At 38.4% G+C, this 72,089-nt stretch overlaps 2 protein-coding genes across 2 annotated transcripts; one reads left to right on the plus strand and one right to left on the minus strand.

Moving 5' to 3' along the window:
• LOC18770996 (probable S-sulfocysteine synthase, chloroplastic) lies at window positions 40,460–47,839 on the plus strand. The gene is made up of 10 exons (XM_007204298.2): window positions 40,460–40,710; window positions 41,149–41,258; window positions 41,643–41,700; window positions 41,916–42,179; window positions 42,296–42,433; window positions 42,958–43,009; window positions 43,098–43,147; window positions 46,159–46,218; window positions 46,383–46,463; window positions 47,451–47,839. The coding sequence occupies exons 1-10, from the start codon at window positions 40,477–40,479 to the stop codon at window positions 47,538–47,540; spliced, it is 1,137 nt and encodes a 378-aa protein (XP_007204360.1). The 5' UTR covers window positions 40,460–40,476; the 3' UTR covers window positions 47,541–47,839.
• Window positions 52,393–54,202, minus strand: LOC18770515 (myb-related protein 306). The gene is made up of 3 exons (XM_007203906.2): window positions 53,798–54,202; window positions 53,494–53,623; window positions 52,393–53,340 (listed from the first exon to the last, which is right to left on the minus strand). Exons 1-3 carry the CDS (start codon window positions 54,033–54,035, stop codon window positions 52,620–52,622), a joined length of 1,089 nt encoding a protein of 362 aa, XP_007203968.2. The 5' UTR covers window positions 54,036–54,202; the 3' UTR covers window positions 52,393–52,619.

Below are 72,089 nucleotides of genomic sequence, written 5' to 3' on the forward strand. Positions count from 1 at the left end.
TGGTCAAATCTGGTACAAACACGAGTCCCCAAAGTTCCCGATTAAGAAGGGACTTCTTGGTTGGGAACTTGTACATGTCTTCAGCATCCTGACTTGGACCTCGATATAGAGATTTTAGCCAGTTCTCTATAGTTACCGATAATAGTCCCGTAGTCCCCCAAGTCTCCGGTCAAGACGTTGTTGGGAAGAAAGGTACTCAATCCTATGCCTCTGCTATTCGGTATGCAAGATGAACGACTGGGGGAGAGAGGTGAACTCTACCCTGAGCTCCTGCCATTCTACATGAAAGGATGAACAGCTGGGAAGGTAAGGTAAACTCGGCCCTAAGTCCCTGCCATTTGACATGCTTTGTCGATTGGAATGGGCTTTCGAATCGTGAAGTACTTCTGAAAGGGTTATGCTTAAGGGAACACTTGGTGTTTAGGACCGAAACTTGAGCTTGAGAGGTGATTTTTCGGTGAGTAATTTACAGCAAGTAGACAATTTCAAGCAAATGATTTCATGCGAGAGGCAATTTCCGGCGATTGGAATCACCGTGTAAAACAAGGTCTGCGATCTCTGCTCATTTACTTATGAATCGAAGTGCATGATTTGTTCGTAGTTTTGCATGAACATTCGCAGTCGTATATGAACGTTGGGTACTGTATAAAAGCATAGTCTTTGATGCATTAGGATCAGTAGTTTGATTTATACATGGCATTTAGTTTCCTTTCGCTTCTGTTTGTAGATGTTAGAGAGCGAGTTAGAGTATGTGGATAATCTTGTTGCATTTGATGGGGAGTCTTAGGATGATAAGCATGCTACCGTTTCTAAAGGTTTTGATGCTGAGAGCACCGATTTTAATACGCTTGCTGAAGCAGGCAGGTGTGCAGTGGTGGGTGCCGATGATGGGAGCACTCCACCAAGTGTATCAAGTTCAACTCGGGCGGCTGACACATGCCACTATGTAGACTTTCTAATGCGTGATACTTGCATGTTTGAGTAGCATGTGAGCTATCACTCAGAGGCCTCCACATCTGGTCATGGTGATCAGGCAATTAAAGTCCCGACATCTTATCTATGAGAAGGGTTCATGAGAGTTCTGACAGAAAGGGAAAGGATACCGATGACTCAACCCACTGGCCTAATGCTCGATGTTGACCACTTGGTGCCGAACAAACTCACAAAATATGAGTTGGCCAAAATACGAGTAGAGTATGACATTCCAGCATCGGTAACCATGCATGTTCTGCCATTGCATGCGGAGCAATCCTAATGGCGAGGTTGTGTTTTTATTGACGTCTTCAAGTACGGCCTCCGGCTGTCGTTGAGGCCATCGGTACAAAAAATATTGGCGCAGATTGGGTATGGGCCAGGCTAATTCAACCCAAAATTCTGGGTACGATCACGGCATTTGGTGTTGCCGAAGAAGGGGTGTCGAGCGATGAACATTTCTTGCACCTGTACAGCATGTCAAGAGCGAAGAGCTCAGACTAAGGGGGTTAGACTCAGTCCAACTGCTTGCATGCCGAGGATCATGGGCATTTTGTTACCTGGGTTCCAAGCTCAACAAAAGACTTGCAACCATCAGTGGGTGCTGGTTTTTGATAGCTGGGAATTAGCACCAGGCGAGGCCTTTGAGAGGCATATCTCTACCTCATTCCAAACAATTGGTAGGCATGGGGTGTCATTTTGTAGTTGCTAGGATTTATTTGTCTGCATGTAGTATTTGTGGCATACTGACTGCATATGTTTTTAATGATTGTGTGCCATTTCTAACCAAACTTAGTTATTTTTGTAGTGTCTTTGAAGAGACTGAGCATTTCCTAGGCTGACATTGATACCATCGAGAGGGTACAACGATCGGTAACATTAGACACTCGGTACCATAAGACCCTGTTGAAGTTTAGGATCCTATTCAAGACAGAGCCAATAGGTGAAGCTGAGAAACTAAGGAGAGAGAAAAAGGACGAAAGTAATTTGGTGGGCTGCCGTTTGGCATTTTTCCCTTGCCGGTCCTCTTTAATAATCCGGGTTGGTGGTTGTTTGCCAATTCATATTGATATGTTGTTTGTTGCAGTGGCAGGAGGAAGTGACATGTTCAAGCCAACAAAGAGAAAGATGTAGTCTTAGCAGCCGAAGTTGCCCCAACAACAACAATAGTGGTCATGCCCCTTGTCGAGATACTAAAGCTAAAGAAGGCTGATGAAGCAGCTATGACACGTGAAGTGACAGGACCCGACCCAAATTCTGCTTTGGAATCCGAGCCGGACCCTGTGCGTGTCCGACACTGGCGGATGTCGGGCACAAATGACCTAATTGCCCTTCCATACAAAATATGATAAAATAACAAGGTTGACTCCTACTGAAAAATCGGCAGTCTCCCTTGTAAATTGGATCAATACCAAAACATTTACACCTACCAAACAAGTATATATACAACCAACTGCCAGCATACGTATATATACATTCCAATAGTTACATTCTAATTATAGGGCAAATTATCAGAGCGACTACTAAGAATTTACAAAGGAGTCAATCCTTTTACAAAACAAAAAGTCCTACATCAAAAGGAAAGCGCGGAAGGTGAAAAATGGCCCGGTGGTTGATCCCTGTGCACGTCTACTGCCTGGGGGCGCAAAACATTAAAAAGAGTGAGTGGACCCAGAAACAAAGTTTAGAAAATAGCATATGAACATACTAACCCCACTGTAAAAACAGTTATACAAACTAAATTATTCTCTTTATTTATGAAATCAATGCACTTATATAATTATACATGTATATAAGCCAATCATACTCATGGTCAACATTAATTTCTTAAGGCATTGAAAACAGTTTAAAACTACCACCTAGGTGTACCCTTTATTTTCGTAAATTCCTTATATCCGTCAATTCTTTGCATCACCATGGGTGACACGTACTTGCAGGTCTCAGTGACACAAGGTCAGTCCGAGCCGCAACTAGCAGGATTCAGGGGACCGTAGTTAGCCTGATCCACATTACTCGCTCCACACGAGTTCGAGTACCATAGAACTCGTAGGGCAACTGTCAAGCATGCTGTCTAAACCGAAGGCTACCAATAAAATCCGAAGGCAACATCTGATCTGAAGGCAACTTATTTACCGAAGGCAACGTTTGTATATCTGGGTACAAGGTGGTTTAGGAAAATATAAAGTTTTTGAAGAAAATCTGTTGAATAACTGAATTCCTGTAAACTCTAAAACTCTGCTGCCATTTGTTTGATAATCTGATAATTAACCAGAATTTCTTTTCCTATATCCTTTAAAGGAGATTTCACTCGGCAGCATGCAAAACAAAATATTTAAAAGTATATAATTGCTTATAAAACGCTAATCTTTGAATAAAACTTATTCAAGATCAAATACTGTAACTGAACTGCTTAAATTCATTTATAAAAACAAAGAGTCCACTCACAGATGGTTCGTAATCGCTGGACCTCTTGAAGGTCCCTCCTGCGGGTCAACTGGTGCCCGGGTGCCTGATTCAATTACCATAATATTCTATTAGTATAATACGCAATATAGTATTAATTTAAAAACCCTGACCCCTGGCTCCTAGAAGTACGTGCGTCAGATTAAAGTTGTTCCTATGGCCATAAAAGTTTTCCTTCCACTTGAAATAGTTTAGCAGTATCTTGAGACTCAAAAAGTGCTAAAGTCCCAAAAATCAACCCAGGGCCTCGCAGGTCCATGACCTCGCAATTATTATCCGGAAGCCTCCAAAAGTTCCAATATACTTAGGACACATGTCCCAAGGGTTTGGTCTAGATCGGATGGTTGGATTGATCACGATTGTACAATCGCACGATTTCTAAACCCTAGACCTAGGGTTCGCGATTTCGGAGTATCTGGGACTCCGATTCATGATCCGTCGAATCCTAAACGATTCTGAAATTGTCTAGAGTAACATATCTGAAAAAGATTACGATCCAACGGCTCAACCATATTGAACCCGGAAATCGCACAATATGCAACAATCCGCTCGAGGCTCAAACGGTATCCAAATTGAGATCCACACCCTATTTGGAGCCACTTTTGTTCTTGGCCCTACCCCAAAAACTGACCGGAAGTGGCCGGAATTGCGATCCCCAAATCAGCTGAACCCTAACTTGAAAATCGAACTCTCTAAGCTTCGAATTGAAGGAAACCTACCCAACCACCTGCTAGAGTATGGAAAATAGGTAGAAATTCATACATTACTCGTCAAATTTGGAGGAGAAATGAGGGAGAACGAGCTGTTGCAAAATCTGTGAAAACCGGTTCATTTTCGACGGAATCCGGCGGTCGGCGAGCTGCTCGCTACTGGAGCGGGCTGAGGCGTGAATGAGGGGTCAGGCCGGTCAGATCGGTACCGGTGCCGTGACCTGTGGTGGCCATAATGGGTGGCTGCGCAAAATTTGGACGGAGGAGAGCGCTGCGCTCGCGGGAGAGAGAGAGAAACCACGCGAGGGAGAGTTCTGCGCAACAGGAGAGAGAAAGGAGGGTTTAAAAATCCTGATTTTCCAAATTACCATTCTGCCCTTCTATGTATTTTGACTGTAATTGCTTCGTTACAGCTCCAATTCAAGCCCACTTCGTGTCTACGGACTCATTTCATTGTACTCTATGCAACGGTGTATGTGAAATTGTCAAATTTCTTCTCGGTCAAAAAGTCAACATTTCTTTAATAAATTATTCCAAGGGCAAAACTATCTTTTCCTCTTAATAAATTACTAATTAAATATTAATTTAGGTTTGGGTTATTACATGAAGCCTACCTCCAAGTGACTGGAAAATGGCAAATTGAGGGTGCTCTTGATGTCACCACCCTGCCGAAGAAGTCGACGGCACCGAATGAACTGAAGGCCATTTTAATCCCCGACGACGAAAAGGAGGAATGGGCTAAACAAGAGGAGCCTTTGAACGTGGCCTGCCACCATGGGTCATTCACTTTTCCAACACATTCATCCAGGGTGCTCAGATGGAGGTGGCCGACCTAGATGAGCTACCAAAGAAGATGTTGCGAGAGCAGGCTGGGCAAGCCTTCCAATTTCAGGCTGTCGTAAGTATTTTATCTTTTGTTGTATATGTGCAAGTTATGCACGATCAGCATCTGACATGCCTTTGTTTGTTTCGGCAGGCGAGCATGGAGATGTAGCTATGAGTTAACCGAGCATTGGCTATAGCGGAGCAGTACTACAAACGGTATAACGATGGTTGCGCTCAAGTGGTGGAAGCTGGCAAGGCAATCCAGGTTGCCGAATGGCAGACAAAAGAAGTTGAAGCCAAGGTTGGGTTGCTAAAATGGCGGCCAAGCTAGCTGAAGTTGAGAGGGTGGCCAAGGATCCGATAAGGAGGAAGTGGCGGTGGAGAGGGTGATAGAGGCGGCGGAGAAGGCCAAATTAGCGGAAATAGAGGTGGCCATGGCGAAGGTAGTGGTTGATTACCAAAGCTTGGGGGAGTTCACTGCTTTGGTAGATAACAGAGGGCCTGACCATCTGACTCACGTAGTCGATAAGTACCTAGGTGACAGATGTCGAGGGTTTCTTCGCTGGGGTTTTTGAAAGCCAATGAGACTTTAGCAGAACCCAGTCCCCGATGCTGTTTGTAGGCGGCATTTCTCAATAAGATTGAGGTTTAGAGCAGGCTGGGCTTCATTTTCTATTGCATCATAGGATGCCGTTCGGTATGTGGCTGCGTTGATTTCTACAGGCAAGACTGCTTCCATGCTGAAGGCTAAAGAGAATGGGGTTTCTCTCGTGGACCTTCGATATGACGTATTGATGACTGATAGTGCTTCGGGTAGCATCTCTAGCCAATCACCCTTGGCAGCTCCAAGCTTCTTCTTCAACGATTTCTTGATGATCTTATTGATGCCCTCTAATTGTTCGTTGGATTGTGGGTGTGCTGGAGAGGCAAAGAAGACGTTGATATTGAATCATGAGCAAAGGTGCCGAAAGCGAGAAGAGTCGAACTGGGTGTCGTTGTCGGTGACAATGGCGTGGGGGATGCCAAACCGACGGATGATGTTTTTCCATATGAAATTATCAATTTTGGTTGCAGTGATTGTGGCGAGAGGCTCGGCTTCGACCCACTTGGTGAAGTAGTCTACAGCAATAACTATGAATTTGATCTGGCCCTTTCCCTTTGGCATGTGTCCGATGAGGTCGAGTCCCCATTGTACAAATGGCCAAGGGCTAATGATTGGTGAGAGCTATTCAGCAGGTAGGTTCGACACAGCCCCAAATCGATCGCTGGCACTTGTCGCACTCGTGGACAAGTTTGAGAGCATCGAGATAGAGAGTCAACCAGTAGTAGCCATGTCAAAAGGTTTTGAAGGCCAAGGATCGGGCGCCCAAATGGTCTCCATAAGCGCCTTCATGGATCTCCCTTAAAACATAGTTTCCCTATTGAGGTGTAACACATCACAGCAATGGTATGGAATAACCTCGTCTAGAGAGAGTTTTGTAGAGAATGAGGTTTCTTGTTGAACGGTAACAGATGTTTTTGGCTTCTGCCTTGTCTTCTTGTAGTGTGCCATTGGTGATGTAAGCATATATAGGATCCATCCAGCTGGTGTCCTTCCGAATGACATGTACCTCAAAGGAAAGAGGAGTTAGCTATTGACAACGTAAGGGCATAAGTGTCGAATGACTATTACCTTTTACCTTGGGGGCAATGGGCTCTATTTATAGAGGTTTCGGATTTCCTCTTGGTGTAAACTTTTGATGTGGGACTCATAGGGGTAGCTTAAAAGGCTGCCATGTCCTAGCGAATATATCAATGAGGGACCCAAGAGATTCCTACAAGATACCTTCTGGGAGGTCGAATCGACAGGGGTTGTCGAGGGCACTCGCCGACCGTCGATTTGCAAGCGTGTGAGAGTAGGCCGGCTTGTGCGCAATCGATCGTAGGTGCCAATGGTACCAACTAATCGATATGCTGGGCTGGCCAGCGTGGGCCCTGACTTGTGTCAGTCTTTTTCACGTGTCATGGCATGAGAGGCCAGTCAGATATGGTACAAACATTATTATTTTAAAACAAACTAAGAAGTAGAACTACCGCTCATATGAAGACCATTAGTTTAAAAACATATGCATTATTATTTTGAAAAATATTCATACTAGATATAGATTTTTATTAATTGGTTTTCTTATACTTCTCTTAAGTTTGCATGGGTGGTCATGGAACACTTGAGTAAGTTCGCATGGGGGGTGTATTCAATTAGGATTATAAAACGTTTAAAAAGATTTTAAAAATCCGGGTGTATTCAATTTGGATTTATACAAACATTAAAAGAGGTTTTACAAGTCCGGGTGTATTCAATTCGGACTTATATGAACTTTTAAAAAGTCCATTCAAATATGAGTATATTCAATTAGGATTATAAAAAAGTTGAATCAAATCTAGGTGTATTCGAAAGGTCATATATTTGGAAGGATTTCATTAAGTGATAAATTTTCATAGGTTTTAAGGGGAGAGTTATAAATAACAAAGTCCAAAATAAATCTAATCTCCCTCCCAAGTATTTCATTAGACGTTTTTCTCTTGCCCTAGCTTTTCTCTCTATGAAGACGAACAACTTCCTTCCTCCATTTGTGAAGGTATGCTCCCTATTTTTTCTTTGATCAATACCTTGTTGGGTTTTCATTTTCCATGATTTTTTCTTCATCGTGTTTTTCTTGTTATTAGGTTTATGCTTGTTACTAGGGTTTATGCTTGTTTACTAGGGTTTATGCTTGTTACTACTTTTTCTTATGAAATATCTATATACGACTAGATAGAAAATTGAAATAATTGACAACCCTTCTCTAATCGAACAAAAAAACTGAGACAAATATAAATGAACATTTAAAAAACGAAAATCCAAAAATTTCAACTTTTAAATGCTGTTTTGGAAGCCTAAATGACCTCAAAAGCCCAAAATCTATTATATGTCACAGCATAACTGTGAGTTTGACTCGTGGCATCGTTCGCTTTTCAGAAAGGTATCATACAGCCCAATCAGAGTTCGGACGCCAAATATGTAAATTCCCACGGCATCCTTTTTCCATTCAACATAAGATGTGTCATGTTTAATCTATGGTTGATGATGTACATTTTTTGTATATTTTTTATACTGTATTTTGTGATTGACATGATAAAATTCATAGCTTCACTCAAATAGAGTCTGAAAATACACAACAAGTAAATGAAAAATGGTAGAGCAAACAAGATTATAATGCTTGGATTTCCTGTTGAATTGGAGGACGAATCTTCTTCATCTTCATCGTTACCGGTTAATGAAGGAGATCTTGAACTAGTTTTCCAAACACAAGAACAGCAACGACAGAGTGCTAATGAATGGAGAGTTGGTATGGCTTTGGATATGTGGAGAGATGCTGGGCACAATGACAACAATGAGAATCAAGGATATGAATGAACGTTAAATATTTTTCTTAAACTTTTCTTTCAAATTTGTAATACATTTGTCACTATATTTCTTATGAATTTTGCTTTTCATTAAACATAATTTTATTTCATGTTGTTAAAGGAAAAGATGTTATGAATTTGATTTTTTATTTCATCTTTTTTATATACATCAATGTTACTATATACGTTGACAACATTGAAAGTACTGTGCAAATAGGTACTGTGCATACGAAAAGTACTGTGCCTATTTGACACAGCATTCATGGTCAAATAGGTACTGTGCATACAAAAAGTACTGTGCATATTTGACATAGCATTCTTGGATTATTCTTTTCATTTTGAACTGTGCATATGTTCTTCCATCGCAAACAAGTACTTTTTGTTTTTGCTTTGGGCAACAAAAACAAATTTGATTGAAAAAATTCAAGTTTCTTTCTTTAAATGACAAGGATGGGGATAAAATGAAATATACTATTTACATAAGTCTGGAATAAAAGCCTATCAAGTTCTATGAAAGCTTAATAAAGTTTATTAAAAAAATTATACAGAAGTCTTCTGAAAGTTTATCAGTTCTATACGAATTATAAAGTTGCATCAAGTTCTATACGAATTATAAAGTTGCATCAAGTTCTATGAAAGCTGGCACTTAAACAAAATCTTTTTAAACGCTCTAGAATCCTAATGGAATACACCCCCCTAAGAATACTTTCACCCGTCCCATTTTGGCTTGGAAAATGGGGCCTAAGCTCCAAAAAAACCCCCACCAAGGAAAAATTGCCATGGCAAGAAGTGGGCCCCATGAAACTGGACAAGCTCAAAGGCAAGACTTGCCTCGGTAAGTAAATACCAAAAAAATTAAAACACAAAGGAAAAAAATTCCAAGAAATTCAGAATTTTTTTTCTATAAATACATAGTCATGTTCTCCACTTCCCACACCAAAATCCATACAAATTCCTCTCATCATATCTCATGTGAATAGTAGTTTCCCTTGGGTTGCCATGACAATGGGTGGGAATACATCAAAAAAATTGCTAGGACGGGCACTATTCACGTTAATAGTAACTTCCCTTTCTTTTTGCCATGGCAAATAAATGGAAGTGCTCTAAGCTAGCTAACATGTTCAAAACAAGTGTTACCTAAAGTGATTTAGTTAGATTGTTTACATCCTCATTTTGATTTCATTAGACCAAAGGTATTCTATGACAGGACCCGCTAGGGATTACCCCCTTAGAATTTGTGATGAACCATGTGCCTGTCCAACATCTGGCAGATGTCAGGGCCACTTTATGTATATGCCCTTAACCTTGTTACAAACCAAAAAGGACTTCAACTTATATTGAAAATTTTGTAGTCTCCCCTAAAACTGGAGCATTTCCCAAATAAAAACAAGCATATAATTCCCAACCTCCACCAGGCACAAGATAAAGGCACACACATTCAGAAACAATTCTATAGGCCTCAGGCTTTCTATCTAATCCTAACATGGGCAATATCATAGTAACTTAAGTAAATTAGATTTAGTTTACAACAACAATGAGGTGTAACATAAATGATAACAAAAAATCCTACAAAAGGACTAGCAGATTGTGCCAAGAAGATGGCTCAACGTGGATTCATGGATCTCATCAAGCTACTGAAGGAGGTATATTTAGTCACAAAGATAAGGTTACAATTAACCTAAGGCATCAAAAGCTTTAAAATTTAATCTTTGAGCTATAGTATAACTAACCCCAAGTATCTTGAGGCTTGAGGTAGATTGTTCTACTCCTAGACATTCTAGACTAAGAGAAAAGAGAATAGAAATTTTACCCTTGAAGCAGTACCCAAGGTTGACATTCTTTGAGTTGATCACCTTATGGAAGGCCTTCTAGATTCACCAAATCACCAATGGAGGTAATCTCTAACTTTCCACACCAAGGAAGATGGAGGATATGATGCAACCTAGGAACGAAAGGATGCTAGTTCTTACTTCCTAGGGTGGCCCGTTTTGGCTAGGTGGGAGGAGCAAGATGGTGTTCTAACTCCTCTCTTGAAACTAGCTCAAAAAATCCTAATTTTCTTAAGTGACAAAATTCACTTATATAGACCCATAAGAAGGAGACCAAAGTCTCCCTCTAGGTAAACCGACCATGGGATCTTCATTGGGCCTCTTGGGCCTATGTGGTCATCCTACTATGGCCACATGTCTTAACTAACCCAAGCCCAATGGGTCTTGAACCCGATTTTATAGTTTAGGCCCAAACTGCCCTTCTCCCGCATTATCTTAATTAATTCACTCTTCCTTAAATTAATAAGTCTATACACATCATATTTTTTTCTTTTATCTAACCTTATCGGTGTGCGATCCATTAGGTTCTAATTGGCGAGGTAGTGGGCGATCAAGAACTCTTTATTAATCAATTGTGAATTACTCCCTTTTAATTCTCCCTTTATGAGAACTAGATTATATCTTTGTTCTCAGGGCTTCCACAAATCTTGAGTTACATCTAGCAACATGTCACGGTTTCCCAAGCCAATATAGAATGGGGTTGTGAACCTATTCAATTGAGATTACTGTGCAATACGGTCCTTTTCTTAATCAATACTCTTAGATCATGCTAATTGGAGCATGGAATTCATGTCAAGCCATTAGCTTGATCTATGGTCTCATATGATTCATTGGTGCATGATCATAATCTCTATTATTAATCTAGCTCGTTGATTCGGCCAAAGACTTTCGAGTCACATCTTCTAAGCATTCTCCTTCTTTACTGAAGGTAGATCCCCTGTTATACACTCACATGTCTCCATGAATTGATTATGAACCCTAGTCATATCTTTGAGTTATGCCCAATGGAACACAACGCTTCAACATGGCTAAGGGCCCGTGATGCTTCCATAAGACAACTCGTGGTGCCTCAGGTCAAGGACTAATTTGTTCCAACTTGCGAGATCCTGATTAACATGTAAGTACAACTTCCATTACAGTTCTCTATGTTGATCGTGTTTAGTGAATTCATTCTCCAATGAACACCCATACACTTATCTTAGTGTCTCCATACAAATGATTCAAGACCAATCATCCTCTTAATTGAGTAGATACAGTGCATAATTGTCTTTGTGGATTATTAATGTCCAATTGATTATCCTATGACTATAAACAGTTTAGGATATGGACGTGGTACAGAAAGGTCTCCTCAACTTGACTTCTTCAAGTCACTTTCTACGTCTCACGATCCATGGACTTATTGGTTAAGTAAATGACTAAGATAATTACTCAAAACAACACAATGCCCTTAATTAATTAGGTGAAATATCCGTATAGTTTACATCTCATGATTGGCTCTAGGGCATACTTCTAACAGCTACAACGTGGGGGAGAAAAACAAGGAAAATGCGAGTTGACAAAAATAAAGTTTTAAACATACTAACCCCACCATTTTTAGAAAAAAGGATAAAATCCATGCAAGAAAACCCTTTTCATATATATATATATATATATATAATGACAATTGAAGATGTTTCAACTCTTTAAATTCATATACTACCTTAAGATAGTGAAAAACACCATATTCAAAATAAACTCACCCAAACATACCATTCCCGAGGAACATGCTTGCTAAAACATGATAAAAACCGAGTAACCTTATGAAATATTCAAATATTCAATTTCAATCCATATAAAGTGCCCATACCCGTGCACAGTTACCCTCAATGCACATGCTTAAGGAATTTAAGTTCCAGAATGCATTCTCACACACACACACACACCCCCATACCAAAACATGGATGATGGATTAACAGTCCAACACGGGGACTGTTGTTAACTAGACCACATGGTAGAATCCTCAATACAATGTGGCTTCAACGGGGGGACTATGCTCCCCAAACACGCACGGTAGAATCCTCAATACACGTGCAGATGAAATATCCTGTCATACTCGAGCAAACAACCCCCAAAGGGCAAGACATACTGACAAACCTCTCAAAGAGTTACCGTGTGCCCTGATGGGTCCTAGAGAATTGATTGTATACCATAATAATCATAACGAACTGGGGATGGTATATATAGGGGTGTATAGCCATATAACCCAAAATTCAACATAAATATACTTTATAAGTTGAGTAAAACCAGAATTCTTTCATGGAAACATAGTCAAAACCATGATAAGGACAACGCAATATCGCAAAAAAAACCATGAACAATTCCAATCAAATCATGGGTATGCATGCAGTTTAGCATTTTAAACATTATGCAAATTTGAAAAGAAAGTCCACTCATAAAAGGTCCAACACTGCTCAACCTTAAGTGGGTCCTTCCTGGGATTATGTGGAGCCTAAGTACCTATTTTGAGAGAACACAATGATTAGATTAATGATCAAACAAATCGAACTTTAAATCGAAACCCTAGTTCTCGGAACTCAGAGTGTGTGAATCCTAAAACAAAACGTTAGAACTCATCTGTTCACCAAGACCAAGAAGGTGTTAGAAGACATCCGGTCAATCGAGCTGATGGGGCCAACCATCTAGGCCAACTAGGCCCACAGTGCATACGACCTCCAATGTCTGGTATGAAAGTTCCTATGATCCAACGGTCAGATGATCATTGATCACACAATCTTCGACGATCGACAAACTTAACCCTAGAATCATTGATCCGGGAAATCCGGACCTCAATTCTAGATTCATAAGTTCCTACGGACCCCTAGTGATATGGGGACCAACATTTCTGAAAATGGGATCGATCCGACGGTCCGATCGATCCCCGATTGTTGATCAACTAATGGATTCTCGCATGTTTGAGCATATCGTCATGCTCAAGATGACGTGGGGATAATTTTAGGACAAAATGTGGCCCCACTACACAGCCCATGCATTGCTAATAACAACAGGTGAATTGAGTAATTTTTTGGCAACGAAAAAAGTCCAAACCACCGCTCTAGGCCTATATCAAAACATTTAGCTAAGTGAGATGAGCAAGTTTATACTGGGGTCAACAGCGAAAAGTGATCGAAAAAGGCTTGAAATTGGAGGTTTTCTTGTGACGAAACCCTAGACTTTTATGTCATCAATTTGGGTTTTCCAGCATTCTATGCTTGTTTTTATTTTTTATATTTTGAAACGACAGCCCCATACTTGCTTTTTAACGCGTAATATAAAACCAAAATATATTATCAAGACAATAATTTACTAAATTGTCCTCTTTGATTCTTGTACCTGTTTATTTAGTGGCATGGTCATATTTTCTAGCTCTCATTACCTCGCAAACTAGAAGCTTTAGTTATCCTCCTTATATACTGTTCCTATCCCACCTACCACCACAATAGGTGGCTAACATACAATGTCACCAACCGAGATCTACCTACTACTTCCACCAACCAACGTCTACCTACTACTGTACATTGAATCTGGACATGTAGGCTAAGAGGTCTAGCATGATCAATCCAACGAGCTAGGCCTTGAACATGCGGGCCGTGATATAAGAATAACTAACTCTCATTACCTTGCAAACTATAAGCTTCATCTTCCGAGTTGCCTTCTCCAATTGAGCCCGAGCTAGCTTATTAGTCACCTACCAGTCCTTGGCAGTCTTGTATGCAGCAGGGCTACTCCCTGTGTAGCATGACACCATTGTGTTCAGTGTCATAGGTTGTTGTCCTGTTGCCAACTCAAAAGGACTTGACCCTGTCGACTCCGATCGCTACAAGTTGTATGAGAACTAAGCAACATCCAACAACTTTGCCTAATCTCGTTGGTTGGCACTCACATAATGCCTCAAGTATAGCTCCAATAACGCATTCACCCGTTCCGTCTGACCATCTGTCTGTGGGTGAAAGCTGGTAGAGAAGTTCAACTGTGAGCCAAGTAGCTTGTAGAGCTCCGTCCAAAGTTTACCAGTGAAGCGAGTGTCATGGTCATTGATAATACTCTTGGGGATCCCCCAATACTTCACCACATGCTTTAGAAACAAGCGTGCAACTTCCTCCGCATTGCAATCTGCCGGTGCAGGGATGAAGGTAGCATACTTGGTGAACCTGTCGACCACTACCAAAATTGAGCCAAACCCTTCTGACTTGGGTAGACTCACGATGAAGTCCATGGACAAACTCTCCCATGGTCTAGTTGGAACAAGAAGTGGCTCTAGCAACCCACTCGGCTGCTTCTGCAATGTCTTGTCTTGTTGGCATACAAGGCAAGTCCACACGAACAAGTCTACATCCTCCCGCATCTATGGCCAATAGTAAGCTTCACTCATCAAGGCTAACGTTCGATGAGTGCCTGGATGTCCCGCCTACTTCGAGTCGTGACACTTATTTAGTAGCTCTCGCCTTAGATTGTCCCATCTTGGAACATAGATCCTCTTCTCTGTTGCATAGAGAACACCATCATAGAGCCAAAATCTTCTTGTCTTTTCATCTATGACAAGCTCCAACAAACTTTTAGGTTGGGGATCATGCAACAAGCCCCCTTGTATTCTCTGCATGAGAGAACTTTGGGATTGTACAACAGCTGCTAGTGCGGCCTTCCTGCTTAAGGCATCGGTAACGACATTCATTTTCCCTTGCTTGTACTCCAGTTTATAGTCGAACTCCGTCAAGAAGTCTTGCCACCTAGCCTGCTTAGGTGACAACTTCTGTTGGGACTGAAAGTAGCTTGTGGCAACATTATCAGTCTTGACCACGAATTGAGAATCAAGTAAGTAGTGCCTCCAAGTTCGCAAGCAATGCACTACGGCTGTCATCTCCTTCTCTTGAATGGTATACCTCTGCTCCATGTCATTGAGCTTCCGACTCTCAAGAACCAATGGGTGTCCATCCTGCATGAGTACACCACCAATAGCAAAATCTAATGCATCAGTGTGTACCTCAAAAGGTTTGCTAATATCAGGAAGTCTCAGTACTGGGTCCTCCATAAGCGCCCTCTTCAACTCATCGAAGACATGCTGGCATCGTGGCGTCCACTCCCACGTCTCGTTCTTCTTTAGCAAATCCATCAAGGGGGCGTCTATGGCTGAATATCCCTTGATGAACCTGAGATAGTAGTTGACCAATCCAAGAAAAGACCGCAACTCAGGTACCTTGGTTGGTGGTTCCCACTCTTGAATGGCTCGCACCTTGCCCTCCTCCATGAGCAATTGTCCTCCCCGTATCCTGTGACCAAGGAACTCGACCTCTTCTTGGACAAATGAGCACTACTTCTCCTTCTTCACATATAGCTTGTTCTCCCTTAGAACTTGGAAGACCTCTGCAAATGCTCGAGGTGTTCCTCCAGAGAATTGTTGTACACCACAATATCATCGATGTACATCACAACAATCTTGTCCAAGAAAGGATGGAATACCTTGTTTATAAGAGTGCAAAAGGTTGCAGGGACGTTGGTCAAGCCGAATGGCATGACAAAGAACTCGTAAGACCCATATTTCGTCACACATGCAATCTTCGGTTCATCTCCTGGTGCGATCCTCACTTGATAGTATCCCGAGCCCAGGTCCAACTTTGTGAAGTACCTAGCTCCTCCCAACTGATCAAACAAATCTGCAATCAAAGAGATTGGATACTTGTTTTTTATGGTCACCTTGTTTAGCGCCCTGTAGTCGATGCACAACCTCAGTGTTCCCTCCCTCTTCTTCTGGAAAAGAATTGGGGCACCATAAGGGGCCTTGAACGGTTGGATGTACCCAGCATCCAAGAACTGCTTCAACTGCTTCCTCAATTCCTCAAACTCAAGATGTGTCATCTTGTACGGCGCTTTGGCAGGGGGTTTGGCACCTGGTTCCAACTCAATGGCATGATCCACCTCTCTCCCAGGTGGTAAGGTTTTGGGTAGCTCCTTGGGCATGACATATGCAAACTCTTTAAGGACTGCCTCCACAACTTTTGGGACTAGTTTGACTTCCTTCTCAACTATCTTCATAGTTGCAAGGAACGTCGGTTCGCCTTTCTTTCAAGACTTGGAAAGCTGCATGGCTGACAAGGGCTTCGACTCGCCTTGTTGCCTCACCACTGGCACCATGCATGGCATTGTTCCACCCCGTGCAATGCACATAGCATTGTAAAATAGAATGGGAAATGCCTTTACCTTGTCCATGAACTCCATTCCTAGCACGACATCGTAGTGATCCATTAAGATCACGGAGAAGTCAGCTACTCCCTTCCAAGTGGCAATGTGTAGCTCCACACCACGAGCTACCCCATCAACTGGTTTTCCAGTTAAATTCACCGTCTTCATACTACCTGCTTCCTTCGAGACTCGACACCCAAGTTTCTTTGCTTCCTGCACGGACATCTAAAGTTGTGCGAGGCACCCATATCCACCAGACAACTGGTTGTCTTGTCATTCACCATGGCGTCGACGAACATCACTCATTTAGCTTGAACCTGTGGTTGAGCGACTTTGGCCTGCACAACATTGAAGCGGCAAATGGCCCCTACTCCTGCTTCCCTATTGGCCTCCTCTTCCTTCTCTTGGTTCATAGCATTCAAGGCTTTCTTTTGCGGACAATCCCGCATCATGTGCGCTCCATCGCACAAGTAGCAAGCTAGCTTTGACTTGTCTTTCCCCTTGTCACCTTTGTCATTCTTCTTCCTAGATGACTTGTGACCGTTAGACTTGTCTCCTGATTTGCTACCCTTTTTTGGCTTGTTGTCTCCCTCACCAGATCTACTATTATCTTTCTTTCCTTTGAACTTCAAGTCACCTTGATCCTTCTTCTTGAACTCAACAAGAGACTCAACTGCAGTAATTGCCTCTGATAAGGTTTGGACGTGTCTCCTTTGTAACTCCAGCTTGGCCCAATTTTGTAGGCCACTCATGAAGTACATGTGCTTGTCTTCATCTGTCAAGCTAGGTACCTCGAACAACAAGTTGGTGAATGTGGCGATATAGTCCTTCATGCTCCCCGTTTGCTTTAGCCATCTCAGCTTCTCCCTTGCCTCATACTTGGCATTCTCTGGATAGAAATGCAACATAATATCCTTCTTAAATTCATCCCAAGTCTCAAGTGTAAACGCACCTTGTTCAATCTCTATGGATTGACGACGCCACCACATGAGAGCATTGTTGGTGAGAAACAACGTTGCCGTATTGATCTTGGGCTCATCATCCTCAAGCTGGAGATATTTGAAATACCTTTCGATATTTCACAAAAATGTGTTTAGCTCCTTCGCCTCCCTCTTCCCATTATAGGATTTGGGCTTGAAAGAATCTAACACCTTTGTTTCCTTCGGAGTTCGAGTCTTGTTTAAGACAGCTTCCTTGCACAAGGCCCAATCTCCCTTCACATCTTTCACCTCATCACGAAGTGAAGTAAGCTCTGGTAAGAAGTTATCCAGCTTGGTTTGGACATCTAGCTTGATGCTGTCTAGCGTGGAGTTTAGGGCTCCCTGGAATTGGCCTTGAAGCTCATCCACTACAGCTTCGAGCCCCCCTTCGTAAGGACGTCTTCCTCAAGTCGTTGATCAAACTTGACCACGACATTCTCCATCTTAGAAAGCCACTTCTCCATCATGGCTACTACATCTCTAGATCGTTCCCTCTTTGATTTGCCCTCACGATCCATGTTGACCTTGGACAGGTCTGTCTCCACATCGGATCCGCTCTTCAACATGCTTCTTCGAATGATTCGAGCTTTGGCTCTGATACCAACTGTCACGGGATGACTTTTTCAAAGTCTTCCTTCCGTGCGGCCTTAGACTTGATCACCTCTCGAACAAGCTAAGTTAGCCTTCTTCCAACAAAATAAGATCGAACCAAGCAAGAACAATCACAACAGCAAGAACAATAAGAACGCTTAAGAGAGTTTGGGAGAATATGTGCTTGTATTATTACTCAAATGCTTTACAAGTTGTGAGGTGAGGATACACAATGTGACATCCTCCTTATATACTGTATCCCACCTACCACCACACTAGGTGGCTAAGATACAAAGTCACCAACCGAAATCTACCTACTACTTCCACCAACCAACGTTTACCTACTACTGTACAATGAATCTGGACATGTGGGCTAAGAGGTCTAGCATGATCAATCCAATGAGCTGGGCCTTGAAACATGCGGGCCATGCCACAAGGTTCCTCAACTTAAATGCGGAATATGCAACCGATGTTTTCATGATTCTTCTAGATATGACTCACCACAAACAAGACAAGAAGGTAGATTTATAGTTGCATATGTGTAGATTGATATGTAATTTGGTAGATTTTCCTTTTTATGATGGGGAATCAACACATTACGTAATCTACTATTTTTTGTCCTTGATCTTTTTTTTTTTTTTTTTTTTGTCAATCAAGTTATCCTCGCACATCTGTTTTGTTCATATCATGCCGTTAGAGTCCATCAATAATCAGTTCTATTTTTTGTACATGAGAGATATTGGGATAAGAGGATTTCCCTTTGAAAACAACAAAAACATTTTTGAAAACATTAAAAATAAATAATAAAAAAAGGGAAAATTTCCATTGTAGATACACAAACCCTAATCCAGACTTAGATGCTTTTTTTACATAACACATAAATGACTCAATCAAAGAAGAAGGCCAAGAATATGCAGAATGTACTTGAGTCAAAGGGAAAAAAGGAATGAATGACCATCAGAAAATCAAGCATGGTAAGGTTGCTCAGCTCAAATGTGAACTGTTCTAGATCTGACTCACCACAAACAAGACAAGAAGGTAGGATTTATAGTTCTAGAAATTATTTGTAGATTAATGTGATATGGTAGATTTTTTATTTTTTATGATAAGGAATCAAAGTTTATGAACATACTGTAATCGTACCAAAGTTTCTGAAGTTGTGGTCGTTTGATTGACCTGTATTTTTTATATGTTCTAGGGAATACAATTTGGGAACAACTTTAATGAAGGAACTCTAGCATCATAGCATTGTAAGTTAATGTTCAAGAGTGAATAAATCTGGGTACTGTATAATAGAAACGGAATTCATGACCATGTTCATCTCGGGAAAGTTGTGAGATGTCTAAAGTCTTCAATGGTTCTGAATTTTGGCTATGTTATATTTGAGAGGCTAATGAACAACTTTGAAGAAGGACCATTTTTTATTTGAACATTTAAAATTGGAGCTTTGGCTATTCAAAGAAAATGACGAATTTTGTGTTTTGAAGAAGAACAAATGAAGAAAAATGAGGAGGATGATGATACAATGAATGAGGAGGAGAATCAAGTTCATCATTGAAGAATCCTTAGGTTAGGCGACTCATCACTAGTTGGCTTACAACTCACCCAAAAATTGTATCCATACTTGATTTGATTTGAAGAGGGATGGGGAATGAATGGGAGGGAGGTGATGTCATTCATCCATGTTGCTACAAGGTTTTTCAGTTTCAATTTGTCACCTTAAATAAAATTTAAGAGACATGTCATCTTAATTTTTCAAAATCCATGATTTGTCATCTGACTTTAGCACCATCCAATTTTTCATCCATTTTAAGGGTATTTTAGTCTTTCCTTTTTCAAGGAAAAAAAGAAACATCTCTCTCCTTTTCTCCCAAACCCCAACCCCATCCCCATCCGCCCCAAAACATATCGCATAGGACTCCCCCTCCCCCTCTTTTCTCTCTCTTTGTCTCTCTATATCTCTGAGCATGTATATATATTTTTTTTTTGGTGTTCATTAAGCATATTTGAACAAATACCTGATTTAACACTACTTAAGGTTCCCACCCAAAATCCAACCCCTTTCTTTTCGTCATAGTTTCATTAACTTATGCCATTGTGTTTCTCTTGAAGGATCTAAATTTGCTTGGTCACCATATGTTACGTAGGCTACTGAATTATTGGTTTGATAGTTGTCCTTCCACAAATTTTGAATATGCAAATGGAAAAATACCAAAATAAAAAAATAAAAAAAAAAGAAGAAGAAGAAAAAGGTGGACTCGATTTAGGTGGGCTAAGGGAATTTGTGTGTGGAGAGTAGTGTTTTCCATGGTAGAGAGAGAAGGAAGGGGAAGAGGGAAGAGGGAATGGATTTCAAGGTGGGTGAGATTGGTTGGAGCCGCCGGTGGCGCACAAGGGATAGGGGAAGGTGAGATTTTATTTTTCAATTTTAATTATTTAAAAGTTATACAATTTTTTTTTTATAATGATACCCTTAAAATGGATGGAAAATTGGATGGTGTTAAAGTGAGATGAAAAAAAAATGGACATTGAAGAACTAAGGTGACATTTCTCTTAAATTTTTCTTTAAGGTGACAAATTGAAACTGAGGTATAAGTTCAAGTGACATTTCTACAAAAATCCCAACTATTCTTATTAAATTTTAACAAAATAAGAAAATAAATCCTAAATTTTCGGGATATTACAATACTCTTGGGTAGTTGCACTATTCTTGTTTAAAACATGTGCCCTATGAAATTAGTTTATAGAGTTTTAGATTAATTGGAATATATGTGTATTTTGTGTTTTCCTTGTTTTTTCTTGTTACCCTTACTTCTTTCTTTTTATATTTTTTTAAATTCTCTTCGGGGTTTGCCTTGGTTATGCTAATGATTTTTTGGAGCTCTTATTTAATTTGTGAGAGGAGGGTGTAGAGTGATGGCAGTTTGGACACATTTGTTGAATGTACTTATAATAGCTTTTCTTTTGTAGGATTTTGACTAGACAAACAACAATAAGAGGCACTTATTCTTGTTTTTGTGTGTGTGTATTTGAAAAAAATATAAAGTAATAGTGTAAACTAAAAGGGGAGGAGGGTTTCTCTCACACACACTACAAATATGCAATAAGGAGTTCGAACCTATTTGAGTCTGGTCGAAATCTAACTGGGTCAGGCTTGAGATCTGATAATTAAATCAACAGTGAGCTCAAGTTATGATAGAATGACCCCAATCACCATTTGAGCCCAAGTTATATTACAGTAGGCCTAATCAATAAGGCTAGCTATAAGCCCAAAATCATAAATGTGGCTGAATATGTAAATCTGGCCAAACAAATCAATATGGCCGAACACATCAATATGGCCGCACAAAAGTGGTCGAGAGCCTATATGCGTAGATACGATCGAATGACTAAAAGCGGTTGAATGCATAAAATCAACCAAGGCTTAAATAAGGAAATTATTTTCTCATATGTTACAATTCAAATATATAAAGAATTATGTAAACTTGATGGTCAACCGAAGTTATTGTGGGAGAGCTCAAGAAGGAAGGAAAACTTATTCACATTAAATCACATGCACGAGACAAGGGATTGAAGACATTTTGGAGCAATTATGACTTAGATGAAAGCCAATTGATGACCGACCAAATTAAGACACACCGAAGCCTCTATAAATAGCAAGCATTTGGAAGAGAGAAGGAGCCCCGAGAATACACACAACTTGTCATCTTACATTCTCTTCAATTTATATCCTAGGAATAGTCCAATGTAGCTCATAGTCTAGTTCTTAATTTTCCGCCCTAGTTCATGTAGATTTCAATTATGCCTTTACATTCCTATTCTTATTTTTCAATTCAAGTCTTAGTTTACCCTTTATCACTCTTATTATTTAGTTTACTTTTTCACCTTAATTTACACACTGGCTTTTCAATTATTTATTTTACACAATTTACATTAAGCACTTGTCTTTAATTTCTTAACTTTGTGCACTTTCATTTCTGTCATTTACTTTAAGCACTTTACTTTCCGCACTTGTCTTTTCAATTTTGTTTAATTTTCGTTATTTACTTTACTCACACTAAAGTTAGATTCCTTGTTCGGCCGAACAATATTTTAATTAAAGTCAAATTTCGGACGCATCATTTACTCTCATTCCATTCAAGTCCAATTTGTGACTTAGTGATGGCACGCCATGCACTCAATTAAAGAAAGATCAAAATCTCCTTCAATCGGCTACCTGGCTGAAAAGTGGGAAACATAACTTCTGAGATCATTAATTAGCAAGTCAGTACATTTTTTCACTCGGCTAGATCTTGGGTATTCTTGTTTGTGTTTTTAAGTGTTAATTAGCTTCACATTCAAAACACACTAAGAAATGTCATCTTGTTGGTGGGTAAGCATAATGAAAGAAGTCCCACTCTTCTAGAAACAAAACCATTTATTTTTAATTTTTATGTGTTAATGTTTTCTTACCATACCTAAATTAACTTAATTAATAAGATATGTTGATGGCAAAAATTGGTTCAACTTAATTCACAAACTAACATATGAATTAACTTAAGTAATAGTTCTTCTTATTACATTGAATTTGGTTTTAATGTTGAGAGCTTACACACACCGACACTTTGGAGAAATAAAATTGGATCCGGCAATTGCCATTGATATGGTGGGTGGGAACTCTTGGTTAGATGGGGAAAGGAGATGATGGGGGAAGAGGATGAGGGGAGGTGATGGGGAAGAGGGACATAGAGACCTTTTCTTTTATAACTTATAAAATATTAATGAATTAATCGTAAGTATATATTTTGTTTATCTAGATTGTATAATATGAGTGAGTATTCGGGCCTATTTATTGTCGGGTAAGAGGATAAGGGAGGAAGGTGTGAGAAGAGGTATGAAAGTGGTAGGGAAATTAATGTATGGATATGAAATTGAAGCATGGGGGTTCAAACTTGAGACCTCTATGCCTCATTTGGTACACCTCCCAGTCATAGACTGGATTAGATTAAAATTAGGCCCATGTTTGGTTCACCTACTTCTAGTTTTAAATGGGGACTACTAATACTCGGCCCACCAAAAACACATCCTTATGTGTTCTTAGTGAAGCCCGTGTGGAAGGGGGGACAAATAGTATGCTCACTAATTAGAGACTTCGCATATTTTCGTCTTGTGCTTCCCAAGTGAACAAAAGTGAGTTTCCAGATAGGTCACAACTATTTCTATCTTTGAATCTTCCTCTTCTCTCTACTTGATTGAATATTGTACTCAACCTTTCTCTTCTCTCTACTTTATGGTATGAATTTTTTCTGCAGATGTTTTGAGATTTTTCTCTATTTTTATTTTTAGGTTTTCAGCCTTTATTATTATTTTTTTGTTCTGGAATATTTCTTTCTTTGGACTCCTTGATTTCTTTTCTTTGTTCTTTTGAGTTAGAAAAATTATAGTGCATGTGTCTTTCATATGATAATGGCTAGATTTGCTAGTTTAAGGATTGGGTTATGTGAAGAATTGAAAATTTTCCATTAGGTGAAATTTTTATGAGAAATAGGTTAGAGAAGAGAGTAAAAATGCTTCTTACATAGAAGATTCTAAAAAAAAAAATATAGGAGACTTGGAATAACAAACTTGTACAAGGCTTTTAGAAAGAAAAAAATTGGGGTTTTTAATGTGAAGTAGAAATGGAGTCATTGTTTTGCTTTTGTAGTGAAAGGGAGAGCATTGGGGAAGAGGTATTAGGAACGCATGAAGAAAAGAAATATGTCAAAGCTTTGGTGTGTCTTTTTGAACCCAAATAGCTGATAGCTCAAAACCAAAACAGAACTTTGACATATTTTGTTTTTGCCTCATGCCTTCAAGCTTTACAGCCTTTATTGTTAGCAATGTGAAGTTTATCTTTTTTAAGTTTTTCTACTCATTTTTCTACAATTCTTTCGATTTTTCTATAGTTTCTTTGCTATGGGTTATTGTTTAGTGTAGATATATATATGTTTTTATGAATTTTATCTGAGCATATTAATTGGATTGTATGAATGTTATGGGTTTTGTCTTGGGTTTTATTTTTGTGTTTTATATGTACATTTTATTTTAATATCACAACTAGCTAAACTAAGACTGTTTTGTTTGTATAACCATTATTAGATATGGATCGAAGAAAGATTTTGTTGAACTTATTGTTGGAGTTGTGGCATTTAGAGACAATGTGTGCTTGCACTATTCTTGTGTTGATGATGCTTAAATTGAGAAGGAGACATATTGAAAGGTGCTCTTTGAATAATCGTTCATTGGTTAGACTTGAGACTCATTTGCGTTATCGTGATAGTATAAAAGGAAATAGTGATATAAAATGTGTCATGAACTTAGAATGGATAGAAGGACTTTTTGGTCTATTATGCGATTTAGTTGGCCAAGATGGAACAATAAAAAATGATGGTTTTGCTATCTTTGAAGGAGCAAGTGTGTGTGTTCTTACATGTACTTGCACATCATGTTAAGAACTGCACTATTGGTAGTAGATTTTTCATGTCAAGAGAGACCGCTAGTATGTATTTTAATTCCATCTTGCAAGGACTGTGCTATTGGAAAAGGATCTGAGGTCCCAGTGGAGATAATGGAGGAGCAAAGCCATAATGAAGTTAATCCAAGTGACATTGCAGCTTAGAATGAATCTCCCATGTCCCAAGGTGGCAATCATTTTGAAAATAGTGAAAGAAAGACGAAAGAGGAACTAAAATTCAAATGATGGAACCGACAAGATAGTACATGCATTGGGAAATTTATTTGAAGAATCTAGAAAAAGAATGCAAATGGTAACTAAGGCAACAGTGAAAGATAATGAAGATTGTAGTTACATTTCCAAAATACTCAAGGACATGGGTCTTTCTCCTATGTATCAAATTGATGCATTGATTCTTATTTTGGAGAAACCATAAACTGTGGCAGTGTTTAAAAATTGCCCAATGACCATGCTAGAGGATGACGGTACTTCTATGGTGTCTTGGTTATGGGTGACAATTGTGTCATAAACTACATATGGCCATGTCTTAGTTTGTGAACACTAACATGTGTACTTTCTTTTGTAATTTTGGTGCTGGATATTCACTATGGATAATCTTATTTTGTGAACGTGGTTGGATATAAACCATTGATCATCTTATTTTGTGAACTTGGTGTTGTATATACACCATTGATCATCTTATTTTGTGAATTGTGTGTTGGGATATTTACCATGAATTAAGTAGTACTTTATGTTGTATATGTTGTGAAAATTGGCTTGCTATGATGTTGGGATGGTTTGGAGCTTGTCTCACCATGTTTGAAGGAAGAATGGAAGCATAAAACCAAGGGTAGAGGTCATGTGGCTAATGGTTCGGCAATTGACAAACAGATAGTTGGTTTTCGCAAACTGTGATGGCAATTGCATGTTGGCGCAAGGAAGTGCACTTGCATCTCCACTCGCTGAAGCAAGCATTGCAGGTGCCGAAATGTTGCCCCTTCGCTCAGGCAGCTGTGCACGCCACCTGTTCGACAAAAGTCCACTTCGAACCCTCCTTTGCTGCGTAATGCTACGATGCGCAATGCGCACATGTACTTTCTTTTTTTAAAACCCCTGGCCAAAACGTCGTCGTTTTGGACTAGGGGAAAAAAATTGTAATCTCACTATAGATGGAATGAGTTCCTTCAACAATGAGGATATTGTTGGGGCTTTTTCGTTCTAGAGCTACTGATGGGCCTGGGCTGCTGTAAAGAGCCAAAAGTGTGAAATTGCCCCTGGCTCTGAGTTCAAGAATCAGACCCCAAGAGTGATTCGAAAGGGTAGCCGAGCCTTAGGAAACATCTTGGTCTTCTTCGCTAATGAAACCAACAGTTGCTTACAATTAAATTCTTGTCTTGGCTTGAGAAGCTTGTGGCATGCAAGCTAAGCATTCATGAGAGAGAAAGACCAGATTTTCTACAAGAAACAGAGGTTGGAAGCAGAGGATTTCATGAGAATTTGCTAAGGAGAGAGAAAGACAGAGGTTAGGGTGGAAGAGTGGATGCTTTGAGTAATTTTCCAGCAGCTCTACAAAGGGTTTGTCGGGCTCTGGAATGGCTTGCCAGATGAGAGGATGGGGAGAGATGGAGGAATAGGGCTCGAAATTGAAGGGGTTTCAAGGATGAGAGGTGAAGCTTGCTCTCTTGATGTGGGTTTGTTCTGATGGGTAGGAGATGCCCATTTTATAGCCGCTAGAAGCTCCTCAATCCTAAGAAACCTTAATGTGTTCTCTCTAATTTGGCCAAGTCTCCCCTTTCATTTCTCTTCTCTCCCTTTGATTCATCCTATTTTGTGAAACCTTCCTCTGTCCAAACACACAAAGACAAGATTTTTCGGAGCTCTAAGGCCTTATCGCAGCTGCTTCTGTGTTAAACTCCTATTTTTGGCTACCACCTTACCTTCTTTCCTCCCCTCTTCCATGACAAGAGATGGTGGGAGAAAGAAATAGGTAAGGGCACTGGTTTGAATGGTGTCTTTTCTCTTAGCAATCTGCACACACTACTGCCCTTTGGTTTTTTGGATGATCTACTTCGAAGTTTGCTTTTGGCCATATGCTGGAGCCTCCCAGCAGTCCATCTTCGTGAGTGGCTTTTGGCTTCTGTTGTTGTTTTGTCTCCAGCCATGTGCTGGAGACTTTCAGATATTTTCTTGGTCATTTGGGCCTTCCTAAGGTGATGGATTAGTGTACTAAAGGAATGAGACAACCTCCTAAAGTGATGGACCATTTTTATTTGGGGGATAGGCCAATTTTCTAAAGTAATGGACTTCCTATTTCTCTCCTTATGCTTACCCACATATTTAGGCTCAAGAAATGGGCTGAAGTTTTAGGGCTCCCAAGCAGCCCAAAACTTCCATTTTTCGGCTCATCATTGGGCCTCATGAATGCTCGTTACCATCCATACCACAACCCACTCAGCAAGCCTCGAGCATTTGTGTGTCTTGGGCCCACTTAAGCTTGTAGCGTGGCTAGGTGTAAAAATAATGATTTTTGGCTTGGCATTGCATGTCGATTAGCGTGCTTGAATTTTATCCTCTTTGAAAAGGAATATGATACTTGTCAAGATAATTAGCATGGACTTGTAGAGCCGGTGCCTTTTATAGGCCTATTTCAATTCTTAGTGTGCCAGATGGCATATTTATTTGGGCATGGCATGTGGTCGTGGCCCGTGCAAGCGTGCATGACGAATTTCGAGTACTCCGAAATGAGTCTTTTCTTAATAAGGTGCCGTACTGGGCCGGAAATTTATTTGGGCCCAACCCTGGATTTTTGAGGCCTCAACAGATATTTTGCTTGTTTTTTGGTCAAACAAGGAGACTTTGTTTCTCGTTTTTTTTAAATAAGAAATAGTCCCTTACGTCCCCACCACCAATTCCTTATAAAAGATTAGAGCATTCATAAGAGTATCCACAATCATGTTATTTCTTAGCTAAAATTTAGCTAAAAACACAAAAAAGCTATTTTAGGAGCTCTCTAAAAAAATTAAACTCCAACCATACACCCTAATTTGGAGAGTCATAAATGCTTTACTTCTAATTGTCATAAATGCTTTACTTATTTTTTAATTTAATTCCTGATTTTACAATAAAATTTTCATATTCAAATAATGAATATATTATTCCATGGTTTTCTGCTTCGAAAGAATTGGATGTCAAAACAAGAAATCATATGAAAAGAATTAGGACAAACTACAGTAAACCCCCTAATTTATAGGGTCATTTACAAGTTCATACCCGATTTTGAGGACATTTACCAGTACATACTCAATGTCATGAAAAACCTACAATTTGCACCCTCCGTTAGCCAAACTGTTAGTCAGTCTGTTAAATGCTAACGTGTCAAAAGTGGGACCCCTTTTTTTGATGACGTGGACTTCCACGTAGACCAAAAATTAATAAAAAAATATTTTAAAAACTCTCTCTCTCTCTCTCTCTCTCTCTCTCTCTCTCTCTCTCTCTCTCCAACCTCACCATGACCTTGCACAAAATTGATCGTCCCTCTCGCTTCCGCCTCTGGTTGTTGTAACTTCATCGACCTTTGCTTTCTTTTTTCTTTTTCTTTTTTTATAACTTTTGGTTGTTGCAACTCTTTTGGCTGAACAAACTTCCAACCCTATGTTATTCCAGTTTAAAGATTCCGAAGAGAGAAAGAGGAGAAAAGAGGGAGAAGATGAAAGTAATACCCAAAAATCGCACTCTGCAGATTTTAAGGTTCAACTTTGTTTAAAGTATTTCAGATAATAAAAACAAAATTCAAACCAATAAAATAAACTTAGACTCGAACACCCATGAATAAACAATAACAAGAAATTCAAACAAAATCAAGGAGATGAATGTTTGAAAATACTAAAAATACAGCAATACATCAACATTTGAGCAAATCCGTATGAAAATACAGTAAACACATACTACCCACAGATATAGATGTACAATATAGAAAGTCAAAGGCAAGAAAGCCTTGAAATTCAAGTAGAAAGCAACACATAAACTAAAATAATTTCAAATTGAGAAAAGGAATAAACTCTAAACTGAAGCATATCCCTAGTTTGAAAAAAGAAAAAATTAAACCTAAATTTACAGAATTGAACTAAATGAGATCGCAGGAAGGAGAGGGATGGATGGATACCCGAATGATCTAGGGAATTGGACGAGCTTGAAGAAAGAGTGAAGAAGATCCATAGAGGATGAGCTTGAAGAAAGAGTGAACCATATCCCTTGTGTTTCGCTCTAGAAGCTTCGGTCCCTCTCCTTCTTTAGATTCTCTGCGTTTGATTTTTTGGTCGGAAATTAATTTGTTTTGGTTTAAACCCAAAGATTTGATTCAAATGGATAATTGTTGGCTCATATCAGAAATCGATCCAGTGGTGATGGCGGAGCCCTGAGGTGCTCCAAAGTTGAACCATGGCCTTCTATGCCGTTTCTCGCTCCAATCTCTCCACCTCTTCTTCTCAATCCTTCTCTACTCTAGAGTTTGCTGCTCATAAATTTCCAATTGAAGTAAAAGCTAGGGTCTGTGATATTGGTTAGCTATCATTGTTTATTGCCACCCGTGGACACAATTGGAATTCAGGGTTTGGTGGTAGAGGCTATGGAGGAAGAGAGAGAGAGAGAGAGAGTGTTCAAAGAGAGAGAGAGATTTAAAAATAATTTAAATAGTAAAATAATTTTTTATTAATTTTTAGTCTACGTGGAAGTTCAAGTCATCAAAAAAAGGGGTACCACTTTTGACACATCAGCATTTAACAGACTGACTAACAGTTTGGCTAACGGAGGGGGCAAATTGTAAGTTTTCCATGACGTTGAGTCTGTATTAGTAAATGTCCCCAAAATCGGGTATGAACTCGTAAATGACCCTATAGGTTGGGGGGTTTACTGTAGTTTGTCCAAAGAATTATATATATATAGTGTTTGCGTTTGCAAAATAACTTCAAGGAAAAGATTTTTTAAATGTGTTTGTGTGTTGCAAAATATCTATAGCGAAAAGAATTTTATTTAAAAAAAAAAAAGTGATTGTGATTTGCAAAACACCTACAACGAAAAAAGAAAAGTGTTTGTGTTTTGCAACAATATAATGCATAAAAAATGATAAAATTAAAGACATCATTAAATAAATGCTTAAAATAAATAAAATATAGTAGCATTTAATTATAGATAGTCACTAGGAGTTCTTTCTCTCTCAAATTTAAGAGCTCCTAGAGGCCTCCTTGTTTTAGGAGTTGGATTGGGAGCATGGTTGGAGGTGGATTTTTTTAAGTCTTCTCTAAATTTTAGCTAAGGAGGTGGTTTAGGAACCCCATTATGGATGCTCTAACTTTTTTTGCATCCTCATCACCAGGTCTGTGTTTTTCATTTTTTGTTTTTTTTTTTTGTTGAGAGAACTCCAAGTCTTTTATAAAAATTGATTCATCAATCAAGTCTTGTGTCAAGGAAGAAAATTTTGTATCGATCAAGCTTTCAAAGTAAGTTTGAATATAATTCATATTTAATCTAGAAAAAAAAAAATTGAAACATGTTGCACTTTTTTCTTCTTCTTCATCAATTGACGGCAACAATTGGAGGTTAATTGTAATGTTATTTTGTTTCTATGAATTATGAATGGCTTTGGTATTGTTAAAATTATAAAAATATTTGGTTGTCATTTTTTATAAAACCTTTTAGCCTTTTAAAATTGCACATTCACAGGGTTCGCCAGTTGTTGTATAAGTTGTGAAAATTGGCTTGCTATGATGTTGGGATGATTTGGAGCTTATCTCACCATGTTTGAAGGAAGAAAGGAAGCATAAAACCAAGGGCAGAGGTCATGTGGCTAATGGTTCGGCAATTGACAAACATATAGTTGGTTTTCGCAAACTGTGATGACAATTGCATATTGTGTTTGCAATTACCGAGTGACAGTTTGACAATTTGTGTTAGGGAAGTTGAGCTTTCACATTTGGGAAATGTTATCAAAATATAGGCATATTCCCCAAGTTTTGGAAAATTTAATACTAATTTTTGACCTTGGAATTATAGTAAAAATAGTTTCTAATTAAAATATTATATCATCTCAAAGAAAATTTAAAAAAATTTAGTCACAATCCAAGCATACACCAAACACAGGATAGTGCTAAAATATGAATATGGTTTGAAAAATTTGGGTTAGGTTTTATTCTTCTCCATAAGGAGGTATATATAGGAGTTTACATGAGTGCTTTACAAGGAAATAGATACAGTAATCAATTAGGATAGTAACTCCTAATTATACAATAATTTGTCAACTATATAGAATAGGAAAGTAAATCTCTTAATTAATCAAGGAAATAAATCTCCTTGATTAATTAGGAGACTCACGTTAACACTCCTCCTCAAGTTGGTGCATATATGTCACCAATGCCTAACTTGGTAAGTGAGTCATGAAATACTCTGCCACAAGCAGCTTTTGTTAAGATATCTGCCAGTTGATCTTCTGATTTTATGAATGATAGGCGGATGATCTTCTTCTCAATTTTTTGTTTGATAAAATGTCTATCCACCTCAACATGTTTGGTTCGATCATGTTGAATTGGATTATGGGCAATATTGATAGCTGACTTGTCACAATGCAACTCCATTGGCTTTTCTGGCTTGAAGCCCAATTCTGTCAAGAGTCTTCTGATCCACAATAATTCACAAACTCCATGAGCCACTCCTCGATACTCTGCTTCTGCACTAGACTGAGAAACCACATTTTGCTTTTTACTCCACCAAGTGACTAGGTTACCTCCCACGAATGTAAAGTAACAAGAAGTAGAGAGTCTATCTGAAATGGAACCAGCCCAATCAATATTTGTATATCCAACAACTTCAAGATCTCCATTTTTTGAGAACATTAATCCTTTCCGAGGGGCTGACTTTAAGTATCTTAAGATTCGATCAATTGCATTCCTATGAGAAACACTGGGTGAATAATAAACTGACTAACCACACTCACAACATATGCAATATCTGGTCTTGTGTGTGCTAGGTATATCAACCTTCCAACAAGACGTTGGTACTGTTCCTTATTGGTTGGTTCTTGGTCCATGTCTTCACACAACTTGTGATTCATCCTAATGGGTGTGTTAGCAGGCTTACATCCAAGCATTCTTGTTTCAGTGAGTAGATCCATTACATACTTCCTTTGAGACAGAAATCTACCAGTTTTTGACCTTGCTACTTCGATTCTAAGATAGTACATCAGATTACCTAAATCCTTCATCTCAAATTCTTGAGACAAATACTTTTGCGTTGTTTCTAGTTACGATTATGTCAATGCAGTAAGTTTTCTTTCATCATGCTTCAAGAACAGGGTGTGATCTGAATTACTCTGTGTATATCCAAATTCTTCATAGATTTAGTAAATCTACCAAACCATGCCTTGGGTAGATTGCTTTAACCTATATAATGACTTTCTGAGCTTGCAAACTTGATTTTTCTTGTCAGGAGTTGAATGACATCCTAGGGGTAAGTCCATATATACTTCTTCTTCCAAGTCTCCATGTAAGAATGCATTTTTGACATCAAACTGATGTAGTGGCCAATCGAGATTTGTTGCTAGAGACAATAGGACTCTAATAGTGTTAATCTTAGCTACTGGGGCAAAGGTATCCTCCTAATCTATCCCATATCTCTGTATGTACCCCTTCGCCACCAATCTAGCTTTATATCTTTCAACGAATCCATCTGCTTTGAGTTTCTTTCCATGAGGTAAGGCACGAGTTCCCATGTGACATTCTTTTGGAGAGCTCGTATTTCTTCATTCGTAGCTTCTTTCCATTTTAGGTCTTCTAGTGCTTAAGTTACACTGTTAGGGATAGATATGTTAGACAACTGCTTCACATAGTGCACATGTGACTCTGATAATATGCTGAGAGATATATAATTATTGATGGGGTATTTCCCTTTAGCTTTAAGATCTGCTTCATATTGTACTCAAGATTTGCCATGGTTCTTCCTTTCTAGAAGCTAATATGCAAACTCTGTGCCTTCTGAAATCAAATCATCATGGGATATTTCAGTAGTGTTATCAGTTTCAGGAAAAGATGTTACCTGAATGACTTCCTCAGCAGGTGATTGGTGCGGTACTAGAGCTGAAGCGGGCAAAATCTCATAAACCGGTTCAATTTCCTCATCCTAATTTTGACAACGTAGAGACAACTAAAAGTTTTCCTCTGGTGACTGGTCGTTTTGAAGCAGGTTCTCAGTAGTTGAAGAACTAAAGGGGGGCGACCGGTTGCTTTCCGTTAGTGACCGGTCATTTTGATGCAGAGTGACGTCCTAGGGAAAAAAATCGAGAATTGGAGCAGTGGTGGATTCTTGATTCTCCTCCTGAGCTGTTGAAATATATAAGTCATGTTCTCGAAACACAACATCTATGGAGATAAAGACCTTCTGACTAGGAGGATGATAACACCGGTATCCTTTCTGATGAGGTGCATAGCCAATGAAAACAGACTTTTCTACTCGGGGATCCAATTTGCTTCATTGGTAATCATGTAAGTGGACATATACAACACAGTCGAAAATTCGGGGTTCCAGGTTTGGGGTGGGAGGTGTTTGGATATGGTGGTGAAGTGTTTTGAAGTGGTGTTTTGGAAATTTAGGATACTAGAGGGAATCCAATTGATAAGGTATGCTACAGAGACGACGGCTTCGCCCAAAAAGGATCGTGGCATATTGGCACCAAAGAGAGAGGCATAAACGACATGATCTTGTAAGAACTGGTTAAGATCATGGTTTAGAAATTCTCCGCCATTGTTAGAACGAAGAACCTGAATTCTAGCATGAAATTGAGTCTCCACCATTTGATAAAACTATTGAAACCTGGAACTGACTTCCCATTTAGTTTTGATGAAATTGAGTCTCCACCATTTGATAAAACTATTGAAACCTGGAACTGACTTCCCATTTAGTTTTGAGAAGGGAAACCCAAGTCATGTGTCTGCAATCATCTATAAACGTAACAAACCATCGCGCCCCTGCCAGAGTGGCAATTTTAGTAGGTCCCCAAACATCAGAATGAACAAGAGAAAACGAAACCAAACTTTTATTTGAACTTAATGGGAACGGGACACGATGGCTCTTAGCCAATTCACACGTATGATGCTGGAAACATCAAGACAGGAAAATAATGATGGAAACAACTTCTTAAGATAACCAAACGAGGCATGCCCAAGACGTTTATGTCATAACCAAATTTTGTCTCTCTCCCCCTCAGAATGAGTTCCACTAGTTGTGAAAGCTTGACCAACCTTGACCTCACTATCCGGTGCCCAGTCCAAGTAGTAGAGTTTGCCCCGCCGAGTACCACAACCAATTATCTTTCCTGTGAGGATGTCAAGACGTTACAGTGAGTAGATTTAGCCAAAACGTTACAGTACACCCCAAAGTAGTAGTAAGTTGTGCAACAGATGGCAAGTTATGGTCCAAAGATGGAACAAGTAATACAGAATCCAGATGTAGGGAAGTAGAGAGAGATAGAGAGCCCTCCCCAACCACAGGGGAGGGGGTACCATTAGCATTAGACACCACCGACGGAGTGGATAATTTGCGACTAATAAGTTGGCCAGAATCAAATGTCATGTGATCCGTAGCACCCGAGTCGATAATCCATGCGGATTTTTGAGAGGACGTATGAAAAGTAGAACCTTTGGTGGTGGCAATAGAAGCATTAGTCCGGATAGCCGGGTCAGCAGGATTGACCCCATGCTTCTGTGAGTCTGCAATAAGGGGAAGAATCGTAAGGGTTCCTGACATCGCAGTAGAAGTAAGATGTGATATAACAATGTGAGGAATTGTGATTGGAGGAATTTGATGTATGAATTTGATGTAGGAATTGGATTTGAGAGGTATGTGTATAAGATTTGAGGGTATGTGTTTAGGGATTTTGAGAAGAGGATTTGAGGACTTTAGATTTGAGTGATTTGGATTTGGATAAAAATATGACGAATTTGATTTAGGGTTTTGGATTTGAATATGAGAAATTTCAGATAAGGGTTTAGAGACAACCTAGGATCAATTGCTCTGATACCATGCTAGATTATGTATATGGTTTGAATACTTTGGGTTAGGTTTTATTCTTCTTCATAAGGAGGTATATATAGGAGTTCACATGAGTGATTTACAAAGAAATAGATACAGTAATCAATTAGGATAGTATCTCCTAATTATACAATGATTTGTCAACTATATAGAATAGGAAAATAAATTCCTTAATTAATCAAGGAAATAAATTTCCTTGATTAATTAGGAGATTCACGTCAACAGATAGTACCATTTTCTTTATCCACCTTCCGACATTACAGCAAAAGTAGGACAAGTCTTATCCAGCTTATGCCAGGGCAAGCCAATCCAAGACAGTCTCAGTATTTAGTCCAGTCCATGACAGTCTATCGTAACAAACGAGCTAGACCCTGTTTTAAAAAAAAAAAAAAAAACACTTAACATAGTAAATGCTAAATTTAACCGAAAGAAACCCCTTCAATTTGCTTCGGAAGCATTTGTGGCAAACAAAGGAAAGGAAGGGCGCATCTCCCAAACCCTAGTTGTTCTCTCCCTCTGTGAGTCGTAAAGGAAAATTCCATAGAAGGGGGAGGAGAAAGAAGCGTCACTACCCCTCCTCCCCCTAATCTCTTCTCGTCTTTTCCTTTTAAATTAGTGAATAAGTCCACAGAAGCGTTTCGAATAAAAAGCCCTTTTGTGGTGGTTTCTTCTAAGCCATGGTTAGATTGATGTTCCCCATCACCCCTTTTAGTCTATGTTCTCAATCAAATCCTACTCCCAAAACCCGCTCCCTAATGCTGCTCATGTTCTTTAAATTTGATTCTACATCGTCTTTGACGGAGGTTGCTGCAAATCACCCAATTGTTCTTTGGCAAAGTTGTTGTTTTCGTTTATTTGTTCGTTTTTATGTGCAGGTAGATCGCTAGAAATCATATTTTTCCCATATCTATTACGAATGCGGTGGTGGGTGTGGCCTTGACTGTTGAAAACTAAAGCTTGAGTAATTGAAACAATAATTGGAAAACTGCGTCTTCCTTATCAAAGCTCTAAAGCTGGGCTTATATAGCCTTACAAAGAAACTGAAAGCAGAAACTTAAGCAGCAAACCAAACCCACGTCTAATATCTAGACTGATGAGATTCCCCTAGAAACTAGGGTAACAAATAAACAAACACTACCTCACGTCCCTAACACCTAGGGATTATTAACAACTAACTTGACCAATTCAACTAAAACATAAATACTTGAAAAATCCTAACACTTTCCCTTAAACTGAATATCATACAAACATTCAGTTTACATCATAACTTGAACAAACCCCAAGAAGACCACGCAACTTCTCAAATGTCTCAAGTTTCAAAGGCTTTGTTAGTATATCTTCAATTTGATCCTGACTCTGGCAATGAATCAATTCAACAACACCTTCTTTTGTGAGATCACGAAGAAAATGAAACCTGATATCGATATTCTTACTTCTTCCATGTAACACTGGATTTCTTGAGAGTTTGATAGTAGAGATGTTGTCGCAATGAATCAAAGTAGGACTTTATTGAACATACCCCAATTCTTCAAGTAATCTTCTTAACCACACAGCTTGACATGCACAGGAAGCAGCTGCAATAAACTCAACTTCAGTTGTGGACAACGTGACCACCTGCTGCTTCTTTGAAGACCAAGAAACTGCCCCAGAACTAAGCATGAAAACTTGACCTAAAGTGCTTTTTCTATCATCCAAGTCCCCAGCAAAATCACTATCACTGTAGCCAACTAGACCCCTACTTTTACCTCTTTTATAAAGAACACCAAAATCTGTAGTTCCTTTCAAATAACGAAGAACCATTTCTGCAGCTTGGAAGTGAAGTATAGTTGGAGCTTCCATGAATCGACTAAGGAGACTAATAACATACATCATATCAGGCCTAGTACCTGATAAGTACATCAGACTACCTACAATCTGCTTGTAGTATGTGCTGTCAATTCTTTCTCCTCCAAAATCTTTTGTGAGTTTAAAGCCTGGGACAATTGGATTATGAACAGGATTGCAATCAAGCATTTGAAACCTTTCAAGGATCTTCTATGCATATTTCTTTTGTCCAATGAAGACTCCATTAGACGTTTGTTTGACCTCAATACCAAGAAAGTAACACATTCTTCCCAAATCACTCATATCAAATTCATTCATCATGGATTTTTTGAACTCAAGAAACATATCATCGTTATTTCCAATGAAAATCAAATCATCTACATATAAACAAACCACCAGAATTTTACCTCCCTTCTCGATTTTGATGAACAAAGTGTGTTCATAAGGACACTTCTAGAAACCAACCTTAGAGAAATAGGATTCTACACGACTGTACCAAGCTTGTGGTGCTTGTTTCAGTCCATATTGAGCTTTCTTCAGTCTGTATACTTTTTGTTCATTCCCCTTCTGTATATAACCTGGAGGTTGATCAATAAAAACTTGTTCATTCAACGCACCATGCAAAAAGGAAGATTTCACATCTAACTGAAATATTTGCCAAGCAAATGGTATCCAGTCTTGCAACTGGTGCAAAAACCTTAGCATAATCCATTCCATATTCTTCTGTATATCCCTTAGCCACCAAACGCGCCATGTATTTGTCAACTTCACCTTTTTCATTTAACTTTGTTTTGTATATCCACTTGACCCCAACTGTTTTCTCACCCTTAGGAAAGTCTGTTAATTCCCATGTCCCATTCTTCTCAATGGATTTGATCTCAACATCCATAGCCTTTCTCCATATGTCTGTTTTGACAGCATCATAGAAGGAAATGGGATCATTATCTACAAACAAGGCAAGGTGTGGAAAGGCTTCATCATCTGATGGTTCATCACCACTGACATAATCCATTAATCTTGTTGGCTTTCTTGCTGGTCTTTTGAGGCGTTAAGATGGCTGAGCATCAGTGTGTTGAGATGATGAACTTAGTAGCTGTGTTGCGGTTGAATTGATTGGCAGTGAGCTTGGTGGTTGTGCTGCAAAGGGACTAGGTAGTTGTGCTTGAAATGGACCAGGAGTTTGTTCTTCAGTGAGATGAACATCCCTAGGCTGCTCACTTGCTTCTATGTCTTCTTCAAAATTAGTCAAAGATTCTGGCTGATTGGTACTACTCCAATCCCATGTCTTGCTTTCATCAAACTGCACATAGCAACTAACAATAATCTTCTTAGTCACAGGATTGTAAAGCCTGAAAGCTTTGGACTCCTCACTGACTCCAAGAAAAATGCACTTCACGCTTTTGTCTTCTAGCTTTGTTCTTGTTTCATCTGGTATATGTGCATAACCTATGCACCCAAAAACTTTAAAATAACCAACTTATGGTTTATGAGTAGACCATGCTTCTTCTGGAGTCATATCCTTGACTGCAAATGTGGGACTTCGATTTAATAAATGTACACTCCAATTTGTAGCTTCGGGCCAAAAATTCTTTAGGAGACCTGTCATTGCCATCAGACTTCACACCATATTTAGGATACTGTGATTCTTCCCCTTTGATACGCCATTTTGTTGTGGCGTGTATGCTGCAGTAAGTTATCTATGAATTCCATTTTCCTCATAGAACTTTGCAAAGTCATTAGAATTGAATTCTCCACCACGGTCTGTACGAAGACTTTTGATAAAGTATCCTATCATCTTCTCAACAAGGGCCTCAGATTGTTCATGCAAAAAATAAACCCAAGTTTTGCGACTATAGTCATCAGTAATAGTAATGAAGTACCTCTTGCCATTGTTTGAAGCTGGATTGATAGGTCCTCACAAATTTGAGTGAATTAGTTGCAGGACTTGTTCTTCTCTCCATGCTTGCGTGTTTGGGAAAGAATCACGATGTTGTTTACCCACTGTGCACTCTTCACTCACATATTTGAGATGGACAATGAATTTGAGGAAGGCCTTTTACCATATTCTTTTGTTGAAAGGTCTTTAGACCGTTGAAATTCAAATGCCCATAGCGAAAATGCCACAACCAGGTAGTGTCTTGCACTCTTGTTGAGAAACAGCTTGGAACGCTCTTGTGTGTATACAATGGAAACATACGATTTTGCGTCATTTTGACTTCAGTAACTAAGCCTTTTGCTGGGTGTCGAACCTAACAGCAGCCTGCTTGAATAATGATTGTGTGCCCATTTTCTTGCAATTGTCCCATGCTAATAAGATTGTTCTTCAGAGTTGGAACATAGAAGACATTAGCAATCTTATACACCGTATTCTCATCAATATGTACTTGAGTATTTCCTTTGCCCATCATAGATATGCTTGAATTATCTCCTAGCTTCACATGCTCTCTAAAGTATTCATTTAAATCAGAGAATAGAGATTTGTTACCACTCATATGATTGCTACATCCAAAATCCAGGTACCAAATATCGGATTTTGGGTTCTTCTCCTCAATGTAAGCCATCAAGAGTACTTCTTCTGATTCAGCATAATTTGATTGTTCTTCCTTTCGAGCAGATTCTGGGCATTCATACTGATAATGACCATATCTGTGGCAACGGTAGCATTCAACATTTGACTTGTCCCACGTTCCTTCATGTTCAGTTGTCTGGTTTTCATGCCAGCGTCCTGTCCCACGTTTGCGACCTCTTCCACGACCTCGGCCTCTTCCGCGGCTGTTCCATGTGGATGAATTTCCATGACTATTGTCATCACCTAGTGAGACCTTCAATAATTTCTCTTCAACAACTTGACTAATCATTCGTTGTTCATGAACGAGTAGAGAGCTCTGTAGTTCATCGATGGAAAGTTTAGTAACATCTTTGGATTCTTCAATTGAACATACATCATAAGCAAACTTGGAGGTCATTGAACGGAGGATTTTCTCCACAATGATTACGTCTTCCATTTGTTCTCCATTGATACGCATCTTGTTTGCAATTGTCAGCGTTCGTTCAAAATAGTATGTAACAGACTCACCTTCCTTCATGATAAGAATCTCAAACTCTCTGCGGAGAGCTTGTAGCTGGGCTCGTTTCACACGAGCTGTCCCTTGATACTTCTGCTTAAGATAATACCAAATATCCTTTGCTGTATCCTTCTTGAGGATGGTCTCTAGAGTGACACGATCAATGGCTTGAAACAAGAAATTTTTGGCTTTCAAGTCTTTGAGCTTCTGATTTGCCAGTGCCTTTCTTTGTGCCTCAGTGAGAATAGTTTCTGCAGCAGGTTCGGTGATGCCATTCTCCACCAAACTCCAGTACTCTCTGGACCGCAAGAAATTTTCCATAAGCAAACTCCATTGATCATAGTGTCCATCTAACCTTGGGATTGCTGGTTGTACAAAACCAATGTTGTCACTCACCATGGTGATCTTGCTGCTGCAAGATGCAAGCGGCCGCTTCTTTTCTACTCAGGCCCTAATGGGGGCTCTGATACCAATTGTTGAAAACTAAAGCTTGAGTAATTGAAACAACAATTGGAAAAGTGCATCTTCCTTATCAAAGCTCTAAAGCTAGGCTTATATAGCCTTACAAAGAAACTGAAAGCAGAAACTTAAGCAGCAAACCAAACCCACGTCTAATATCTAGACTGATGGGATTCCCCTAGAAACTAGGATAACAAATAAACAAACACTACCTCACATCCCTAACACCTAGGGATTATTAACAACTAACTTGACCAATTCAACTAAAACATAAATACTTGAAAAATCCTAACATTGACGACGCTTCTTCAGATGGTGGTGGTAGGATTTGTTTAGGCTCATGGGTTGATTTAAGGTTTTGGTTATGTTGGGTTTGTGAGCTTTGTTTGAACTTATTGCTAATTGTGTTTTGTTGATGTCTTTGATGGTACCGTTGAAATTTATCTAATAAAGTTTCTATTTCAATTTTTTTTTTTCAAAGAAAAAATAAAGATAGGGAGGGCAAAAGCGCGAACTCGCCCCCACCGTGTACATGAAATCCCCATCTAAAACCCCGCAAAAACCTTTTCTTAACCAATGGCTATATTATCAGCTCCTCTGCTTCTTTCTCTCCCTCATCCCTTTTCATTTCCCTCCAAACGCCACCGTTTCGGAACCTTCAAGGTTTCCAGCTCCATCTTGTCCACTAATGGAGCTCTGCTCAGAAGACAATTCACCCAGCGATACCCTCTCGTGTTTGCCAAAGCCTCCTCTGTTTACGCCACCAGAGAAGACCTCGACACTGTCAATATCGCTGAGGACGTAACCCAGGTTCTGCTCTATGCCGCTGGTTTGTTCTTTTGTTATAGCGTACTTTTCAACGCACATTTGTTGAATTTCTATCTGAATAATATTCCTTAATGCTAAGATTTCAACAAGGCATATCTTCAATTTTTGGCACTGCACTGGTTGGTTGGACAGAAAAAAATTAGACGAAAATTCTCTATGTTGAATCTCTTGTAATATGTACACACATATATATATATATGTGTGTGTGTGTGTATTGATGTGTTTTTGGGTTTAATATTGTGAGAAAGTAATGATAAGTAGGTGGGTTTTGAATTTGTATCAACGTAGCTGTTGGATGTGGTCACTTTACACATTTCATTACAATATATAATCTTGTTTTAATCACTGCAATTTATGTGCATAGTGGTTTCTATTGTCAAAAGTTTTTGTTGACTGGAATTTGCTGATAAACTGATATAGTTGATTGGAAGTACACCAATGGTATACCTCAACAAAGTTACCGGAAGTTGTGTGGCAAATATTGCAGCAAAGCTTGAATCTATGGAACCGTGCCGAAGTGTCAAGGATAGGTAACTTGCTTACTGATGAATTGTCATTTTACCCCATATTATGGATCTTACTAGATGTTGTTACCGTTATTTACCAGAATTACTTCTTAATCTTTGTTTGCCATCCTGATTGTAGAAGATTCATCAGGTGAATGGAATCATCCTATTGATGAAACTTTAGGACATAATTGGCCCATGTGGTAGTCCTCAAAATTTAAAGAAGTATCGTTAATTTCTTCATACTCGCTTTAAGTTTGAAGTAATGTATTTTTAATGGAACTAAGTATCTTTGCTGACCAGTAATAATTACCATACCACTATGATTTCCATTTCATTAACCTTTGTGCTTGTTGAATGGATAAACATTGCAGATGCTCATGTTATATTTGCTGATTAAAATTTCAGAATTGGATGTAGCATGATAGCTAATGCTGAGAAAAGTGGATTAATATCTCCTGGAAAGGTGAGCTGATTAGTCATTATATGAAAAATTTACTGTGTAGATCAATATATCACCTTGTCATCTAAGATGCTTTTGCAAGTCACATGGAGTAAGATGTTGTAGTTGGTGAAAGCTGTGTTTTTTATTTTTCCTTTTATTTGGGGGGTGAGGGGAGGTTGTTTGTTGCATATTTCTGTTATATAAAAGAGTTGTATGTTCTTTCTGTAACTATGCAGAGTGTATTAGTTGAACCAACTAGTGGAAATACAGGACTTGGTATTGCTTTTGTTGCTGCAACTAAAGGGTATAAACTTATAGTCACCATGCCTGCATCCATAAATCTCGAAAGGAGGATTCTTTTACGTGCATTTGGGGCAGAGGTTGTTTTGACAGATCCAGAAAAGGGTTTGAAAGGAGCTTTAGATAAAGCTGGAGAGATTGTTCTGAGAACACCAAATTCATATATGCTTCAACAGTTTGATAATGCCGCCAATGCAAAGGTTGTTTCTGTTTTCTCTCGAGGAAGACTTGACTAACTGCTGTTGGTTATCCTAATATTCGTATATTATATCTTATAGTATTATATTATAGTGACGATTCAAATGATGAATCACAGATACATTTCGATACTACTGGGCCAGAAATATGGGAGGATACCATGGGCAGCGTTGACATATTTGTTGCTGCTATTGGAACTGGTGGTACTGTTACAGGCACTGGGCGTTACCTGAAAGCGATGAACAACGAGATAAAGGTCAGGCTTCATAATGTATGGTAATTCATTGCAAGTTACACGTATCTTGCGCCGACGTCTAGATTAATGAATTATTTCATGATTGCTCATCTCAATGATATTTATGTGTCCCTTTCAAATTGAAACAGAATATTATGGATTTGACTTTAAAGTTCAGATTGTAATGTTAATAGACATTCATTTAAGAGTTCTATATCATTCATGTGATATATCTATTTATTTTTTTTGGAATATAACATTGTACATAGGCCTTAGAATGGCATAGCACTTCCAATGGCTGTGACTATGAACTTATAATTTTTTCTTTTTCTGTTTTGAAGTTTATTGCTTTGCAATATTATTGCAGTTTGACAACTTAGTGTCATTAGAGATTTCAAGCTTGCTACTAGATCTATATCTGGTGGGGTGTCTGAGTGGTTGCTCTTACATGGCTTGATTAGTGGAAATTAGTGTCACTGCAGTTTTATGGATTATTGTGTTTGTAACTCTGGAAAGCTGCATGTTTTGTAATTTTGGTTATCCAGGTAGTAGGTGTGGAACCTGCAGAGAGGAGTGTGATCTCTGGAGAAAATCCAGGTGAACTCACATCAATTTTCTGTTGCAATTCCTTTTTCAAGAATATGATATGCCTGTACTGACAAATTTATGTGAGTTCTTCATGCAGGTTATGTGCCAAGTATTTTGGATGTTAATTTGCTTGATGAGGTCATCAAGGTAAATTGATTTGCGTTGTCTCTTAGGTTTTATTAATGTTATTGTTTTCTCATCGTCTCTTGGAATAGGACAACGCACATGGGTTTGTCATCTTGGGTTTTTAACTAGTTCTTTTTTTGGCTAATGGTTTGAGAAATTGAGTGTTTATTAGCATTTTAATGGTGTTGCAATAATTGGTAGGTTTAGAGTATAAAGATGGCTGGTTTGGTGGGTTTTAAAGTTATTGGACCCCAGAAAAGAGCTCTTGGATGCATAAAAGTTGAACAATTTTCTACTTTTAGTTAATAAATAAATCATAATTTTCTTTTAACCCATAGCTAAATAGTGGCTTACATTAAAATTGCTAAAATACTTTTGGACACTAATTCTGACCTACAAATTACAATGAAGCATTGAAATAAGACTCATGGGATACTACCAGAGCAGGTCTGAAATAAGCTAAAAATGAAGCATATTTACACAAACAAATTTTTATTTTTATTTTGAAAAAGAAACATAATTTTATTGCAATTATGACAATGAAAAACACAATACAAGCCTTTACGCAAACAAATAATTTCAAATCAAATGTCTGAGAACATAATATGAGATGAGATACTAAAATGCCAGCTGCCAAATCAAGGGTGGTGATGCAGGGCATCCAAGAAGCCTGTTGTAAATAAGCTCAAAAAATAAGCGGGAAGATCATTGTATTCATTATTTTAACAACAAACTACATTGGTCCTGATATAGGACACAAAGACATAAGTCTGCCCTGAAGATTAGCCTTGAATTAAGGGAATCAGACAATTATCCTCAAATTAAGCTAATTCAACAATTATACCTCAATATAAGCTAACTGACTTATGTAAGCTAAATGCCTAATAATCCGCCATTAAAGTGAATGACTAATAATAAGCCTACAAAACAAAACTCCCCATGAAGTTGGAGGGTAGATATCAGTGACTCTTAGCTTGCTACAACAAATAGAACTGAGATGGGAATCAAAAAGAGATCTCAACGAGACAAACATGAGATGAGATACCAGCAAGACAAGAACCAAGATGAGATCTGAGATGCATCTCAGTGTGGGAAGTGTTTAGAACCCTTTTATTATTGAGTGACAATCTTGTGAATATCCATGTGGAGAGCACTAGCATGTGGAGTGTTCTTGGACTTGGGATGCGCTGGCATGATGAGTGAGTAGATACCTTTTGTTATTGAGTGACATTATTGTAAACACAAATTGGTTATGTATGCATTGAGGCTGTGGTGGCAGTTAGTCAGGGAGGTAGAGGTTAATTGGGTTTTTTCTCTGTCACCTTCAAACATGCTTTGTGAAAAGTATTTGTCTTTTGGTGGCAGAAGGAAGGCAAGAATTTTGTGGAGTCGCACTGTGTTGGTCGTCTTTTGGGTAATTTGGTGGGAGAAAAAAGAAGAAAATTCGAGAACTATAGTGGGGATGTAGAAGAGAATTCTTGGGAAAGAGTTAGGTTTTGGGCATCCTTATGCCCTTCTCTTTCTCAAGCTTTTAGGGATCTTTCATTTTCTGTAATTTTGTTAGATTGGGGAGCTGCTGTAGGATTGTTTTTAGAGTTGTTTTACAATTTAGGTGTATTTTGGATTTGTTTGTTAAGGCTGTATCATTTTGATGGTGGAATCTGGTTCACTATGTTTTGTATCGTGATTTTAGCCCTTCAAAAAAATTTGTTTCTCATTTTGATGGGGCTTGTAATTAGGAGTTTGGGTAATTATAGAGTTAGAGCATCTAAACCAAAAAAAAAAAATACAATTAGAAGTTGGTGGAGAGGCTCAAGTCTTTTACAGTATTGTGTAAGACTTGAATTCTCGATGGGTGATTGTTTCTACACGCCCCCTCACGTGTTGGTGACTGTACCGTGTGTGCTTGTTGGCTGGACACATGGATTGCCTGCTTTGATACTTTGACAGAATTAGTGCGTCCAACCTAAACCCATTTTGAGATGGGCGGAAAGGCCAAAGATGTTATATATTGCTCATATCTTTATACTCCTGATGTGGAATTCTCTTGAGAGGAAATTACATGGAATTTGGGGAAACCGAAAATACAAACAAGTTTCTGTGGTCAAAATGAGTGCAATGGAATTGATGCTAGACCTTCGGGCTTTGTGATGCACGTTTGCCGCGTAGCACCAGGTAAGGGAATAGGTTTTGGTTAAGCGGTGCTCATAGTATACACAATGCCAAAAAGTAAGGGAAGGGTGACCCTGCACTGCAAATGAGTTCTTCTCCTGGGCGTTATGCTTGTATATAGGTTTGCGTGTTTAGCATAAGGGTTGGCTTATGGTGCTTGTATATAGGTTTGCGTGTTTAAGAAAGACCAGAAATTGGTCTTGGCATTATATTTCACTACTTGCTACCAATGTAGGAAGCAAACTTAGCAGAGCAGATGTATGGAATGAGCCTAGATGACTTAAGGACCTATTGATGGGGGTGAGTGTGTTGGTTAATAACCTTGGAAAGGGGAAGCAATCATATAGTCATAAGGTCATGAGATTCACTGAGTAGTTTTTGTTGGAAAATCTCCTGGATCACAAACATGATTTCAGATAGGTCAAGAGTAAGGGTGGCCTTCAGTTGGAGGTGTTTCGGTGCTACACTGTCGAATTTCTTCAGTGTAAATCTCGGCATATGTCACTACTCATTGAAGACAGACTTGATTAAGAATATTGAATTAGAAACCGTAACCCTAGCCTCCCTCTTGTTTTATCTCCACTCCCCTTTCCTCTTCTTTTTTTTTTTCTCCTCTCTTCCCCTCTCTGATCCTGTCTATCCCACTCATATTGTTTCCTTTTTTTCTCTCCCAACAAATACTGCGTCATAAGGTATTACTGGATGAGTATTTGGGATTTGCTATGTCAATCAGCCTCTTAATTGTCTACATGCCTTCTTCTTTTTTTTCCTTTTTTTTTCGGGGGTGGGTTGCTTTACACTGTACATTCAGTTCAAAATTAACTATATGATATATATATTTTTTCTTTTTTCAAATCTAGGTTACTAATGATGAAGCTGTTGAAATGGCAAGGAGACTAGCATTGGAGGAAGGTTTACTGGTAATTTGCAAGTATTCTTTGACATGGAGCACTTTATAAGCAACAGATTCTAACTTCTGCTACGATTTATTAGCTATTTAACTTAGAAATTCATCCCACTTTCTGTATTTCTATCCTAATTCAAGGTGATTTTGATAATTCAATATGCAAATACTTGTCTGTAGGTTGGTATTTCATCAGGAGCTGCTGCAGCTGCTGCAATAAGTTTAGCAAGAAGGCCTGAAAATACTGGAAAACTAATCACGGTGAGGTTCTTTTTTGGTTTTGTTTCTCAATTTGACTAGCTTTAATGTGTGCTTTTTAGCATCTTTAGTTTGTCATGCAAATTGTGGCAAAGCAGTAGATAGCTTCATAGCTAAAGCATGTTACCTGGATCCAAAGTGTCGGTCAAATTATAAGAAATATGAAGAATAAGAAACTGATGCAGAATCATTTAATTGATAATACAAAATTGTCTTGAAGGGTGTAGGATGTAGTTTAATCAAGATAATGCGATCATGAAATGCATTTGTTGCATAAGAAAACTTTTCTGAAGCAAATCGCAAGTGAAATGCTTAGTTTACACAATCCTGGAACTGATTCAGATTATACCTCTTGGTCGTGGGGCTGATTCAGATTAGATGCCTTGGTCCAATCTTATGACGAAGTGACAGCTAATTCCTGATAGAATTCTTCTGTATAGCAAAGTAAGAAGCTAAAAATAACTCTTGTTGTGTTTGACAACGTATTTCATTCATAATAATGCTGAAACAGTGTTTTCTCTTAAATACAAGAGCTGAGCTAAATAACCCTCCTACGTCCTAACAACATCTAACTAATTACAGGTCACTAACAACATTTTGTTGTTTAATCTGACTTGGTAATGATACACTGTCTATTGGCTGAATACTAGGCTCTTAATTTAGTTTAGCTTAGTTTAATTGGGTAACATTTAAGGCTGTTAGAACAAAGGCCATGTAGATGTTATGTTCTAGATTTCTTTCTTTTGATTTTATTTTAAATACCATCTTTACTGTCCAATGTGTTTTTACAGTAGTACCGCCACACCTGCGGGCGCACATGCATCTGCTCATTGAATTAATAAGTTGACAAATTACATTTTATACCATTCCAAACAGTATTGTGTTGATTGACTTTGCCTCAACATGTTATAGGTGGCACATCTGTTGGGATATGCAATCTAATCTTGTACTGCATTCTTTCTATTAATTTTTTTTTCTTTGAACTTATAGGTCATATTTCCAAGCTTTGGTGAGCGGTATATTCCCACTGTACTTTTCCAATCAATACATGAAGAGGTTCAGAAGATGCGAGGAAGATAAACATAACTATTCCAGACAATGTATCATCCAAAAGATTGACACCTAACATTTTATGAAGCAATCAGAAACCACCACGTTTCTGAAAAAAAAAGGTATTGTATTTAACTGTTATATATATATCATCAAATTGAAAAATTAAACCCTTTTTTTTTCCCTAGATAGGTTGCTTGGCCTCATATGTTGCAGAGGCAGCATTTATGTAATTTGACTTTCATTCTGATGTAGGATACATATTTTGTTTCTGTATCCTGCACTGTATCCTGCATTGTTTCTATTTATACAAATGGCCATTGATCATCTACCTGGAGTTAGACCATATCAATAATACATTGGGTGCCATATCATCTAGTATTGTCCATGTGAAAACTTTGCGTTAGTTTCTACTTTAATCTGTAGGGTGAGAATTATGTAGTTAATCTGGAGGCTTAAGTTAAAACATAGCTATCTACATTGGCACCATAGAGGTTTGTGGTGTTTTCATAAAACCCTTTTAGGTTTCATAAATTACACTAACCACCTGAGATTTTGTTTTCACATAACCCCTTTCTTTTATTTTCCGTTGAAAAAATTGATGATTTCTTAAATAAAAAAATAAAAAAATTCTTCAAATGAGGTTAACATTGTCAGGCTCGTTTGATACACCGTATTAGACTCTGGATATGATTAAATAGTCTATGTCAGGTGTTTGCTGTCAACTTGTATTATTTAATTACCCGACTATTTTATACGGATTGGGCTTTTAATACTCTCCTCACCTGACTAACTAATACAACCCACACCTCAGTTTAGATAATACACGCTTAATTATACTGTTAGGGAAAAAGAACACACGTTTTATGAAAATAAATCAGACGCTCTTTTCATCTTCTTCTCCTTAGGGTTCTTCTCTGCTATCTTCTCCACAGGTTATTTCCTTCACTCTTCTCCAGGTATCCATATCTCACTCTATCTCTTTTTCATACTCTCTCCAATATGCTTTATATATTTCAAATTTTTTGGGGAAATTAGGTTATGAATTTTTCTTTTTTGACATTTTTTTAATCGAATATTTTCTTCGTATATGATATAGTGATTCGACGTTGTGGGAATATTTAGATTGTTGGTATTAAACAGAGTATTGCCAGTTTTCGTCCAAAAACAAATAAATGTGCTAGTGTTGGTAGTTTAGTTGAATACATACATACCTGACGACTAGGAGAGCAAAATTACAAAATTAAAATTGTATGAACCTGAATTCTAGGAACCATTTTTTTTTCTTTGTCAATTGCTATTAGAAAAGCAAAGGTGGACTTGTCTATTAATGACCAAATTAAGGCACTACGGCTAATTTTGAAGAAAGCAAGTGATGAAAAAACATTCCTGACATTGGATGGTGCTATGAGAAAAGCATTTGTTCTTCTCTTACTTGGGGCGAGGGAGCTATGATTCACTCTTTGATGTAGTTTGGTTTATGAACAACTTTCTCTTTTGCTCTTATCACCTTAATATGTGATCACTTTGAATTATACATTATTTGGTGTTGTTTTTATTAACATATGCGAGTATGTTGGAATTTTTATGAGATACTACAATTATGATAATGGGTTATATGAAAAAAAATCTTGGCAAAAACAATTGAAAAACAAATCTTGTCATATGAATCTTACAAAAAAAAAAAAAAAAATTTGTGTCATTTGAATCTCAATTTCCATTAAAATTATTAAAGATTTTTTTTATTTTTTATTTATAAATAGTTTGATCTGATGTTATTCGAAACATCACCAAACACAGTATAACTTAGTCAAATTATTTATCCGGAACAGCACCAAACGTCTTATAATATTATGGATAAATAGTCAGTACTCTCCGGAACAGATTAATACTATTCGACGGAAATTAGTCAGTACAGTCCGACATACCAAACGAGCCCATTGGAGGAAAATTGTTTGTTTGTTTGTTTTTTTTTTGTGGTCAAATTAACAGGAGGGGTTTTGTGAAAATAATTTGAAACATTAGGGGATATTTGTGTAATTTTTGAAACTTGAAGGGGTTTTGTGAAAATACCAATAACCTCAAGGTTTGTTAGTGTAAATAACTCTTAAAACATATGTATCTAGTAATCTTCTTGTTGTGACGTAGGCCAAAGCAGCTTTTTATTTGGTTCTGAACCTCTAATGTCTCCAATACTTACAATATATGTGCTTGCTCGTCCTGCTTTGAGTTGGTTCTTTAGGAAATCCATTGGTTTATTTTATAAGCGCTGAAAGCTCTTCTTTACCTTAGAAACCCTAGCATATGGTCTTCCTGCTTTTTCTTCTTTAGCCAAGTCTCTTCACCTCTTTCTGCTCATTTCCCCCAATGTGGCCTTCATCAGTGAAGCATCTTTGGCTTTCCTTTGTCTCTAAAAAGGAGTGTGCACTAAATTCTGTAGCATTAATCAAATAAAATAAATATAGCGATTTTAAAAAAATTGTTGAACAATAACATCATGGATGAACCATAGATTAAACTGTTGGAGAGTACTTCATAGGCCATATCCGAGTCCTCTAGGTCTAGGCAGTCATTTATCTTGTGGTTTTGTGCATGGGCTACATCGACATCACCACCACTATGAAAGATTTGTTCTCGGACACAATGTATTCTTATTATAAACCCATATTTACAATAAAGTGTTGTGTTTCACGTTCTTTACAAAAATTTATCTTCCTAAAATTTATCTCCCATGTTGTTACATAGAGCAGAACTAATAAGTTAGTCCCACATTGGAAGTTTAGAAAGAACTTGTAATAAGTCTTGGTCATCCTTGGAAGTTTAGAAAGAACTTATAATAAGTCTTGGTCATCCTTGGAACTAAAAAATAAAAAAAAAAAGAAGTCAGAAGTGGGGTATAGCTCAGTTGGTTGAGTTCTTCCTCCTCCACCTATATGGGCAGACATTCAAAACCACAGACACCCAATGAATATTTATGTAAACCTCCCTCCTTCAATCGATTGTACTAAAAAAAATAAAAATTAAAGTCTTGGTCATCCTTTGAGTACAAATTGGATTGGGCCATGCGCTGGCTCATGTGTGGGCTTATGGTTTAGATTCTCAAAGGAACATAGCATCTTTCAAGTTAATCATAACCAATAGTTTTTCTGTGTGTGCCTTTTTACGTTTTATTTTAAACTCCTTAGAGCACTTTAACCCATTTGTCATGAAAAATGGTAAGGGGAGGTAAGAGCTGCTACTATCCACATGAATAGTACCAATTCTTACAAAAGACAAAGTGCGTTTCCACCTATTGTCATGGTAAATGGCAATTACTATTCACTTTAAATTTTTAATTTTTTTAATTTTTTATGCATAAACGATTAATTCTGATAAGGTTTAGATTTAGTGTTTTGGTGTGGGAAGTAAAGAATATAGCTAGATATTTATTAAAAGTAAAAATAAAAATTTGAAATTTTTTTTGTTTTTATTTATTTTTCAATTTGTAATTATTTTAATTGGTTGCTAACATCATTATGACGTCAGCATTACATCACTTGTCTAGACAGCAGCACGGACTGGATTTGCCCGGATTGGTAGGCTCCACGCCTTACCCGGACTTGCCCTTACGCACTGGAGCCGTCACGCGGGCCTAGGTTGTCTTCTGCCTGGGCTTCACCTTGCCGCTTAAAGTGCTCTTAACACAAGTGTAAGGTGGTGATGCTCTAGTATGCTAAATAATTGAAAGATTAAAGGGCCTTAAATGAGCTAAAAGATTGTAACACAACATTTAGGTAAGTTGGGAGATAAAGGTAGGTTATCTAGCATTTGAAATAATTGTCCTATTGGATGTAATAAAGACTCATATTTCCGTTTATTGGGAGTCTATAATTAATGGTGCACCTCATGTTTGGTTGGCCAATACGAACCACAGCGTGCCGCTTTATGATGGATATATAAGCTATTCATTCTACTTTAAGAAAAAAAAAAAAATCAACGGAGTCTAACCGAGTGAAAAAATGGTCTTAACTTACAAATTATTGATCTTATATTTGAATTTTCATGATATATTGGTAGTGTGTATGTAAGAAATCCCCTTTCTTTTTGTAGTTTTAACTATCTTTTGTATTAAAAATGAAACCAGAGTTTGTAATTTCATTTCCTGGGTTTTATTTTTCATCGTTATTATTCATTTTTTTATGAATTATTGTGAAACAAAGGGACCACAATAGGAAGGTGGGGTTTTGTGATTTTTTGTTGTGTCTGTAAAGGCACGGCATGACAGTCAAACCCTTCTATATGTCCTGTGAAACTTAGCTTTTCAATTTGCATGGTAGGCTTGGAAGCCATAGGATCACAGCTTCTCACACCGAAAGGTGAATATGGTCACATGTTTTGCCCTCATTTTCCCCCAAAAGTAGGGTTTTTGAGGCAACCATTTACCTCATTCGGTTGCATGACTTTCGTGACGCAAATCCCATTTACTTATATGGCTATTATTCCTTTCCCCTATATCTCTAGCTAATTGTTTTCTTCCAAGTTCATAATTAATTAACATAAATACTACACACTCAAACATAGAACAAAAAGATTGGTAAAACTTTTAATTCATCTCTCTCTCATTCTCTCTCTCTCTCTCTCATAACTTATGACTTCCAAACTTGAAAAACAGTCTACATGCCAACCTAGATGTCAATATACTTACTCAATAATTAATTACCTTTGTACATGTGTATGTACTTAGGCAAACAATATTTTAGCACCAGCCTCCAGCTACCATGAAGGGCCTCCAATAAATGAGTTTTTTATTATTATTATTATAAATACATTCTAATTTCCATTTAAAATATAGGATTTAAAACTCAATTTTTGTTATTGTTGGACTGCATCCTAATAAAATTGGTTTGTATGAAGGCTACAATTAGCATAGCTAATCAGCTGATTATTTAGCCCATTTAATTTTACACTAGGGATAAATGATGATCAACTTCCTTAATCCATTCAGAAAGAGAAGAAAAAAAAAAAGGTTACAATTATCAGAGCATAGAGATTCCAGACTTGTTGAAACCTCAGCACAAAAGAGACCAATAAACACCCTTCTTTGTTGGTTTTTGTTTTGTTTTAGGTAGCTCAAACCGAGGACATCGGAGACAATTCCAACATCTGATCATCGTCTACTTGTCCAGCACTTTCATCCAAAAGCCACTTCTCAAGAAATGATAATGGAGGAGCACTTGTACTGCCCTCACATCTAATAATTTGCTTGTTCTTCTGATCACGATCAGGCACAAGATCATCTTCATGAATTATTTCGTCATCATTTGCAACCCTACCACATCGAGGGTTCAACTTATTATCAGACTGAGTAGAATCACAAGTGGACCTGTCCCATGAAGCAACATTGTTCAAGTTCTCGTACGACAAAATCGATTCCAACTCTTCGTGACGAGATAGTAGATTTCCAGCAGGTGTTTCTTGATCCTGAAGATCATGAGATGCATTGAGTTTGAGGTGGTTAGTGTTAGACAGCATCTTCGGGGTTGGGGAGGATCTCATCCAACCTTCGAGGAGTCGCGAAATGTTTGCGGTGCTCGAGGCATATGTGGAGGATTGGTTGTTCTTCAGAGTAACTGAGGAGGCATGAGTTGCCATATTATCTAAGCTCCCTTCACTCAAACTCCTCCTTGATACAATATTTAACTGATGATTGGTACTTGTGGTTGAGTCTGATGCCATGTGAGGGTCTAGAGCTGATTGAAATTTCTTCAGCTTCTTCTTCAAGTGGGTGTTCCAGTAGTTCTTTATGTCATTGTCTGTTCTCTGTGGGAGGTAGGAAGCTATGGCTGCCCATCTGTTTAAACCAATGATATATTAATTAAATTCACCAAATTAATTCACACCTATAAGAATTAATACTACACACAGACAATTTTTATTTTAAAAAAAAGTTCATAATATATAGAAAAGAAATAATATTAATCAGTAAGTTTTGAAGATGAATTACTTGTTACCCAGTAAAGCTTGCAAATGAATGATCATCCCTTCTTCATGAGGTGTGAAGTTCCCTCTCTTGATTCCAGGTCTGAGGTAGTTAGTCCATCTGAGCCTGCAACTTTTGCTGCACCTCAACAACCCTATATATATTTTGCAGCAAAATTAAACAAGAAACCACCAAATATTAATTCATGACAAAGAACATATATCCACTGCAATATGTATATATATATATATACATATACCATATTGGATTTATGAGAAATACAAATTAATTAAATAAAATTAAGAAATTCAAGCTGTTGCTTAATTACCAGTGTTTGTGGGAACTGATCTCCAATTGCCCGGACCGTGTTCTTGGATGTAAGAAACAAGGATGATGTCCTCCTCAGGGGTCCATGGACCCTTCTTGATGCCAACCTTCTCACAGCAAGGAGGCCTTCCCATGTCTCTCTCTCTCTCTCTCTCTCTCTCTCTCTCTCTCTCTCTCTTCTGCCTTCTCTTCCAATCCAAAATGACCTCGCACTTAATTTCAAATAGTGTTATGAGCATGTGAGGGCTTTATATACATGGTCTCTTAAAGGGAAGGAACTTTTTCTCACACCTATTGATCATCTACCTCGCTGAGTCATCTGGACTTTTTATTAACTCTAACCTTAATAATATTGTCAATCTTTCTCTAGAAACCAAAATCTGAAAGGGATCAATGGAAGTCGATCGAATATCTTTCCATCTTTCTCTCTTCTACATCGATCGTCACGTGCCACTTCGGCACATCACCAGAAATAGAACTTCACATTCGTGCCCCTTATTTCTCTTCTTGTGAACCTCCTATTTGTGGCTAACATGATTGTTTTAGGTGGCTAATGATCTTTTGTTTATATGAAAAACACACTAAATCATTAAATGAATTCCTTAAGAATGCTTTCCCAATAGTACACAGCTAAAATGACTTTCTACCCACTGCAAAAAAATATTTTAAAATCATATTTTTATCTCCATAGACCCTCGTAATTCCATAAATATCCCTAATTAAGCATCTTCACTTTCTTTTTCTTTTTATTTATTTATTTATTTTATTACAATATCAGATTGTGTAGCCAATAATACATGCCTTTTCTCGTCATTAAAATTTAGTCGTTCGGTTAAATTTGATTTTAGTACTTTCATTAATACACTGTTCTGAATTTATACCGAGGTATAAAGATGTACCTGTAATCATATATATATATATTTTTTAGAGTAAGCCGCAATTGTATTCATAACTTAGGCACCAAGATTATCAGTCATAGGGGCATAAACTACCTAAAAGGGGTTAATACAAATGTGAAAGCACAATAACTATGCAGGGTTATTCCAGATACAGAGAAATACACCACAAGGTATACCGTATATCTCCACTAATAGTGATATAAAGCCAAACAAATTTCTGCATGAAAGCCGCAACCCTAAACAAATCAGACGTTGACCGTAGTGCCTAAAACTACCAATATAACTACAACTTTTGAACTCTCACAAGTAAAAATACAAGAACAGACTCAACTACAAACAAAACACCAAACTCACAAAAGAGTTGATGTAATTATTACAACCCAAAAAAAACTGCAAAACTAACCGAGATGACAGAAAGTAGAGTCACCGCCGTCGCCCCCACGAAAATAGTAACACTACTGTCAAAACCCAAATTGAGGGGAAAGCCGCAGCTATACAGGAACCTATAAAAAAACACACAAAACCACATATCTGCAAAAGGAACTCAAACAACATCAAGATAAAGCTGAAAAAAAAAAAAACAAAAAAAACAAAGGACATCACAAAGTGAGATGAATTTTAAGGAGATTGGGAGCAACAAAAAAGTCATATTTTTAAAAAATTGATATTCGTCAGTACATAGTTGTGGCTACATTCGTATTTGTAAGTATTATATATAACATAGCCATGAACAAGAATGTAGTTCCTGTAATTTTGTTTCACTTAAGCATATGTGGGAGAAAGATTTCACATTTTCAAAGACATAATTACACATGGACAAAAAGATAACAAAATTGACAAATTCTACCTCTGAACAAACCCACGAAAGAGATTGACACCTAATCATACATTGATTAAGAAAATATAGCATGCACCGTCTGCTAAAATATGAAATTTAGTATGAGAATATTTGTTTGTGAGAATTTTGTGTATTCTTCTCTTTGTAGGAGGTCATATTTATAATACAATGAAACCTGAATGGGCAGGTAAATAATAAATTCCTATTTCTACTTACAGTAGAAAATCAGAAATTAAAGTAAATCAAATATAATTATAATAGAAATCCTTGGCATGTAAGGAAAGAAAGTCAATGGTCCACAAGTCACGCCAAGACTCCCCCTCACGTTGGTGCATAGATGTCCTTAATGCCCAACTGGTCCAATAAATTGTGGAACGTGTTAGTAGAAATTTCTTTTGTCAACATATCCGCCAATTGATCCTCAGACTTTACAAAAGGAAACTAAATCACTTTAGCTTCAAGCTTTTGTTTGATATAGTGTCAATCTACCTCAACATGTTTGGTGCGATCATGTTGAACTGGATTTTGTGCAATAGCTATTGTAGCCTTTTTGTCACAAAAGAGATTCATTACAGATGTAGGTCTATACCCAAGTTCAGTAAGCAACCTCTTTAACCAAATGAGTTCGCAAATTCCTTTGGTCATACCTCTAAACTCAACTTTTGCACTGGATAAGAACCACCTTTTGTTTCTTGCTTCTCAATGTAACCAAATTACCTATATGTGAAGTAATCGGATGTGAATTTCTTATATGTTATATTTCCTGCCCAATCTGCATCTATGTAACCATCAATATTTAGATGACCATGTTTTGAGAACATAAGTCCTTTTCTGAGTGCAGACTTCAAATATCTAAGTATTCGAATAACTGCATTCATGTGGTCTTCACTCAGATAATGCATAAATTGACTGACGACGCTCACAGCATAAGTAATGTCTAGCCTAGTATGAGACAAGTAAATCAATCTTCCCACTAACTTTTGGTATCTTTCTTTGTTAGTTGGAACTTGATCCAGGTATTCTTCAAGATGATGGTTCAAGACATATTTCCTTTGAGAAAGAAATATGCCTCATTGTGATTGGGCCACCTCAATCCCCAAGAAATATTTGAGTCCACCTAGATTCTTCATCTCAAATTCAGTAGCCAAATATTCTTGTAGCTGAGATATTTTATGTTTATCATTCCCAGTAATAATCATGTTGTCAACATAGATTATTAAAGCTGTTACCTTCCTTTTTTTTATATTTCAAGAACAAAGTATGATCTAAGTTACTCTGTCTGAAACCATTGTTCTTCATTACCATGGTGAACCATCCAAACCATGCACGCGGTGACTGTTTCAGTCCATACAACCTCTTTCGTAATTTGCATACTGTTCCAAACTGAGTAGTATTATATTCAGGAGGAATGTCCATATACACCTCCTTTGTGAGTTCTCCATGTAGGAAGGCATTCTTTACATCAAACTAGTGTAGTGGCCAGTCCAAATTAGTTGCGAGGGACAATAAAACTCTAACTATGTTCAATTTTGCAACTGGGGCAAAGGTTTCTTCATAATCTACGTCATAAGTCTGTGTGTACTCTTCCACCACAAGTTTTGCCTTGTATCGCTCGATAGATCTATCAGCGTTGTGTTTTATGGTATACACCCACTACATCTGACAGTCTTTTTTCCTCGTGGTAAAGTTTCTAGTGTCCAAGTCTGATCCTTCTCAAGAGATTTCATCTCTTCCTTTATAGCTTGAACCTACTCAGGATCTTTAAATGCTTCAGCAACCTTGGTTGGGATATGAATAGTAGACAACTAATACACAAAGGCCTTAAGTGGTTCAGATAGCTTCTCAGTAGATACATGATTTTCAATTGGATACTTTGAAGTCTTGCCAATATCAGGTGAATAATGATTTGGTGGCTTTCCACGATTCTGCCTGAAAGGTGATTGGTGTCCAATATATTTATCCTTCAAATTCGCAAGAGTAGTAGGAGTAGTTACCTCAAGGATATTCTCAGGAGATTGGTCTGTTGGTATTGTTGAGTTAGAGGGGGGTCTTCATCTTCTTGTTCTGTATTGTCTGTAAGTGTGGGACTCGGATCAGAAATATCTTCGCAGGGATCAGGTGGGTCAGGCTATTGATCGCTATGAATGGGCAATTGATCGCTTTTCGGCAGAGAGTAATCTCATACTCCAGACTTGGGACAATCGATCATTTATGTACAGAGGAGAATTTCTTCATTTTCCAAGTTGCTCCAATTTTGCTCTTCACTTCGTATCTCCCCCTGAAGCGTAGAATTGGATGATGGGTCATAGAAGAACATCTTAGATTCTAGAATGGTCACATCCAAAGTGACATAGGTACGTCAAGTGGAGGGTGATAACAGCGGTAGCCTTTCTGACTAGTGGCATAACCCACAAAAACACAACGAAGCCCACATGGATCAAGTTTGCTATGTTGATTTTTGTGGAAATGAATGAAAGCCACACATCTAAAGATTCCGGGTGTGAGTACTAAAACAGAAGGCAGAGGTATGTGTTACGCAAGCACTTGTAAGGGAGTTTTAAAGGTCAATACACCAGAAGGCATGCGGTTAATCAGGTGAATTGCGGTGACAATAGCATTATCCCAGTGATAGCGAGGAACATGAGCGCCAATCAAAAGTTCTCGGGCAGTTTCAAGAAGATGTAAATTCTTTCGGTCAACAACACCATTTTGCTGCGGTGTCTGAGGACAAGTCGTCTCATGGATAATTCCATGTTATTGGAAGTAAGTCTGAAAGTCATGATTGACAAATTCTCCACCATTGCCTGAGCGAAGAATCTGGATTTGAGCATTAAACTGAGTTTTCATCTGTTTGTGGAAGGACTAAAAACGGGAAAACACTTCATTTTTATGCTTCAGCAAATAAAGCCATGTCATTCGTGTACAATCATTTATGAATGTGACAAACCACCGAACACTATAAGGAGCAGTGATAGGTAAAGGTCCCCAGACATCAAAGTGAATTAATGTAAACAGAGTAGTACACTTGTTCGTACTCAACGGATAGGGCACACGGTGACCCTTGGCCAAAATACAAGTATCAAATGTGAAGTCGGAGTCCTTGAAACCTGAGAATAAATCTGGTATAAGATGCTTCATATATCTTAAAGACGGATGTCCCAATTGATGGTGCCACAATCAGATTTGCTTTTGTTTGTTATAAAATGGATGCGTCACACTGTTAGCCATGTCGGGATTGAAGTCATCTACATAATATAGCCCCCCTCTTTTAGTACCACGACCAAGGATCTCCTTAGTGTGAATATTAGTGCCAGTCCCTGTCACAGGATAAGTAACTCCATTGGCATTAGCAATATAAGTTCTTCGAGGTTGTGTAGTATTCAGAAAATCATCAGTCTCAAACGTCATATGATCAGTTGCACCGGAATCAATTATCCAGCTCCGGGAATCAATCTTATCGGAAGTATGGAATCCATAACCAGTACCATTACTGGTTGTATCGCATTGTGTTCAATCTTTAAAATTAGCCCACCAGTCGGGGTAGCCATGCAATTTAAAACAAGTCTCACGAGTGTCTCGGATCACCATAATATGTGCAATCTCGTCCATGTGTCGGGGTCGTTAGCTGAGAAGTCACAATCTGTGCAGCAAAAGATGCATAGGATACATGTTTAGTAGGAAATCGGATCGAGATCTGAGCCTGAGTCGGGGTCTGAGTCTGAGTCGAAGACGGGATCTGGGTCTGAATCAGAGACAAATTCGGAGTCGGGGTCGGGGTCATCATCGGAATCAGGGTCTGGGTCGTCGTCGGAGTCGAGGTCGGGTTGTCGTCGTCGTCGTCATTGGGGTCATCAAAATACGATCCTGAGGGTCAAAGTCTGCATCTGTAGGAGCTGAGCCATCTAGGCACTTAACTCGACTATGGTTGGTTGAGAAGGATTGAAGGAGTCGGTGGTGCTACCTCCATGAGGGTTGAAAAAATCATCAACCCCCATAGTGGTGGCAGGGGCTTGAAACTAGAATCAGCAATTCCAAGATCGTTGCTCTGATACCATGCTAAAATATATAACCTAATATGAGAAAATTTATTTGTGGGAATTTTCTATGTATTCTTCTCATTGTAGGATGTCATATTTATAATACAACGAAACCTGAATGGGAAAGTAAATAATAAATTCCTATTTCTATTTACAGTAGGAAATCAGGAATTAAAGTCAATCAAATATAATTATAATAGGAATCCTTGGTGTGTAAGGAAAGAAAGTCAATGGTCCACAAGTCACGCCAACACCGTCTAGTGTAGCTGGCAGTGGTAGCCTTTCGAAGCCATGCATAGGCCCAACACTTTTGAAGCCCAACAATGACAGGACCCGCCCCGAGTTCCTCTTTGGAACTCATGAAGAACCTTGTGCCTATCCAACACCTAGCAGATGTTGGGCCCAAATTACCAACTTACCCTTCTAAAATGAAACCAAAGGAAATTAAAACAGCCTTAGGGTTAGACTCCTACTAGAAAACCAGCAGAGTCTCCCCTAAAAAGGGCTTAGCCCAACAACACCGCTTGTAGAAGCACAGTTTAAACCCAAACATTTAGCATGCACAAGACAAGTCCACAAACTGAAACAAGTAATCTGAATGACCACATGCCTCACAACAATTCAGGGCTACATCAGAGCATATCTAGTCAAGTTATAAGTTTACAACAAGAGAAACTACACTAAGAGGAAATCCTACACGAGAACAATTGGAAGAGTCGCAGAAGAAGAGATGCCCTCAGGTGGTGGTCCAGTACTCGTTGACTGCCGGGGGGTGCAAAACAGTAAAGATGTGAGTGGAAAAAAATAAATGTTATTCAATATAATATGAACATATGAACCCTATTGTTTCAAAATCTCTTTGAAAACCATTCAAACTTCCTATGTATATATATTCGTACAGGAAGACGAGATTCCATATACACATAACTCATGTGAAGAGATAAATCAACAATGAAAATTAAAACTAAAATTTAATCAACCCGATTTAAAATCATCAAATTCATTATAAAACATTTCAAAATTGAAAATACTTTCTACCTAGGTGTACCCCATATAATCCATCAATTCCAATAGTAATCTGTCAATTCAAGTAGTACACATGTGGAACTATCCACTCCACATGTGTGGCACATCCTAACAAAATCGAGGGACACATGGTTAGCCTGAGACGCAAATCCTAGCAAAATTGGGGGACACGAGGCCAGTCCGAGACGCAAATCCTAGTAGAATCGGGGGCACGAGGTCAGCCTGAGATGCAAATCCTAGCACCACACGGTTTGGGCCTCCCTGAGACTCGTGGGACAATGTCATATGCGCATAGACTTATCTGAAGGCAACCAACTTGTCCAAAGACATTTTAATTTCCAAAGGCAACTGGGATGTCCGAGAACATCATAATATCTGAAGGCAACCAATATTCTGAAAGGCAATAATATTTCAGAAGGCAGCAGTATTACCGGAGGCAACAACTAAGGTACCTATGATGGGTTAGAAAACCATTCTAGAATATGTTATAAAACCCTTTTCACATAAAACTACTACCCAAAACCATTTGTCAAATCCTTTCTCAACTTTACAAACCATCAAGTAAATAATAAGATCCATAATCCATATACACAAAATTGCAAAACCAAATCCGAATATAAACCACAAATATCATGTATAGAAAGTAAAAGTGATAAATAAATCATGCATAAAACATTCATGAGACCATCATAGCAAGAAAATCATTTATAAAATAAATGTCCACTCACTGTGGGTCCAAGTGCGCTCAACCCTAATTAGGTGCATCTGGAGCGGACATGGCGTCCGTGACCCTATTTGAAAAGATACAACCATGAGTAAAACAATAGTTCCAAACCGCACTTAAAACTGAATTCTAGCTTTCCCGGAACCTTAAGTGTGTGAAACCCTAAAGGATTGGTCCGGTAGTTCCCGAACAAACGGTACCTAATAGGCGAAACCCCAATCGTTGGTCAAAAGATGAAGTTTCACCAATCCGAACATACCGTCGTGCTCGGGACAACACAGATTGAATTATAGGACAAAGTGGGCCGCCGACAGTGGCAGGTGGCTTGAGGAAATTTTCAACGACCGAAAAGCTCCAAATTGCCAGTCAAGCCTTATACCAAACGATCAAGCTCAACAAGGGGAGTAAGATTTATACATGCGTCAAAGATTAATTTGGCCGCTATTGACCTGAAATGATCGGTTTTTCTCTCCGAAAACCGAGGAATTTCCTCGCTTCGATTCGAGCAATCCGTCAAGGTTACGGGTCAGGTTTTGGAGGAGAAAGATAGAGGAGAAGGATAGGAGTGTTTTGGAAAATACAAATAAAAATGGCGGTCGATGGTGGCCGGAAACAGTCGGCATAACCACTGCAATTTCCAGCGAGGCGGCGGTTTTGGGTTGGTTCTTTGGATCCAAATTTCCGGCTATCTACTAGGTTTCAAGGGTGGATCTTGGATGGGTTTTATAGAGAAGGAAGAAGGGAACAAGTTTCGTGAGGGAGGGAGAGAGAGAGAGAGAGAGAGAAAGTGCTGAAATTTGATTGGCCAGCTTGGTTTTAAATTTCAACTGTGCAAAAATTACAGTTCTGCCACTGCACTTCCGTATATCAAAACGTCTTCATTTCAACTCCGATTTGGGCTCACTATGTGTCTACGAACTCGTGAGCTTGAGCACTACACAATGGAATTGAGAAATTTTCCAAACCCTGCCTTGAGCAAAAGTCAACCCTAAACCACTATGAAACCCTAAGGATAAAGTCGTCCTTTGATTTAGAAAATAGAAAAATAAATTGACTTTTGGGGCAGGATGTTACAAACAACGCATTATGAGGAAAGACCTAGCAGGATAAGTGCAAGGGTTAAAGGCACCTAACTAATCAAGCCCAGTCACATGGCACGATTACCATCACATGGGTAATGGCCCACACAACATGCGCATCAAACCCATTAAATTAATGGCATTAATTATCTCATGTCCCAAACAACTAAACCAATAGGCGTACGCCACGTTGCTCTCTGACTCATGCCATATTAAATGGAGAAGGTAACATCCTAGAATTAAGAACCTTAATCTTGCATTCTTAAACTCGAAGTTGAACTTGTTTTTTAGGCCCAAAAATCCAAAAGGTCCCAAGTGCATCTCAAACCCAATATGATATCTTGTTGTAAATGAGGCCCAGCCGAGGTATGCATAAATCAGTCTAGCACGACTGCAAGGTGCTTACAAAAGCTTCGATACTCGTACCACGCCAAGCAAAAATATAACTTGGCACATGGGGAGGTCACAAGAAGCCCACATAAATGTATCAGTTCCATGAACCCAAGCATTTTTCTTCGACAAACATTATCTAACATGGCCTTATACTCGAACAAATATATTAACTTATCTAGAATTGTTATAACCATGTTCAACCTTTACCCAATGTACAAAGGAATTACACTTTCTATTACTGAAACTATTGAATACAATCAACATCCCTACAATCAATACAATCTTAGTTTATATAGCCAATTGGATAAGCTCAACTTCCTAACTAACTCCTAACCAACTTAACAACTCAATATGGATAAGCAGCCCAATCTAGGTTCCTATCATTTACCCTCCTCTGCAAACTATCCTTGTCTTCAAAGATATGATATGAGAAATGAAATACTGAGGCAACTTGAGGAGACTAAAAACTTCAGCCAAGTCATTGAGCCTACGCAAGCAAGAACTTCAAATAGGCAAAAAAAATGCCCTGTACAATTGACTTTTGTATTATATTTTAGATAATTACTTGGTAATATTAGGTTTCCTAGTATAGTCCTGTAATTACTCCCTGTAATAGTGGGATTAGGGTTGATATCCCCTTAAAGCCAACTAATTATGTAATAGTTAGAGTTAAGGACATCTTTGATAAAAGATATATTATGTTATCAATGGGCAAGAAAGGTTGTTTTATACATTAAATCATCCAATATTATCTTTCAATATGTAGAACAACCATAGTCTAAGGAATACACAAGTGGATATGAGAGCTATGTAATGAGATTGCATACATGGAGACTTCTCATCATCCCTAAATCCTGAATATTTTCCTGGGCATAGGAATATTGATTGGGCATTAATATTCCGCAAAGACCAGTACACATAGTATCGTCTCTATATGTAGGGAATGGCAAGGTCTCAAGTCATTAAGTATGGAGATACATCGATCTGTGCGTAGGTGCTTGTAGAAGAACAAGTACACTGAACGCGATCCAACACATGAGTTACAGCATGAAATTTTTTACTCACATGTCAAGTTGGAACTCATAAATTGCAATGGTGCAAACTAATCCTTAGACCTGAGGCATCATAGATGTTTTGTAGCTATGTTGTTAATCTTTGAGGGCACTATACGGTCGTGCTGAATTAAGCATAGCTTAAAGGTGCTCATTAGGATTCTCAATAGAGTCATGGAAGGAAATGAATGTACAACAAGGAATCTCTACTCTCAGTAAAGGAGAGAGAATACTCCAAGATATGATTGGTCAAATCTCTATGCAGAGTAGTGGATAAGACTTGAAAGAAGAAGTCTTCAAATCTTACCAGGATAATCATATAAAAGGAATGATTCACATTAGAATGTTGGCAATCGGATTTCATGATCTAATAATGTGAATAAAGAGTATTGACATAAGTGAACGATTCAATTGCAAGGTCATTCCAATTTGAATAGGTTCTTTCACAACGTCTCATTTAGCTCGGATAACCGTGACTTGCTACTAGGCGACAACCATGGTTTGTGGATGTCCTAAAATGTTTCAATTAACCTTTATTAATAGGAAGAATTAAATTGTGGAATTAAATTCGTATACCATCTCTAAGGAATTGAGTCAACCCACTACCTTGCTAAAGGGAACTTATGGATCTGCACACCCAAAGAATGTGATTAGAGGTACAAATGAGGAGACACAAGTAATGGTTGATAATCAAATGTCAAAGTGAACAGTCAAAAGTCAACATGTTTAACGGAGCAATTGACCAAAGTCAAATAGTTCGACCGGTTCAATTAAGTAAGACTATAATTATAATTTAATAGTTAAATTATAATTAAAAGATTAATTATGAAATTGATATTGACATATAGAAATATTGGATTGGGCTTTTAAATATGATTTAAAAGGAAAAGGACAAAATAGCCCAAAGGACTATTGGGCCCAAGGGATAAGTGGCATAAGATGACATGACCCATGGACCAAATGGAGCCCCAAATACCCACCCAATTGCCTTTTGTGTTGTCCTATATATAAGCTAAGGGTCGGAGAAAACCTAGCTAGGGTTTTTTGGTTTCCTACTTTGGTTGATGAGTGATTATCTTTGTATCTCATCTTCCATAAACTAAAAATTGATTCAATCAAGAAGTAGACTAGCATCTATACTTCTTGATTGCCTTCTCTTCTAGGAGCATTTGGTGTGGTCAGGTAGAGGACGCCAATCTTGGAGCCTTAAGGTGAAGGAGTCAAAATCAAGAGAAACAAAAGGCCTTTCCAATAAAGGTGTTCATTCTTGAGAAATTAAGAAAAGGTCATCAAGGGTAAAGATCTATTCTCTTTTTCCTTTTTCTATTTGTACTCAAAGAGACTAGGCTAAGATACTTGGTTTAAAATGAAAAAGGTTTACCTCAACTAGTATAAACAAAATGAATCCTCCATTTAGAATATTTTTGTTGTATAGGTTGTGGGTAAAGTTCATTTCCTAAGCAGTATATGCATGTTTCCTTCAATATATTCCTCATTGTGAGATGAATAACACACATCAATATTAGCCATATAGTATTCTTCTTCTTGGCACTAGAGCTAGGTTCAAGAAAGAAAAGGAAACCCTTTGTTGAAGAAAAATGTGAACCTCCCAACATAATTTCACCACCACTAATTAAATAATGGAGTTTTATTATTTTAGGTTCGACCCATTCGAGATGCAGTGTCTCTTAATTACAATCCCTTGCTTCAAGGGAACACCTTTTGATTCCATCATAAAGAAACAGGACGTGTGTGTTTGGTTTTGCAGCTGCTCACAATTCCAACCTTACGGTGCCTACGTATCCCTTGCGGGAATCAAGCCGCTCATAGTTCAAAGAATCACAATGAATAAACAACTCATTGCAAGGAAAATTTGATTTGAATTGTATTTAGAAGTATTTGAGTGAATTTAGCTTAATAAACTAGAGATTCAATATGGAATTATGTTTGGGGCGAATTTGGTTAAAAAAATAAACCAGGGATTCAAATTTGGTTGTGGTTGCGTCTATTGGTATGGTAGACTGCCTACGTACCCTTGATGGGATCAAACCAACGTAGTTCGAAATTGATTTGTATAGAGATGGATATTTGATTTGTGGGAATTTCGTTGATGTAACCAGTGATTCAAATTTGGTTGCGGTTGCATCTATAGGGATGTTAGACTGCCTACGTATCCTTTACTGGATCAAACCAACGTAGTTTAGAATTGATTTCAAAGGTAGATGACCCATAGGGAAAATTAAAAATTAATGGGTAAGTGTGGCCCACTAATTGAGAATTTGTGTTTGAGATATTTGAATTTAATCTTATTGGAATTTGGATGGGTAGATGACCCATGGGAAAAATTGGATGGTTTTGTACCATTTTTCTTATTGTCAATGTCCAAGAAAAATAATGAGCAATTTTGATGAACCCACTAATTTTCTACAATTGACATTTGCATTTGGACCCAAATATGGCTATGAGGACTTTAAAATTGATCCATTAACTATATAATAGGCAATTTGGGCCTCGGTAAGTATTTGGATCACCCATTAAATATTTTGGGTTTTTGAGAATTAATTGGCAAATATTTTTTACAACCCATTAATTTGTTTCGGGCCTTTGATATTTTGGTTGACCCATGAACAAAAACTAGCACACAACTATGATCTTTGCGAAACAACCCCAGCGTGAAATCATCCCTTCAGGTGAACTAGTCATTATCAAATTAGGATTTCAAGAATTGGAGTTGTGAAGGAATTATAGTCTTGCCAGACTTAGGAAACAATTACACTGCCAAGAATCCTCCCTTTATTTGGAACGAAAGTCCAGACCCATTTTCCTCTTTGCTTCACAGTCAGACCCTCCTAGAGAGCAAAGCTATCTTTGTTGTCACAACAAAAGGTATGCATGACCTTTCTTTGTCAGACCACACAGTTAAGTTGAAAAACAATTCCAAGACCCAAAGAGGCATGAGCTTCTTCTTTTTTAATCTTCGATGACTTTTCTTCCTCTCTTTTTTTTTCGTTTGTTGTGTCTGTATGCAAACAAATACAAAGCCATCTTCCAAAACGGGGCTGTATATAAGCCTTTTCCTTTGTTTTCTCTGTATGCCTAACAAGCACAGGATAAAGAAGATCATCTAAGAGAGAGAGAGGTTGTGCAATACAGCCCCATTTTCTTATTATTTGTTTTGACATAACAACATGGCTTACTTTTCTTGAAGACCTCCATCTTTTTTTGCTGCTGCCTATTATTTTCTTTATGACTAAACACCCTTTCTCATTTTTGATGCAATGTGCTCAGAGAAAAAAGAGAAAAAAAAACTTTCTCAAGCAGAGATGGAGAGAATTGGTCAGAGAGTCCAAGAGGTAATACACATTCTTTTTTTTATGCACATTTTGGAATTAACTCCCAAAACACCATTTTTTCTTCCATAGATTCCCTTTTGCTTGGCAAAGCTTTATTGAATGGGAATCATCTCATGGATTCGCTATCCATATATGTGATTTAAGGGTTGCACCCAACATGGATTTATCATCCAAGAATTTGATTTGAGAGTTGCCACCCAACATAGATTTATCATCCAAGAAATTGATGTAAGGGTTGCCACCCCACAAAAATTAATGGAGATGAGAGTATACCTCTGAAAATTTTCTTTTGTCTCTGTGCTCTATCAATTTTTCCTCCAGCTTTTTTTTCTTCCATCTCATTCTTTCTTTCTTTTTTGCTGCAATGCTTTTTATAGGCTAGAGACCTCTTTATTGTAGGATGCTTCATTCAAATATTAAATAATCAGCTCCACAAAAACAAGAGCTACCAACCTCTCTTAAGAGTTTTCATTGGTTGGTTAGACTCCCATCTTTTTTGAACTCTTTTCCTATACAGTTTATAAAGTTGTGCTTTATCTCTGCCCTCAATTTGAGGCTTGCTGGATGTGGCACATAATGGGTATCAAAGTTGTGGGACTAATCCAATCCCACATTTGAAATTTGTTTTGGAATTTTTGTATTTCAACATCCTTAAGCGAATCCACCGCACCGCTGCCACACGAACCCAACGAGCTGTCATCGTACACCTGATGTAGTATCCCACAGTGCTGAGATAAAGAAGCTCACACAGTCATTGCAAGAATTCCGCAGCAGCAGCATCGACCCACGTCGCACAACAGCATCACGCACCCTTGCGCAGAACCCAGTCTAGCACCCGCTCCATATCAATGCCTCTGCCAGTCATCTTCCTCTTTCTAATCTGTTATTGCTTCTAATACTGCTTCCGTCATCGTTCAATCTGACAACATGGCAAGAGAAAAAATGGGGTATATTTGAGGCAAAGAGAAGGCACACACAAAACAAACCCCACGCCCCCCCCCCGGGAGACAAATCCCAAGTACGACAAGTGGTATGTTGAAAACCAGAAAGTTAAGAGTTGGTTGTTGACCTCCATGACACCGGAAATTATGAAGCTTTTCATCTCCCTAAAGACAGCGAATGAGATTTGGGATGCCCTTTCAACAACATTCTTTGATGGAACCGATGAAGTTTGCATGTTTGCCTTGAGTCAAAAGGCGTTTGCTACCAAATAGAAAGGAAAATCCCTGAAGAATGATTTTTGGGGAATGGATTGCGCTTTTTCAGGAATTGGATCATCACGATATGATGGTTATGTCTTGTGACCGTGATTGTTAGAAGTATGCCCTAGAGTCAATCATGAGATGTAAACTTTAAGGATATTTCACTTAATTAATTAAGGGCATGATGTTGTTTTGAGTAATAGTCTTAGTTATTTATTTAACCAACGAGTCCATGGATCGTGACACATAGAAAGTGACTTAAAGAAGTTAAGTTTAGGAGACCTTTATGTACCATGTCCCCATCCTAAAGAGTTCGTGGTCATAAGATAATCAACTGGGCATTAATATCCGCAAAGAGCATCATGCACTATATTTGCTCAATTAGGAGGATGACTGGTCTCGAGCCTTTCATGTGGAGACACTAAGATAAGTGTATGGTTGTTCAATTGAAAATGAATTCACTTAATGCGGTCAACAAAGTGAGCTTGAATGGAAGTTTTACTTACATATCAATCAAGATCTCTCAAGTTGGAATAGTGTAAATTAGTCCTTGACCTAAGGCACCACAAGTTGCCTCATGGAAGTGTCGTGGGCCCTTAACCATGTTGAAATGTTGTGTTCCTCTCGGCATAACCCAAAGATATGACTGATCAATTCATAGACGAATATAATTAACAAGGGATCTCTATCTTTAGTAAAGGAAGAGAATGCTCAGAAGATGTGACTCAGAAGTCTTTGACCAAAGAAATGAGCTAGATCAATAATAGATATATTGCGATCATGCTTTAATGAATCACATGAGCCTACCAGCCCCCCATAAAATAGATATATTGCACCATATACTTCTGCTCAAACCATGTCGACAACCAAACCAACCCCCCATAAAATCAATTTGCCACCTTCGCAACCTATGGGGTTAGAAAAATAAGCCTGCACATTTTAGAATATAATTGAATAAAAGTCTAACATAATTGACCAAAAAAAATAATATTACACATCAGTTCATACCTTTAGTTTTCTTATTTATAATGCACAAATGCAATTGCCTTACTGACAGGACCCGATCCAAATTCCGCTTTGGAATCCTAGCCAGACCCTGTGCGTGTCCGACACCTGGCGAATGTCGGGCACAAATGACCTATTTGCCCTTCTATACAAAACATAATAAAATAATAAGGTTGACGTCTACCGAAAAACCGGCAGAGTTTCCCTTGTAACTGGCTCAATACCAAATCATTTACACCTGCCAAAACAAGTATATATATATATACAACCAACTGCCAGCATACATGTATATATATACATTCCAACAATTCAAATCTCAGTCAAGGGCAAAACATCAGAGCAACTACTAAAAATTTACAAGGAATCAATCCTTTTACAAAACAAAAATCCTACATCAAAAGAAAGGCGCGGAAGATGGGAAATGGCCCGGTGGTGGATTCATGTGCACTTCTACTGTCTGGGGGCATAAAACATGAAAAAGAGTGAGTGGACCCAAAAACAAAGTCTAGAAAAATAGCATATGAACATACTAACCCCACTGTAAAAAAACTGTTATACAAACTAGCTTATTTTCTTTATTTCTGAAATCATTTACACCTGCCAAAACAAGTATATATATATATATATACAACCAACTGCCAGCATACATGTATATATATACATTCCAACAATTCAATTCTCAGTCTAGGGCAAAACATCAGAGCAACTACTAAGAATTTACAAGGAATCAATCCTTTTACAAAACAAAAATCCTACATCAAAAGAAAGGCACGGAAGATGGGAAATGGCCCGGTGGTGGATTCCTGTGCACGTCTACTGCCTGGGGGCACAAAACATGAAAAAGGGTGAGTGGACCCAAAAACAAAGTCTAGAAAAATAGCATATGAACATACTAACCCCACTGTAAAAAAACTGTTATATAAACTAGCTTATTTTCTTTATTTCTGAAATCAATGCATATATATAATTATACATTTGAAAACAGTTTAAAACTATCACCTAGGTGTACCCTTATTTCCGTCAATTCCTTATATCTGTCAATTCCCTGCATCACCAAGGGTGACACATACTCACAGGTCTCAGTGACACGAAGTCAGTCCGAGCCGCAACTCGCAGGATGCAGGGGACCGTAGTTCACCTGATCCGCATTACTCGCTCCACACGAGTTCGAGTACCAAGGAACTCGTGGGACAATTGTCAAGCATGTTGACTAAACCGAAGGCAACAAATATAATCCGAAGGCAACATTTAATCTCTGGGTACAAGGTGATTTAGGAAAATATAAAATTTCTGAAGAAAATCTACTGGATAACTGAATTCCTGTAACCTTTAAAATTCTGCTGCCATTCATCTGATAATTAACGAGAATATCTTTTTCTATATTCTTTAAAGGAGATTTCACTCGGCAGCATGCAACATAAAATATTTAACAGAATAAAACAGCTTATAACTGAAACTAAACTGCTTAAATTCATTTATAAAAACAAAGAGTCCACTCACTGATAGTCCGAGCTCACTGGACCTCTTGAAGGTCCCTCCTGCGGGTCAACTGGTGCCCGGGTGCTTGATTCGATGACCATAATATTCTATTAATACAATATAGTATTAAATTAAAAACCCTACCCCCGGCTCCTAAAAGTACGTGCGTCAATTTAAAGTTATCCCTATGCCCATAAAAGCTTTCCTTCCACGTGGGATAGTTTAGCGGTATCTTGGGACTCAAAAAGCGCTAAAGTCCAAAAAGATCAACCCGGGACCCCACGGGTCCATGACCTCACAATATGATCCGGAAGCCACTAGAAGGTCCAATATATCTAGGACACATGTCCCGAGAGTATTGGTGTCGATCGGACGGTCAGATTGATCACAATCGTGTAATCGCATAATTCCTAAACCCTAGCCCTAGGGTTCGCGGTTTCGGAGTATTCGGGACTACGATTCACAATCCGTCGAATCCTACACGATTATGAAATTGTCTAGAGTAACATATCTGAAACTGGTTACGATCCAACGGCTCAACAGTATTGAACCCGATAATCGCACAATATGAAAAATTCGTTCAAGGCTCAAACGGTATCCAAATTGCGATCCACGAATTCTTACGCGCTCGTGACAACCTAAGGATCGCATCAAGACACAGTGCCACTGCACTACCCTCACCCACGGGCTGCCGCACTCGCTGGCAGCGATGGGTGTCCAAAGCGATTATGCATCGCCAGAAAATCTCAAAACCACGGCTCCAAACTCCTACCCTAGGTATAACACCATATTTGGAACCACTTTTGTTCTTGGACCTACCCCAAAAACTGACTGGAAGTGGCCGAACATGGAGGCTGAAAACCGGCCGAATTCCAATTTGAAAACCGAGCTCGTTACGGTCAAAATCGATGCAAACCTATCCAACCATCAGCTAGAGCATGGAAAATAGGTAGAAATCCATACCTTACTCGACAAATTTGGAGAAGAATTGAGGGAGAACGAACGGGTTGAAGTTTCTATCAAAACCGATCGGTTTCTTGCAGAGAGGAGGAGATGACGGTTCGAACAAGACCAGTCTCATGGCCGGTGGTGGTCTGTGGCGGCGATGGCGACCCTTGGAAGTGATAGTTGGGCAGAACGAAACTGTCGGGGGGGGAGGGGGGGAAATGCTCGCAAGAGAGAGAGAGAGAGAGAGAGAGAGAGAGA

Source organism: Prunus persica, chromosome G7 (assembly GCF_000346465.2).
Source record: "Prunus persica cultivar Lovell chromosome G7, Prunus_persica_NCBIv2, whole genome shotgun sequence".
In the NCBI taxonomy this organism is placed as follows: Eukaryota; Viridiplantae; Streptophyta; class Magnoliopsida; order Rosales; family Rosaceae; genus Prunus; species Prunus persica.

Bases quoted from the DNA above. Each gene is read 5' to 3' on its own strand.
- LOC18770996 (XM_007204298.2), top strand. From the start codon at position 40,477: ATGGCTATATTATCAGCTCCTCTGCTTCTTTCTCTCCCTCATCCCTTT. The intron at 43,010-43,097 runs GTGAACTCACAT...TTCTTCATGCAG, and splicing joins GATCTCTGGAGAAAATCCAG to GTTATGTGCCAAGTATTTTG. The intron at 43,148-46,158 runs GTAAATTGATTT...TTTCAAATCTAG, and splicing joins TGCTTGATGAGGTCATCAAG to GTTACTAATGATGAAGCTGT.
- LOC18770515 (XM_007203906.2), bottom strand. From the start codon at position 54,035: ATGCTCATAACACTATTTGAAATTAAGTGCGAGGTCATTTTGGATTGG. The intron at 53,624-53,797 runs GTAATTAAGCAA...AAATATATATAG, and splicing joins ATCAGTTCCCACAAACACTG to GGTTGTTGAGGTGCAGCAAA. The intron at 53,341-53,493 runs GTAATTCATCTT...TGGTTTAAACAG, and splicing joins CAAGCTTTACTGGGTAACAA to ATGGGCAGCCATAGCTTCCT.